The 60,948-nt window shown below is 40.5% G+C and overlaps 2 protein-coding genes across 5 annotated transcripts in view; one reads left to right on the top strand and one right to left on the bottom strand.

The window, feature by feature from the left end:
- The window catches only part of LYSMD2 (LysM domain containing 2), a 14,935-nt gene extending 247 nt beyond the window's left edge, over positions 1–14,688 (top strand). Inside the window, exons 1-3 of one of the 3 annotated variants that reach the window (XM_030814087.1) lie at positions 1–116; positions 12,343–12,674; positions 14,103–14,688. The exon at positions 1–116 is cut by the window's left edge and continues 247 nt beyond it. In XM_030814087.1, coding sequence (XP_030669947.1) covers positions 1–116; positions 12,343–12,674; positions 14,103–14,145 — 491 coding nt within the window. In that variant the 3' untranslated portion in view covers positions 14,146–14,688. Of the gene's footprint in view, positions 117–400; positions 527–561; positions 714–12,342; positions 12,675–14,102 lie in introns of those variants that run through there. The other 2 variants (XM_030814089.1, XM_030814088.1) reach the window with 2 other exon arrangements.
- Positions 14,689–16,721: 2,033 nt separating this feature from the next.
- On the bottom strand, positions 16,722–55,952 carry SCG3 (secretogranin III). 2 transcript variants are annotated; one of them, XM_003266930.4, is made up of 12 exons: positions 55,467–55,952; positions 54,736–54,788; positions 54,181–54,226; positions 53,871–54,086; positions 48,925–49,067; positions 47,959–48,108; positions 45,009–45,186; positions 41,335–41,451; positions 37,935–38,018; positions 36,103–36,240; positions 24,279–24,359; positions 16,722–18,326 (listed from the first exon to the last, which is right to left on the bottom strand). In XM_003266930.4, exons 1-12 carry the CDS (start codon positions 55,882–55,884, stop codon positions 18,208–18,210), a joined length of 1,743 nt encoding a protein of 580 aa, XP_003266978.1. In that variant the 5' UTR covers positions 55,885–55,952; the 3' UTR covers positions 16,722–18,207. The 2 variants fall into 2 exon arrangements, with proteins under 2 accessions (XP_003266978.1, XP_030669950.1); XM_030814090.1 differs by lacking the exon at positions 53,871–54,086 and having other exon boundaries at positions 55,467–55,926.
- Positions 55,953–60,948: the final 4,996 nt, after the last annotated feature.

The raw sequence follows: 60,948 nt of genomic DNA on the forward strand, positions 1-60,948 counted from the left end.
GCAGCACCGCCAGCGTGCGGGCGCCGCTGGGCGCCGGCGTCATCGAGCGCCATGTGGAGCACCGGGTCCGCGCGGGCGACACGCTGCAGGGCATCGCGCTCAAGTACGGTGTCACGGTGAGCAGGGCGCGCCGCCGCGGCCCGGGCTGGCAGCTCCCGCGCAGGAGGCGGTGCGGCTCGGGGTGCGGGTGGGGGTGGGGGTGGGACTGCGGGTGGGGGTTTGGGGGATGGGGAGTCGCAGGGACGGCCGTGCGTCCCCGGCGGCTCGGCTCCCAGGGCTCGCTCAGCGCGCGCTGCTGGCCACCGCAGGGGTCGCCAAAGCTGGTCCTGCAGCGGGAGGGGCGGGCCGCCAGGGCTCCCTCCCTAGGTAGCTGCATCGAGTTCCCGGTGCCCCGCCCAGGCTCAGACTAGATCTGTCGCGTGAGGGAGGCCGAAGAGGACTAAGGCTTTAGCATCCCCGTGAACCACCTTCACCCGATTTGCAGGCCCCATCACACTACTCTATATTTACGCAAAGCCCAACTGAGGTGAATTTTGTTGTCTGTGAAAACAAGCTCCATGATGAGTCAGGAATGGTGCAGTTGTTCCTACTGGGTGGTTCTGGTTCTATCGATTATGCTTCTTTATGTAGAAGTGAAATTACACCCTCTGGGCTCACTGGCAACCGCGAATGTGACACCTGTCGCTAAGCAGCAGCCAAGAACTGTGGTGTAGGTGAGCTGGAGGACTGCGTTTATTACGAATTTATAAGTGTGTGTGTCTTGGGTGTATTGCATTATACCTTTGGGAAGAACACGGAAACCTGAGGGAACAAATTGTTTCATTAAAATTACTTATAATTAACTGTGAGCTATGTGATGGCCTTTTTACATTTGGGCTCTGTATCAGTTTTCAGTGTTCTTTCCTGAAGCACCTTAGACAGCAATGGGAAGAAAGAGGATCTTATCTATATCTTTCTCTTAAAGTGAAACTCTTTCTGGCCCTTTACCGAATGAAGGAGAATCAGTATGAAGGAGAATGTATTTTGCATATTTAAGCCGGTATATGTTTACCTATCAGGTCCTTCTATCTTTGAAATATTTTGAGAGGGACCTTGCTGTGCAGTCATGTATTGACTTTATCATGCCATGGAGAGCCCCGTTCTGCCCTCTTGGGAGTTCTATACATGTGAACATAGAGCTACAATTCTCCATATGCATTAATGGGGCCTGGTGTGGGTCAGAGGCAGAGGAAAGCAAAGTTGGGAAATACCAGTAGCTACCCTCTGCTGAATGCCTCCTGTGTGGCAGGCATTGCATTTGTCTTGTTTCATCTTTATCTTATTTAACTTTCACAATAAGCCTAGGAGGTAGGTGTAATTAATCTTTTTACAGATGAGAAGATGGATGAGAGGTAAGGATATTTGCCAAGTATGATCATTCATTGAGACCAGCTTGAATTAACAGTGATAAAGCATTTGCTTTTCTCTAGATATTACTTTTGATATCCATCCTTATTTTTATCTTAGTCTTATCAGGAGCTCTCTCAGCATCCTGGCTACTGAAGGAGGACAGTCTTTTCTGTCTGGTTTTCAGGCATCTTGCCTTACTAGGCTAGTGACAGCACCTAGGAATCTATGACACGCAGAAGAGTGTTATTTCCCATGCTCTCTTCCCGTGCAATCTCTCTGTGACCCACAGCCGTCTGTGGTTTCACTTGAGTTGATTATAGATAACTCCTATACATCTGTTTACTGCAGTTCTCCACCTTTGATCAAATGCTTTCTAATCCCTGTTACGTCTAATATAGATCCTATTACTCATAACCTCATTACCATTTACTTTTTAAAATTAAAGTGTAGATCAGATTTTTCATTGCTTTTATAAAGACTTTTGATTTTAAGATATTAAACACAAGTATAATGAATCAGAAACTATAATTGATAGTGACACATAGTTCATTTCAGGGTTTCCCAACCTCAGCACTGTTGATGTTATAGGCCAGATAACTCTTTGTTGTATGGGGTTGTACTGTGCAGTGTAGAACATTTAGCAGCTTCTCTGGCCTGTACCCACTAGATGCCAGTAGCACTCTCCCGCCCCTATTCAGGCATTGCCAGATGTTCTCTAGAAGGCAAATTTACCCCTGGTTGAGGACCACTGGTTTATTACATGTATTTCTCATTACTTCGGGCCCTGGCTTATAGTTGATAAAATTTTTAGAGACTCCTCCACTGGTAATATAGAATCAGTGAAAGAGTTAATACTTACCATAACAGCGAGGTGATATTCTTGTTTTAATATCTTCAGATTTTTTTTTTTTTTTGAGACAGGGTCGTCTCTCACTCTGTTACCCAGGCTGGAGTGCAGTGGCACTAACGTGGCTCACTGCAGCCTCAACTGCTGCTGCTCAAGTGATCTTCCCACCTCGGCCTCCTGAGGAGTTGGGACTACAGGCTCAAGCCACATGCCCAGCTAATTTTTGTATTTTTTGTAGAAATGGGGTCTCATTATGTTGCCCAGGCTGGTCTCAAGCTCCTGGGCTCAAGCAATCCACCCACCTCAGCCTCCCAAAGTGCTGGGCCTACAGGTGTGAGCCACTGCACTGGTCTAATATCTGCAGATATTAATTAGGTTTACTCATTGTGAGATTTTAAGGTGGAAGCTAAAAAGGCAGAAAAATATTTTTCTTCTGACTGAACAGAAAGAAGTTGAGCAAATTAGGTTTCTATTGTTGACTGGCAAGACCGTCTACAACATATTTAAATGATTGCTTTAAAAGGGCAAAAATGAGATATTGGGGGCTTAGAGACTCAAGGCAGTGCACCTAGAAATTAAGTCAGTCCAGCAAACAGTTGGCCTTAAGATACCATGTCTGGCAATCTTGCACAGATGAGCAGAAACTCTCAGGGAAGCCTGTCTCTCCATGGCAGCTCCTCAACCACCCAGCTGGGTGTCAGGCAGGACTTTAGTCCTTTGGTGGAAGACTGATTAAGAGCCAGTCGTAGTCTAGGTACGAGAAAGTTCCCAGAACAGAGACTCCAACAAGGGAGTGAAGATGGAGACCTGGTTGCCAGCCCTGGATTACAAGGGGAACAAGCTGGGAGCCATTTTCTGAGGTGGTGCTGAAGGGCTGGCAGCAGGGCATATCTCAGGATGTGAGAATAGATCCATGTTGCTCAAATTGGCCTGGGCAGGACAGGAATACTCTGGGGCAAACTAAAAATAAAGGATCCTAGCTGACATTGGATCTATGGGATTGGAATACCCAGAAAAGGAGTCTAGGAGTCTCTGTTTTGTTTGTTTGTTTTTGTTTTTGAGACAGAGGCTCACTTTGTCACCCTGGCTGGAGTGCAGTGGCGCAATCTTGGCTCACTGCAACCTCTGCCTCCCGGGTTCAAGCTATTCTCCTGCCTCAGCCTCTCGAGTAGCTGGGACTTTCAGCACACGCCACCACGCCCGGCTAATTTTTGTATTTTTAGTAGAGATAGGGTTTCACTATGTTGGCCAGGCTGGTGTTCAACTCCTGACCTCATGATCCGCCCACCTTGGCCTCCTAAAGTGTTGGGATTACAAGAGTGAGCCACCACATCTGGCCAGAGTCTCCATTTTTAACAAGCATGGCTGCTTTGCTTGTTCCCAAAGCACTGTTCTTCCTTGGGGTTCTTGCACTTGCCATTCTATCTGTCTTTCTCTAATAGCTGGATACAGGGCTAGTTTCATGGGCATGTGACCTGTGCAGTCACACAAGACCCCATTCTTAGAAGGGCCTCACAATTGGTTTAATACTCTACTGTCATCTCTTGAAATTTTTAATAGTTTGTGAACAAGGGCCTCATATTTTCATATTTTTTTACTGGCCCTGGGCGAATGATGGAGCTGATTCTGGCTGAGTGATTTGTTCCCTCATTGCCTTCAAGTCTTTGCTTAAATATCTCATTCTTAAGGCCTTCTCTGCACACTCTATGTCAGATTGTAGCCTTTCTCCCCAGTCCCCCAGCGCTCCTCCCCAACTTCCCTGCCATGTTTTCCTAACAGTATTTATCATTCATCCAGTTTTTTTCTTTCCCTCAGAGCTACCTTTCTGGTGATACATTAGTGAGTAAATAAAAATCCATGTCCTCATAGAGCTTATATTTTAGTTAATGGAGACAGTAAGTAGAAAAATAAAATGTCTCTTATGTCAGATATTGATAAGCATAATGAAAAAAAAAATCAAGCAGGAGAGGGAATTGGGGAGGGCTCATGGAGATGGCTGGAATTTAAAATGGTGTGGCCAGGGAAGGCCTTGCTGAGAAGGAGGTGAGGGAGGGAGCTGTGCAGATATCTGGTGAACATTCCAGGCAGAAGGAATAACCAGTGGTGCAAAGGCCTTGAGGTGAGAACATAATTGGCACCTTCCAGGAGTACTGTGGCTGGTGCTTAGAATGCATTGGGGTATAGTTGGACTAGATCACTTTGGACCTTGACCATTGTAAGGGCTTTATCTTTTTCTCTGAGTTGGGATGCATTTAAGGGGTTTGAGCTGAAGAGTGACATAATCTGACTTGTGCATTAAAAGGATCACTCTGGCTGCTGCTTTAAAAATAGTTTGTAGGGAAGCTAGTACCAAGCAAGGAAACCAGATAAGATGGTGGCTTTTGCAGTAATGCAGGTGGGAGAGGATAGCAGCTGGGACCAAAGCAGTAGAGAAGGAAGGAGGTGGTGAGATGTGGCTGGGGTCTGGATGATTTGCTGATACGCTGTAAATGTTCTGCTTGTTTGTTTACTGTTTAGTTTGAATATCTCTCCCCTAGAGATGGGCCTGGGCATCCTGGGGATGGGAAAGAAGAATCTGGAGTTTCAAGAAGCTGGCTAGGCCTGACACCTGATGGACCCAAGTTCTTCTGCTAGTGACTTAGGAAAGATCATCATGACTCTTTCCTACCATCACCTTTTTAGTCATTAATAGCCATTAAAAACTGGCATTCATTATTTTCTTAACCAACTTCTATTGAGCCTGGTTGGTTTGAGGCCTTGGGCTAGATGCTGGGGCTAGAAGATAATACATGTTGTTCTCTTTTTATTCATGGTGAGTTTTTCAGCTACTGCTTTCTAGTAGTTTTTAGCTACTTGAGAAGCCAGAGAATTTGTTTCATTGATGTTTGTATCTTCTGTGGCTAGCCTGGAGCCTGGCATGTTGTGAGTTCTCCACATACATGTGGACTTCAGCCACAAGAAAGCTTGACTGGTATGAAATAGCCAGCCATGGAGCTGAGCAGACCCAGGAAGTCAGGATCTGGGGCAGGGGCTGAGTGAAGAGGTGCGGCCTGCTGAAGACTTGAACTGCAAGATTTGGTTTGAGGCTCATTCTCAAATCTGTAAAAGACTGCTGCCCTTGCTGGTGCTCAGTGTTCATCTCCTCCCCTCCCCCAGCAGTGGGGCTTTACATGGAGTGATGTATAAGTTTAGGCTTGAGCAGCTCTACCAGAGGAAGAGGCATTTGAGGAAGTGGGTCTGGGAAACTGAAACTATTTGGGGTGGGTTGAGTAACCGTTAAATATAGTTCAAACCTCAGACGTAAACTTGCTTGGACTGGCATTCCCCTGGGTGTGTTTATCTCCACTGAGACATTAAGATTCCTTCCCTAACCCTGTATTCTAGATTTAGCTATTGCTTTTTCAGTGATCCTGGCTCCTCCCAGTTAGAGTCAAGCCTCTGGAGGAAATTGACCAACTCTAGGCTGCCACCATGAATTTTTGTGCAGAAACCCTGGAGAAACCTCCAGAGAGCTATATAGAAACTGAAAGTGGAAAGGAGGCAGCCACGTGGACCTATTATTTGCATAAAATTTTTCTTTTATCTCTTTGCTTCCTCCAGGCAGCTTGCCTGTCTTTTTCCCTCTCCAGAGGCCACCTCACCCCGCAGTACCCTCAGTTACTTCCTAGCCGGTTTTATTCCCAGGATTTTCTCTTCCTCTGCCAATTAGCTGCTAAGCCAAGTTGTTGCTTAACGTTTCCCCTAACGAAAGTTACCTTGCTGAGAAAAGGTGAAATGATTGTCATTTTTAGGGAGAATAAACATTGTGATTTAGAAACTTAGGTGCATGTAAATCTTTAGTGTTCATAACTTTAACCCCTGCTGCTGGTGGAGATTGCTGGCCCTTGCTAGTTAAAGAGAAGATAACTATAAATAGAGCCACCAAAGGTGAGAGATATGGCAAAGTAGCCTTTAGTCATTCGGGGTGTTTGTAGATTCTCATTATTTTTTTAAACACCTTTATTGAGGTTGTACACCACAAAATTCACCCATCTTAAGTGTACGATTCAATGACTTTAAATAAATTTACAGAGTTGTGAGGCCATTATTGGAATTCAGCAGTAGAACAGTTACATCACCCTGAAAAGATCCCCATGCCCATCCATTCCTCTCACTCTTTGTTTCCTTCTCCAGTCTCAGACTACCACCAATATGCTTTCTAATCTAGAGATTTGCCTTTTTTGGACATTTGCCATAAATAGAATCTCATGTACTTTTCTGACAGTGTGGGGAAGAAAAAAAGCCTTTTTCTCGTGAACACATAGCAATGGAGGGGTCTGATCTCATTGCCATCAACACCTAGAACGTAACAGGAGACAGATGTGGGGGTGAATCTTGGGAGAATCATTTAATATTTAAGTCTGTTTTCTGTAAACTAATAATCAAATGAGAGCTGTGTGCGTATATGAGAACATTCTGCAAGCCACACAGTGGCTTAATAATACATGTTATTATGTATCCTGAAACATTTTTGGATGAGCTTATATCTTTTAAGGAATGGAGAGGAAGAGAAAGAAGCTTTGAGAATTGCATTCACTATTAGTTAGGTGGACTGATGTTGCTGGCCCAAGATAGGAAGCGTTCTTGACCTTACTCAGCAGCCTGATCTTAAGGTATCTTCTGGAGGGATGCTTTGTGAATTCCCTTCACAGGGGAATCATTGTATTTTATTTTATTAAAAAAAATTTTTTTTTTGAGACAGGGTCTTGCTCTGTCACCTGACCCGGAGCGCAGTGGCGAGATCTTGGCTAACTACAGCCTTAACCTCTCAGGCTCAAGCGATTCTCCTGCCTCATCCTCCTGAGTAGCTGGAACTATGGGGGTGCACCACCACACCAAGCTAAATGTTTTGGGGGATACTTTTTGGTAGAGATGGAGTTTCATCATATTACCCAGGCTGGTTTCAAACTCTTGGGCTCAAGCAATCCATCTGCCTTGGCCTCCCAAAGTTTTGGGACTACAGGCATGAGCCACCACGCCTGGCTGGGGAGTCATTTTCAGTACATTGTTTTTAAGTTATTAATGGCACTTGTTCTACCTAATTTCACCATAATTGAACTTGTGACCACCCTTTGGCTATTACTTTCCTCATTTTATAAACTGTTTCTTAGTGACCAGACAGTAAATTTATATTTCATTGAGTTACACTATTCAATCTAGATTAAGGGAGACTTTTGAAATGAAAGCATTTGATCAATGTACCTCCCAACTCCCATTCATCCATCCCTAAGAAACAGAGGATAGTCCTGCATCAGTTTGAAAGGACACACTTTCTAGTCTCAGCATTAATTGGATCTTAGGAAATGTTGAACAGAGGGTAGGTAGGAAAGCTATAGAGTTTTCCAGCTCTTCCTTGGATTGGATCATGACTTTTCTTAGCTTTATGTGAAGTGAAATTGCCAGAACAGTAGACCTATCTACGTTCAGACGGAAGTATAAAACATACCAAAGGAGGCCAGGTGTGGTGGTTCACGCCTGTAATCCCAACACTTTGGGAGACCGAGGCAGGTAGATCACAAAGTCAGGAGATCAAGACCATCCTGGCTAACACGGCGAAAGCCCGTCTCTACTAAAAATACAAAAAATTAGCCAGGCATGGTGGCATGCACCTGTAATCCCAGCTACTCGGGAGGCTGAGGCAGGAGAATAGCTTAAACCCGGGAGGAAGAGGTTGCAGTGAGCCGAGATCATGCCACTGCACTCCAGCCTGGGTGACAGAGTGAGACTCCATCTCAAAAACAATAAAAATAAATAAATAAATAAAAAACATACCAAAGCAAAAGAAAACATCGTTTCACCATTTTGGATTTTTCAGTTTGTTGTCTGTGCTATGGCAGGTGCCTCTTTCTTGCTAATCCATTTTCTGCACCCAGCTGCTGAAGCAATCTTTAACTGTGATCAGATCATGTCACTCCCTGCCATCACCCTCCAGTGGCTTCTCATCACATTTAAAATAAATTCCAAATTCCTTAGCTTGGCACCCAAGGTCCTGCCTGGTTGGAAGTTTGCTTATTACTCCCTACACTTTAGCCATGTGATTTTTTTCCTGCTCTGGGGCATTTCCTACTCCTTTTTCTAGATGGAATGCTTTTATTCCTGGCTCTTTGCATGTCTGATTTCATATTTCATCATGGGTAACAGAGTTTAGAGCCTATGCATTTGGCCTAAGCCATAGCTTGTAAAGAACAGGTGAAGATTTTCATTACCTTTTGAAAAACCTATTCAAAGCCTTTTGTGACATCTCAAAGCAGTGACGATATATTATGGTATTCATCTGGGCTTATCCATGTGAGATTTTTCCTATATATTCTTACTTTGGGGGAGAAACAATTTTTTTTTTTTTTGAAACAGAGTCTCACTCTGTCACCCAGGGTGGAGTACAATGGCACAATCTCGGCTTACTGCAACCTCCGCCTCCCAGGTTCAAGTGATTCTTCTGCCTCAGCCTCCTTAGTAGCTGTGATTACAGGCACCTGCCATCATGCCTGGCTAATATTTGTATTTTTAGTAAAGATGGGGTTTCACCATGTTGGCTAGGCTGGTCTTGAACTCCTGACCTCAGGTGATCCACCTGCCTCGGCCTCCCAAAGTGCTGGGATTACAGGATTGAGCCACCATGCCCGGCTGAGAAACAGTATTTTATGGGAGAAAATTTCTACCTTCTTCCTTCTCATTTGCTGATTATATATTAGAATCTGCCCTTACCTGTTGCTTTCTTACTTTTAATTAAATTTAATGATAATAATTGCTGACGCCTTTGAGTACTTCTTGTGTGCCGTGTGTGTGTGTGTGTGTGTGTGTGTGTGTGTGTGTGTACTCCTGGAGTACAATGTTGTGATCTCAGCTCAGTGCAACCTCTGCCTCCCACATTCAAGCGATTCTCATGCCTTGGGCTCCCGAGTAGCTGAAATTACAGACATGCGCCACCACGCCTGGCTAATTTTTGTATCCTTTTTTTTAGTAGAAATGAGGTTTTGCTATGTTGATCAGGCTGGTCTCAAACTCCTGACCTTGGCCTCCCAAAGTGCTGGGATTACAGGCATGAGCCACTGCGCCCAGCCCGTATGTTGTTGTAAACACTTTACATGAATTAATTCATTATGATATATGGAGAGGAAGGAACTGTTACTATCCTTACTTTGCTGATAAGTAAACCGACAGGGAATGGTTAGAAAGTGGGAAAGCCAGGATGTGAACTCAGAAAGTATGGCCCCTGAACCCATGCTTCTGAGTACTATGCTGTATTAAACTCAAGACTCAAATCTGCCCCTGTCCTTAGATTGGTTCCCACCTTGTTGCTAACTGTGTCTGAATATCCCTGGTGTTCTTGACTCTGGCATCTCGTGTGTCATCTTATAGTCTAGACCATAAAGGTCCACATACATCTTAAATGCTTACTAATGACATTGAGATGAAGGCAGTGGAGCCCCTGACTTTAGGAAGCTTGTGGACCAGTTATAGTGAGTCACTTGTGCAGCAGTATGTACAGAAGCCAGGGGGAGCCTTGCCCTTCACTGCCTGTGGACTCCCTGACTGCACGCAGCCTCTGAGTCAGTCACCTTGTCTAGTCCTCTGTAGGCCCCTTGCCTGGCCTTGGTGGCCCGTTGTGCTCTGTATGATAGATGTATCTGTCAGCATCGCAGCAGAATACAGATAACACTCTCAGAGGATGTGGCCGAAGAGAGTTTAATAAAGGGACATTTACTGAATGTGAGCATGGTTGAGGGAACCAGCAAGGGAAGGTGAAGCACCCAGAGACTAGCAATAGCAGGGAGATGTTACCCCTAGGCCTGAAGGGCCAAGGGAACACTGGCAAGATCTGGAGACTTGGATCTGGGACTCCTGATAGGAACTCTCACCAGAGAGGAATGCAGCCACTGGTTATGGTAAGGTCATCCTGCTGCTGTTGCCAAACCAACTGGAATTCCAAGGGCAAGGGGACCTGGGTAATGCAGTTCTTAAAAAGTCAGCCTCCTAGGGTTTAGAATAAGCCCAAGAAGAGTGGGGGAATGGATTGGGAGGGGAGAGTGAGTTGGAAAGGAGAATAAACAGCACGACAGATAACTTAACTACCCATTTCTGATTACTTCATCTTCCATGCCCACTCCTCTGACCTGTGTTAATTCATCCATCCATCCATCCTTCCATCCATCTGTCCATCCATCCTAAGCACTTAGTGCATATGCGATCTTTGTCAGACCAGAAAGGCTATAGCAATAACCAGTTCTTGCCCTCAAAGAATTCATAGTGTACTCTTGCAGTTCCTAGCTCTGCCCAGCAGTTTGGATCCTGGTCCTGTCTGTTTCTGTCTTCCATCATTATTCCCAGGAAGCAATGACTATTAGCAATCGTAGTCCCCTTCCGATAAGCATTTCAAAGGGCACTATATCAGCAAGAGCTCTTTCAGCTACAAGTGACAGAAAACCTAACTCAAATTGGCCTAAACAAAAAACAAACTCCAAGTGGAGTTTAGTGGATCTTGGAACTGAGCATGTTCTGTCTTCAGGCTGTGATCCAGAAATTCAAATGCTCACCTCTAAGGTGGCTCCAGTATCAGATTCCACAAGGAGCCAGGATGACTGCCAGCATCTCCAGCCTATCTCCTTCCGGCAGAAAGCAGTAGAGAACTCTCCCCTCGACCGTCCTGCAGGAGTCTTTTTGCATGTCTGAATGATTCTGTCATGGGCCTGTGATCTATCACGAAAGCCTGTGATGCTCCCCAGGGCAGGAATGAGTCATATGCTCACTCTGGAGCCAGGGGAGGGCTTAGTGTCACTGGAAACCTATGCACTAAGAGAGATGGAGCAGCTGGATGCTTGGGGACAAGATCTAGGGGTCGGTCCTAAAGGCGAAATAGCGTATACCTGAACCTGCTATGGGCAAAGTGTCCAAGTTATTAACCCTTTCAAACCTGAACTAGACCAGAGATACTTGGGATTTTTAGATTTTAATTTTGTCTCTAAAAGGCACCTGCCCATGTTTATGTTCTCTTTCTCCCCTTAAACTAGAAATGAGAACACAAAAGACCATCCTTTTTAAAAATCTCATTCCTTTAATGGAGTATCTTTAGAAGAAAAAAGAAAGCTTTACATGTACTATTTGCATGGAATCAGCTTATAACAAAGCAGGATGAACAGGGTCCACTTAGTTGACTGTTGTTTTTGCAGGCTTTTTGAAGTAGAAATACAATTTTTTTGTTTTTACTCAGAATTCATTTGGCATTAAAGGCCCTCCATAATGTGATTTCATTAGTTGTGTACTTTAATTCAGATGTTGTACGGACTTTGGAGTCAGACAAAAATCCCAGTTTAAACATCTAAAGAGCCATATTGTACTTGGTCAAATCTACCATCTCTTTTGTGTTTTGATTTCTTCATTGGAAAGTGGAGAGTAGTAAGTACCATCCACTGCCAGACACTCTAATCACTACTTTCTCTCTCTCTTTCCATATACATATATATGGGAATATATGTATAGAATGTACATATATTTTTATATATTCTCTCTCATATATGTATTTCCTCGATGCAAGTGGGTATATAAGCTCTCATTTAATCCTTGCAACAACCCTGTGAAAGGTAGATGGTACCTGTTTTACACATGAGGAGAAAAGATCAATGAGATAAGTAACAAGCTCATGTTCATACAGTAACTGCATTTACTAAGCACAGTTCTAGAGACATGGGAAGCACTCCATAAGTAAAACAGCAGCAATGGTAAGTTTAAAAAAAAATCAGATAATAGAAATGTTAAAACAAGAATTGAATTTATTAAGTGCTAAAAATTTTACGTTTTTAAACTGATGTTAAAAGCAGCCTTGTAGTAGAAATAGTATAATGGGGAAAAATTAGTCTGTTCTTTTTTAAAATCGGGAAACAATTTTCCAACATCTCCTGAAATAACTGGAGATATCTGGGGAGGTTACCGAACCTGAATGAAGAGTCTCAAATCCCAAGAAAGCGTTGTGTACATTTTGCTTATGAATATTGGTAGTTCTGTATTGTATAATAAATCTTACTCCTTGACTTGGTTATATGTAACTCTGTGTTTCCTTTTTTATATTTTAGATGGAGCAGATTAAAAGGGCCAATAAACTGTTTACCAATGATTGTATATTTCTGAAGAAAACTTTGAACATCCCAGTTATATCAGAGAAGCCTTTGTTGTTTAATGGACTTAACTCCATTGATTCTCCAGAAAATGAAACTGTTGATAACAGTTTTTCTCAGGAAGAGGAGCCAGTGGTGGCCGGGGAAGACCTCCCTCCTCCCAGTCCTCAAGAATCTGATGTTCAGCCTGTGCAGCCTGAGGAAGTGTCAGCCAGAGATTTCCTGCAGAGACTTGACTTGCAGATTAAGTTATCAACACAGGCAGCCAAGAAGCTAAAAGAAGAGAGCAGGTAAGAATACCCTGGTACAAATGTCGAAGTCTAAATAAATTACTATTAAGATGTCCTTGCTGGGCCAAATCTTTCTTTTCTTTTCCTTTTCTTTTCTTTTCCTTTTTTCTTTTCTTTCTTTCTTTCTTTCTGATTTTCTTTTTCTTTCTTTCTTAATTTCTTTCTTTCTTTTTTGCTTTAAAAACTACATTTTATTTCTAGACAGGCATTTTTAGTATATAAACTCTAAACAGAGCTGCTGCCTGATGCACAAGGCTTTATCTGTTGCAGTGTTTTTATCTGTTATTTGCTATAAAAAGTTTGCTTCTTTGCTTTAATAGCATCACTGTTCAGCTAGCACTTCTGGATAGCAGCAAAGTAAAAGCGTCTCTCATTGACACTTTCAAGAGAAGCAGTGTCATAGAAAATACTTGTAAAATATTGATAGTTGCAAAACTTGTCAAAGACATTGTCTGTTATTTGTTTTTGTTTTTTTTTTTTTCCAGACGGAGTCTCGCTCTGTCGCCCAGGCTGGAGTGCAGTGGCGCAATCTTGGCTCACTGCAAGCTCCGCCTCCCGGGTTCAGGCCATTCTCCTGCCTCAGCCTGCCAAGTAGCTGGGACTACAGGCGCCCGCCACTGCTCCCGGCTAATTTTTTTTTTTGTATTTTTAGTAGAGATGGGGTTTCACCGCGGTCTCGATCTCCTGACCTCGTGATCCGCCCGCCTCGGCCTCCCAAAGTGCTGGGATTACAGGCATGAGCCACCGCGCCCGGCCTGTCTGTTATTTGTTACTGGGTGTTTCCTACATAAGATCTCATGTGAACTTTTTTCTTTGATTTTTAAATTTGATATTAGGGCAACCTTTCTCTCTTCTACAGAATTGGTTTCCTTTTTTCTTTATGATTAGATTTCAAAAAAGTACAATCTACTGTGTTTTCTTTTTTGCTCTGGCTATTGGGAAGCTTGCAACTAAAACTGATACCTGCATTCAACTCCTATAATATTTCTTATGATTAATACATTGGTTTCCTTCTCCTTTCCTTAGTCCTGATTTTTTTATTTCTATTTTATTAATCTTATTGTATATATGCCCTTTGTTGTTAGTACCTTAAATCCTTTTGAGAAAGAGGTAGAATATAGAAAACATAAACAAATATAAATATGAATATAATTTAGTATAGATTTAAAATATATGTAAATATAAGCAAATATAAATACATAAACGAATGACATTATTTATTCTAATAACTGAGATACGAATAAAATGGAGATAGTAAGGTATGTCTTAAGTATTGGCATTTCATACAATTTTCTAGGCATGCACAATATTCTAAGTTGATATATTCCTTCTTTGGCAAGTGGATATTAAATTGTATAATAAGTTGATGTTTTAGTTTTCTGCATACAGTTCTAAACACTGATTTATGCTGTATTTATTTTCTTTCAGAGATGAAGAAAGTCCCTATGCAACTTCCCTCTATCACAGTTAGGTGATTTGGGGGCATAACTCTAACCAAAATTAAGATATGTTTGGACCATAAGGAATCCAACAACTGAAGATTCAAAAACATCCCTTCTGGATTCCTATAGTGTCCATCTTAAAATCATAACTAGGTAGTTCTACCTGCTGCAATTGCACTGAAGTGATTAGTTCCCTCTGGCTTTCTATAATTTTAAGTCTTTATTATGGCATGATGGCAAGGTTGTATCCTAAAGCTCATCACTTTTGTAGGTGGTGTTAGTTTTTAGACTAGCTTTTATAAATACTAATTGACATAAAGCATCAAAGACTATTTATATATTTAGGCTAAAGATAATGTTTATCTCCTTATGCAATCCTGATTATGTGAAAATATGGTTGCTGTTTAAGTGATGCTGAATTTGCTGTGCGTTTATAACTTAAGTGCTATATATATATTTCGATATGTCTTACATATTCTCTATTAATATAAAGAACCAAATTTTGTCTGCTATTTTGTAAAAATAAGCTACAAAAGCCTGAATGAGAAAATAAACTATGTTTTCAAACTTGAGTCTCCTTTTTTTTAACAAATAAGAAAATAAAATTGACTTTTAAATTATACATTTAAATGGCGACAGCTCCTTCTTCACTTTAATGGTTTTTATTATTATAAATGCAATTTTGAAAAAAGTATTCATAATCTAAAAGCAAAACAATTATAATTACTAGTAATCTTGGCATTTTCATTGACCTGATGTGATTCAGATATGGTGAAAACATGGGATAAATCAAAAGAACAAATAAATAATACCATAATCTGACATTATATTGCAGAATTCTAGTGTGGATTTCATTGCTAAGTTACTTTATGAGTGTTTAGTAGTCCTGTACTTATTTGAATTGATTTTTATTCCCATAATTTAATTGGTCTTTATTATATGTATAGATTACAGTAGTACACTTTAAGCAATATATCATTTATAATTAAATATTGTTTTGGTCTCAATTTCTGCTCAACTGTTAGATTAAATAAATCTTTAGGCTTCCACAAAAATTCCTCATATCTACCCCATCCCAGCATAGCAAAAATACTTTCACTTTCTTCTTTTGTTATTTTTTTCTCCTCTCTCTTTCTTTTATCTTCCCTCATTTTCTTTCCCCCTGTCTTGCTTCTCCAGGTCATCCATTAAGCAAGAAACAAGTGCCCTTAGGTGTTAATGCGTCAGAGCTTGCAGAATTAGAACTGCACATATCCAAGCCCTGAGGCTGAGCAACTGCTGCATCAATGGGAAACAGTAGCTGTCAGCCCCTGTCTTGCTGATTTTCTTGTTTGTTCCTAATATATATAATCCCTGTGTCTTGTCTTTTTTTTCTCATGTTATAGCATCTTTGAAATAGGGTACTCTCTTGATCATGCTTTGCTGTTTTCTTCTATTCACTACCTGAACTGTGGGAGTTAGCTGGATGAAGAGAGACCTAAATGAAAAAAAATAAGGGAAGGAAAACAGGTATGTATATAAGAAAAGGTTCAAACAAACATCTGTGGTGGCCTAGGAACCATTAAAAATGTAGAGTTATCATGCTATTTAACATAAAATGTTCTCAAATTTGAGAGTAATCCAAAAGATGTAACATGAGCTCAAATTTGAAATTAAGACCACAATCTCAAAAACATTTTTTTCTGAGTATTTTATTTTTGCCTAAGGTCTCTCTTAGCATTCTCTAGCCAAAACGTTGGTCATCTTCAAGTTATTAGTAACTTGGAATTCTTTGTGGCCACAGTTAAACTATTCTGGACTGAGTACTTTAGTCCCTACCTTGCACATAGAATCACTGGAGTGGGCTGAGAGACAAGAAACTTACGTTCTATCCCAACTTTACCATTTCTTGGTTGCACGAGCTGGAGCGTATCCTGTGCTTTTGTTCCCTTTGGGAACCAGTTTCCTGTTTCATAAAACGGGACTGATGATGTTCCTTTTGTTTTGGTTATGGATAGGAGCTAATGAATGCCAATGTGCTTTGAGAACCACAATAAACTCCCTAAGTACATTTCTTATTTTTAAAAATACTGCATGTTTAGATACATTATAGAAAAGTGAATGGATAAAACGCTTTAGCCAGCGCCAGTTTATTGTCTGATGGACATGCAGCCTGTTTGGGTGTGGCTGAATTAGAGTCAGTCATGTTATCAAAGATGACTCATGGAAACAGTCTGGTTCACTGTGTTTTGGCAAGTGTTATTTGGGCAAAGGTGTTTTTAGTTCCCTCTCCCCACTCAACAGATGGGTACTGGCTTCTCTAGAACATACTGAGCTTAGTTCGTGTGTGTGTGTCAGGCTTTGGCTTTTGTTTGTTTTTTGCAACTCTGGAGAGGATGGGAGAAGAAACCAGCCTTTCCCCCACAGTCCCCACCAAAATGTGGGATACCAGGTAGGGGCATTCAGGACAGCAATGCAGGTGTCAAAGACCATTTGAAACAGTGACAGCCAATGTGTCCAGAGTTGGTTCCTGCCGGTGGGTCTGTGGTCTTGCTGACTTCAAGAATGGAGCCACAGACCTTTGCAGTGAGTGTTACAGTCTTAAAGATGGCACGGACCCAAAGAGTGAGCAGTAGCAAGGTTTATTGTGAAAAGCAAAAGGACAAAGCTTCCACAGCAGAAAGGGACCTGAACAGGTTGACGCTGCTGGCTGGGGTGGCCAGATTTTATTCCCTTATTTGCCCCCTCTCATGTTCCATTTTGCCCTATCAGAGTACCCTTTTTTCAATCCTCCCTGCGATTGTCTACTTTTAGAATCCTGCTGATTGGTGCTTTTACAGAGTGCTGATTGGTGCGTTTTACAGAGTGCTGATTGGTGCATTTTACAAACCTATTGCTAGCTACAGAGCGCTGATTGGTGTGTTTTACAGAGCGCTGGTTGGTGCGTTTTACAATCCTCTTATAAGAAAAGTTCTCCAAGGTCCCACTCGACCCAGGAAGTCCAGCTGGCTTCACCTCTCACTAATACACAAAGCATTATGTTATTTTTACAGTTTGAAACAAATATATAGAAAAATATGTATGTAATTAATTTACACTGAATAATACATTTTCAAAGCATTCTCTGGTTTGGGAACATTAACCATTAACATTTCAAGAGGACCTTGGGCCACTGTATGTTTCCAGGGCTGTGTTTGTGGTGGGGGCTGAGTTGCAGGGACCTGAAGTTCATTAACCTTTTCCTCCAGGAAAGCTGCTTTACTAGCTTTGGATCACAAGGAAGGAATGATTTTTATCTCTATTTCTACCCTACTGCCTGGCCCTTTGCTCTCTGTTGAGAAACCTTGGCTTGGATCTAATCTAGTTTAGATAACTGAGATGTGGCATACATTTTTACCTTGTTTTATGCAGTGCTTATGACCTCATTTGTCTTCTTAGAGAGTACATAAATATCTCTCTTTATAAGTAAACTTAATGTCTGAAAAGTCACTAATAGGAAGTGTTAAAGAACAGGGGGAAATTGTTAGTAAATCCAGCAAATCCTATACCCATTTACCTGGATCCTTTTTATGTCACTGGGCCTAATAAAAAGTCAGCTAAAAAGAGCAGCCAAAAAAGCAGATGGCTCCTCCAAAGCTATGAGACTTTGAGAAAATGTGAATTGATTTCAACTCCCCAAAGGGAACTGCTAGTGGAAACGACATCTTGTAACAGACACACTCTGCAAGTGCTTTAGTACCTGGCATGCCTTGAAAACAGAACCCCCTTAATTCTTCAGGGAGTGCTTATGTGGATGAGACAGCGAAAGAAGGGTGAGTTTTAAGGTCATTCCATTAGAGGCTTTTTCAAAGCAACATATTCTGATTATAAAATATAAGTCTATGAGGAAATAAGGATTCTGTATACAAAATCTCAGCTTACATACTTTACTTTCAGATAGTTTTTACAGGAAGAAAGCTATGTTTTAACCACTTGTAAAAGGTTAACTACTGTAAATTCAGCACTTTCTAATAACCCTTGGGTCAAAAAATTTTAATCACAGAATTAGAAGTGTTTTAAGCTATATTATGTTTTCTGAAACAGTTGAAAGACTCCTGGATCTTTTGCCATTTTTACAGGCTGCTATAAATGCGCTTGATGGCCTCGGCTTCTTCCTTGTCAAGGATGCCTTTCTCCACATAAGCATCAGCTTGTTTGTTGATGAAGTCTCTCATCTTCGAAAGGTCATAATCTGGAAAATATTATTAGAGAATAGTGAGCAAAGATCAGGAAAGGCCAATCCCATTGCAGTGATTACCATTAACTGAGAAGCATTTTATATAATAACACAATTACCATTCTCCATCTTTCACATCGGGAGGCATTTTAATTCTTGGCATTTGCGTAGTACTTTGCAGTATAAAATAATGTTTACATGTATTATCTCAGCTGCGCTTCATCACAACCCTGTGAGATGTTCAGGTGGGTCATATCATCCCCATTTGACCAAACAGGAAATAGGCTCATGACCAGGGCTTTGCAAACTTTAATGTTTATACCAAACACCTGGGGCTATTGGGAAGTGGCAGATTCATATTCAGTAGGTCTGGGGTGAGGATCCAGGTTATGCATTTTAAACGGCTGTCAGGTGATACCACCGATGCTATTGGTCTAGGAACCACGCTTGGGGGTTAAGTGCCTTGTTCAAGGTCACATAGGTAGTAAAAGTTATGATCAGAACTGGGTGTTCTGACTTCCTGGCATCCTGACTTATACTAGGTTTAAGTCCATGTTGATGTGACAACCCACTTTTTCAAATTAAGAGTTACTTTATTTCATGCTGTTTGAATTGTATGCAAGGAGCAAAAAGCCAAACTGTAAACTCTTTTTGGTTCCTCTGTCCTACTTAAACAAACAAACAAAATCTATATACATTGTCAAAACACCCACCAAAAATAAAGATTTCCAGGTAAGGAGGCTGCCTATGACACCTTTCTGAAGCCTTGAAAAACCCCCATTTTCCCTTGATCCTTTAAGTATTAAGCAATTATAGCTGTAAATGACTAGACAGAATGCTGCTTTCTGTTAGTAAGGAGGAAAGGAGAGAGTGGGTATAAAAAGGTGGTTTAGCAGCCACCCTTAGTGAGCCTGAATGTAATCTGAACCTGGGTCACCTGGGTATCCTTAAGCTCCTATGAGAAAGGAAAACGAACCATGAAGGACCTCTCTACAATCACTAAGTGAGTGAGGCTTAGACAGGGCTTATATCCTCTCTGGCAAGCAGGACATCTGCTCCCTGTTAGGGCACAGCCATGAGGATTGAAAGAGAAATCCCAGCACTGAACACTTTACAGCCATCACCTTAATTGCCCCCCACAAAACCCCACGAGGTTATACCCTATGACATCTATCTGTCTGTCTGTCTGTCTGTCTATCTATCTATCTATCTATCATCTATCTATCCATCATCTAACTATCTATATAGGTTTTCGTCCGTGATTCCTGGCTTATAACTCCCACAGCCCTTGTTTCAGCCTTTTGTCATAATGTTGGGGCACTTGGGGCCTCAGAAGAAGGCCTCAGGAAGCAGAATCTTTCTCTCTGACCTGCCCTCCTTTCACCCGGCCAAGGCAGGACTCTAATCTGATTGTGGGTCATAACACCCTTGATCCATAGAGGGTCCTGCCCTGTACCCTGGAGGAAGGAATGCTGCACAGAGAGGCCAAGAAGAATCTGAAGAGACAGGCCTTACTGGGTTTAGACCATGCCCTTTTTGTCCAATCACATTCCTACATGGTTGGCAATTATGCCTATCCAATGAAGTCTCCATGAAAGGCCCAAGAGGACAGGGTTCAGGAGCTTCCAGATAGGTGAACACGTGGAGGCTGACAGGAAGGTGAACAAAAACTCATTCACATGCTGGAAGGGTGTTGCACCCCACCTCCACAAGGATGGAAGCTCCTGCACTTCAGACTCTTCCAGACTTCACCCTATGTATCTCTTCATCTAGTTGTTTATTTGTATCCTTTAAAATATCTTTTTAATAAACCAGTAAATGAATTTCTCTGAATTCTAGCAATCCTTTTTTTTTTCTTTTTTTTTGACAGGGTCTCACTGTTTTACCCAGGCTGGATGCAGTCGTATGATCATGGCTCACTGCAGCCTTGGACTTCTGGGCTCAAGTGATCCTCCTGCCTCAGCCTCCTGAGTAGCTTGGGACTACAAGCGCGCACCACCACACCTGGCTAATTTTTTTTTTTTTTTTGAGACGGAGTCTTGCACTGTTGCCCAGGCTGGAGTGCAGTGGTGCCATCTCAGTTCACTGCAAGCTCTGCCTCGCAGGTTCACGCCATTCTTCTGCCTCAGCCTCCCGAGCAGCTGGGACTACAGGCATGTGCCACCACGCCCAGCTAATTTTTGTATTTTTAGTAGAGATGGAGGTTTACCACATTGGCCAGGATGGTCTCAAACTCCTGACCTTGTGATCCACCTGCCTCGGCCTCCCAAAGTGCTGGGATTGCAGGTGTGAACCACTGTGCCTGGCCCACCTGGCTAATTTTTAAATTTTCTGTGGAGATGGGGTCTCGCTATGTTGACGAGGCTGGTCTCAAACTCCTGGCCTCAAGTGATCCTCCCACCTTGGCCTCCCAAAGTGCTGGGATTACAGGTGTGAGCTACCACACCAGGCCCACTCTAGCAAATTAACTGAACCCTAAGAGGAGGCTGTGGAAACTGAAACTTGAAGCCAGTCAGCCAGCTGTTCCAGAGGCCTGGACATGCAACTGGTGCAAAGGAAGGGGCACTCTTTTGGGACTGCGCCCTCACCCTGTGGTGTCTGAGGCTGACTCTAAGTAGATAGTGTTGGAATTGAATTGAATCAGTGGACACCCAGCTAGTGTCGGCTGCAGAATTGATTGCTTGCTTGGTGGTGGGGAGAAACTCCCACACATTTGGTCACAGAAGTCTTCTGTGTTGATTGTTGTGTTGAGTGAGAGAACAGGAAAAAGCACGTTGTTGTTTTTTCCACACTCATTGGTAAGCATTAGTATCCTCATTTCAGAGACGAAGAAACAGAAAAGAGGGGGTAAGTCACTTGCTCAGGTAGTGGTACTGTCAGGTTCTGAATGCTGGTCATTGATTGACCATTCCATAGCCTTGCAGTACTGACTACAAAACATCTAACAGGTACAAAGCAAATGTTCAATAAATGCTCATTTTGTTTTTGTTTTTGTTTTTCACTTTTCCCATTCTCTCAGGCATGAAGTAGAGAACGAAGCTGAACATACATTTTGCAGGCCCGCACCTAAGGCGATGATTCCTTTATTCCTGACCCCTAAGGCACAAAGGGCACTTCTTGTTCATTACTGGTTCATTAATACTGGCTCTGCAGAATAGGCTGCAGTGTCAGCATCTTTAATAGAATAAAAGGCAGACTTCTGCTAAGTGATTTTAATGTGCATCAAAGTTTGAAAACCACTGCCTTGCCGGGCGCGGTGGCTCATACCTGTAATCCCAACACTTTGGGAGGCCGAGGCGGGCGGATCACGAGGTCAGGAGGTTGAGACCATCCAGGCTAACATGGTGAAACCCCGTCTCTACTAAATATACAAAAAATTAGCCGGGCGTGGTGGTGGGCGCCTGTAGTTCCAACTACTTGGGAGGCCGAGGCAGGAGAATGGCGTGACCCCGGAGGCGGAGCTTGCAGTGAGCCGAGACCGTACCACTGCACTCCAGCCTTGGGCGACAGAGCGAGACTCCATCTCAAAAAAAAAAAAAAAAAAAAAAGTGCAGACTCCCAGAGACAGATGTGAAGAGGTCCAGTGATTTGAATGGACAAGCAGGCAAATATTTTACTTTCTTTAGAAAAGGAAAAATTGTATCTTTATGACACGGCTATTACTGTGTGCAGTGGGAAAACCAGCATGGTGCAAAGGAAAGGCCTTTTGGTCTAATGCCAACTCTGCCCTAGCTGGGTGTTAGGAGACATAAGCCAGTAGCCATCTTGCTAACCTTAAAATAAGTTTTAAGGTTGTAAGGCTCAAAGGAGAGAAGGGCTGTGATTCACTTTTTAAAAGCATATTTTTTTAAGGCTGCATAAGATTTTTTCATTATCCTCACTATCACATCACATGGACCTCCCTTTCTTGGGTTTGGGAAGGGGATTCAGGTCACCCCGTCCCTTACCAAACAAAGGGTGGCAACGATGGTTAAGAAAGGTCAGAACTAATAGTAATTCTCCCTGCTTATATAGCTGCAGCCACTGCATGGCCCTAGGACCTAGATTCCCCACAGGCTTTGAGAGATGACCCTAAGTCAAGCAGAGCGCATATGAGAGCAGTGGAGAAAGAGCTCTCTGCTTCTGTCTTCAAGAGGGCATACTGCATAATTCCCAGAGACAAAAGGGAGCATCGAACCCAATGCTATTATTCTGACGTTTGCTAACAGAGCCTTCCATATGCAAGCACCAGAGTTCTATGCTTCACCAGGTTGGTCATTTCTGGAATGGGAACATTGAATTGCAAGATGTTGTTGATTATGACCAGGAGTCTGATTCATATGCTAATCAGTGGAAACAGTAACAAATACTCCAAATTGATGTACCATACAATTTACCATGGCTTTGGAATGTATTTTGGTACACAGTGTATTACAGTGATTCTTAGATGAACATTTTAATTTTAAAGCCTTTGCAGTCATCGATGGCATGTTGTAATTTAATGGCACATAAAACAATGGTACATTTTTAATCAATGACAGATTTGATGAAATATGGTTCATGTAAATTTTAATGTAACTGACAGCCTGGAAATTCAAATCATTTTGAACCAAATAAAGTATGCGTGAATATCGATAATTATTGCCATCATCACTCAACTTAGAAGACCCAAGCTATGAGGGTGCTGAAAATACCTCTTTCTCCCTCTGTATCTCAGAGGTTTGCAAACTTGGCTGCATGCTGGAATAACCTGGGGAGTTGAAAAAATACTGATGCCAGACCTGTGTCCCCAGAATTTCTGATTTAGTGGTGCTGCAGTGCAGCCTGGGCAGTGGGATATTTAAGAAGTTCCCCAGGTGATTTGGATGCACTTTAAAGTTTGAGAAGCAATACTTGTTTCTTTGGAAGGCATCACTTTGCAACTGCTCTGGCCAGATACCTGGGAATCATATCAGAATCCTCCTTCTCCACATGGCTCTTGAGTTCCTCCCTTCCTTTTTATTTCCTCTGTTGTCCCCTGGTTTACAGCACCATATTTCTGCTCCAGATCTCTCTGTCTTGCCTCCTTATCTCTCTCCTGCCTTCTGGGGTCTTATTTTTTCAATCTGTAGTCACACTGCTGCCAGATGGATTTCTCAGTTCTTAACCTAATTAGGCCCCAATTTAGGCTCCCTTGGCTAAAACCAACCTTCTCTGAAGGGTGCACAAATGTCTTCCTGGCATGACTACTGCCCACTTCCCAACCCTGTCTGCTGCTCTTCTCCACAAACATCCAGTGTTCCTGGAACCACCCCTCTCTTTTGTCCCTTTATGTCTTGGTACCTAGTGTTCCCTCTGCCTCCATCTCTCCTCACTCAGGAGATTCATCCTTAACTTTCTAGGGAAGGCTTTCTTGTGGCCCTTCTCTCAACTGTCTCTGTCCTAGTACGAAGATCCACCCCATTTCCTCGCCTCCTTGGCAGTAACACACCTATCCATGACATCACTGAGCAGGGCCAACCATAGCTCTAATGACGCTGTGCACTCCTTGGGTGGGGCATCTCTGGCCTGGATCTGTGTTTTGCTTTATGTAAGTGAGTGACTGCTTTTGTGACTGCAGGGTGCACGAAATATGTGCTCAGGAAATGTCTTTGTTTAAAATACTCCAAGAAAGGGGGGCTAGATAAAACAAGACTGGCAACATTTGATAATTATTGAAGATGGGTGGCTGGAGACACAGGGATCCTTTATACTATTTATTCTACGTTTGATTGACATTTTTCTTAATAAAACGTAAAAGAAAAGAAAACGCCTTTGCTTGAAAGGCTAATTTGAATAATAAGAGAAATGGAGATTCTGTTCCCCTCTGCATCTGAGAGGTGACTTCAGTCTTTTTTGGGCTCTGCGGGGAGACTTTAGCACAGTCAATTTGATTGTGGGAATTTTTATATAACAAGAGCCCATGACAAATGGGTGAAGTTTGCCATGTACAACCACACTTGGTCCTACCTTCTTTATTTCCTTTTTTGTCATGTTTCTTCAACCATTCAATATTTTTTCTGATGGCTTCCAAATAGGCTTCTGTTTTTCCTGGAAGAGGTAAGAGAACTATATCAAACACTCAGAAAATATCACTACCTCTCATTTTAAAGACCACACGTATGTTCAAAACCACAAATATTAGACTCATGCAGCACTTGCAAGGTTGTCTCCCTAACTAGGTAATGTACCTATTTGTATGTGTCTATGTGTGTTTTTATGTTGAGGGGTTTAGGTCAAGGAGAGCAGGTGGGGATGAGGTTCCAGGAGGAAGAATTAAGTTGGTAAGTGTCAAGGGGCATGATTCCCACACACAAATAAATCCACCTTGATGTCCTGGCAGAGAAGAGTTTTGATTCAGTTTACTAGATAGATGGGTCCCTAGATTAGTTCATTTCTGGTTAGGGATGGTTCTTCCAAACTGAGGAGCATCATCAGGCCAAGGACTTGAATGAGAGTGGCAGATACTTAAAGATTCCATCACTTCAGTTAAAAGTCCAAATGTGTGGCTTTGTGTCAGCAGCTCTAAGTCTTCTGCCCAATTCTGGCAGGGGGCGGGCAAAAACTTAGATGAAGAGGCGACCAGTGCCTCACTTCAAGGTTTGGATGGCAAACCTTAGAACTGGTTCTAATAAAACTCCCCAGGATGTAAACACTGTTCGATGGGCCTCAAGTGTGGCATGCGAATACCAGGCATCACTCATGCACCTACTCTCTGATGCCCTTTACCTGCACTGATGTCTGCAAGCGGTTATTACCACCCACCGAGAGATGAGGAATCTGGGGCTCAGAGAGGCGAACTGAGTAAGCTAAGGCTACACAGGAAATAACAGCTGGCATTTGGACTCTGATCTGCTTAGCTTCCTCTACCTGTATTCTCTGCAGGATAAGACCTCACCTTCAGACACGGACAGTAATGTTGCTTTGTTCTGTATCAAAGAAATCAGCCATTCTCTTAACCAGGTGAGGCCCTAAAGCTTAGGGAGTCAGCACCAAGAAACCAGGTGCTCTAGCAAGTACCAGATGGCCTACAAAAAGAGGCTTTCAAAGTCCAGGGCCTCTGCAGAAGCAATGGCTGCAGAGCTCAGTGTGGTGACCACCCCATTCTGAGCCCCATCTGAGCCCTGTTACCTCTACTGTACCGCACAGCCCTCTTGGTTTAGCTACCTGTACTGTGTGCTTATCATGTACTGGGGACTGCTTTATGCTCCAAAATGCATTGTCTCATTTATTCTTCATGACAACTTTTCGAGGCAGTCCTATTATCATCCCCATTTTACAGATGAAGAAACTGAAGCACACAGACATAAAGTCATAATCACATGGCTAATAAGTAGCAGAGCCAGGCTTGAACCTGGGTACCTCCAACTACTGTCCATGTGCAATAACACTGCCCTAAGAGTTGCCCATGTTCCAATTGCCCACACTGTATTCACCTAAGTGACTCTCTGAGCATCTTTCTTCCTGATCTTGAAGGCCACTCTTGCCTTACCACTGAAAATCTGTGTCATCTGGTCCCCAAAGGAGCGCAGAGACTCCTACACCAAAAGGGGTAAATGGACACCAGAAGAGATCCACAATTTTTAGTCCTTATTTACTTCAATAGTTGGTGTAGAAACTGCCTTGATTTTAGCAGTCTGGGAGGCTGAAGAGGGAGGATTGTTTGAGGCCAGGATTTCAAGAGCAGCCTGCACAACACTGTGAGACCCTATCTCTTCTAATAAACAGATACATAAATAATAATTTAAAAAATGCAGTGTTTTCTATTTCAAATTATTTCAGTTAGATAAGGCATTTTGAACAAAGAGGGAAATCTTAGTGCAGACCATTTCTAAGTAATGCAACTTCATTATTTTAAAGTGTTTAAATCAAATTACTGATCCCCATAGGGCTCGCTTTAATGAATAATGATTTGTCATTCGCTCATTAGGTAGTTAGGGCTTCTGAAACTTTTGAGTATGTCTGAAAATACTCTTGTTATTGACATAATTTTAAGCATTTTTTCTACTATCTTCTCTGATATCGTATCATGATGTTAGAGCTTATTTGGGATAAGGAAAACCACAGCTTAGTCTGTTTAAACACTGCATTAAAAATTCCAAATTAGGAGAGTAAAAACAAATGAAGTTTTTGCCATAGTGGGGCAGACATTACCCATTCTCATGCCTCCCTCTTCATAGCTAGCTACTAGAGCAGCCCTCAACTGATGACAGATGAAATGGGTAGATCAATGCATCAGCTTCCTTGTTCCTCAGGCATGTTCTACTATTTCCCAGAAGTCTTCAATAGGATTGAGCTCTAGTTGCTGATGCTGAAGCTTGCTCATTATCACATCTTATATTGGCTTTTTTCCCTTCCTGCTCATGTACTGACCCTGCAGTGGTGCTTCCGGGGGTCACTTCCCAATGAAGCTACTTCACCTCAAATCCTTCTCTTAGTGCATGCCTTGGAGGGAACTCAACATAAGACAATTTGAAATAGAGGCCTTGACCAGGCTCTGTGTCTCACACCTGTGATCCTAGCATTTTGGGAGGCCGGGGTGGACGGATTGCTTGAACCCAAGAGTTTGAGACCAGCCTGGGCAACATGGAAAAACCCCATGTCTACCAAAAAAAAAAAAAAAAATTAGCCAGGCGTGGTGGTGTGCATCTGTAGTCCCAGCTATTAGGAGGCTGAGGTGGGAGGACTGCTTGAGCCCAGGAGGTGGAGGTTGCAATGAGCCAAGATTGCACCACTGCACTCCAGCTTGGGCAACACAGCCAGATTCTGTCTCAAAAGAAAAATAAAGTAGAGGTCTCAGCATTATTGTATTAGGCTGCTTTATGTTCAGGAACCAATTACCTATAAAAATGCTATGGAATTTAAAAAGTATGTAATGTATGAAAAGCTATTTTATTCACTATATTGACATCATCAACTCATAACAGAGAATGAGTTTGCTATAGCTGAAAGAAAATTGGACCACAACTCATTGAGAGACTAGTATCTTATGGGTTATAACATACATGATTAGGACAGTCTCCCTAATTTATAACAGAACACCTGGTCATTCTCATCCTCTTTCATGCTTTATTTTTATCCATCAGAAGGTGACTACTTATCACCTTCTACTGTAGCATATAATTTGTTAAGTTTATTGTCTTCCTCCCTTAGAAATAAGTTGTTTGCTGATGTACCCTCTTGCCTAGAACAAGACTGACAGAGAGTAAGCTCTCAAGAAATATTTGTCAATGAGTAAATGGATGAAAGCCTTCTATACAGAAGCCAAATTGCAATTAGAAGATTGCACAGTCAGCATGGAATCCAAACTAGGAAACTACATCTTAAAAAAATATATAAGCCGGCCGGGCGCTGTGGCTCACGCCTGTAATCCCAGCACTTTGGGAGGCCGAGGCGGGCGGATCACAAGGTCAGGAGATCCAGACCATCCTGGCTAACATGGTGAAACCACGTCTCTACTAAAAATACAAAAAAAAAAAAAAAAAAAAAAATTAGCTGGGCATGATGGCGGGCGCCTGTAGTCCCAGCTGCTGGGGAGGGTGAGGCATGAGAATGGCATGAACCTGGGAGGCGGAGCTTGCAGTGAGCCGAGATCACACCACTGCACTCCAGCATGGGCGACAGAGCGAGACTTGTCTCAAAAAAAAAAAAAAAAAAAAAAAACACACATATAAATGGCATAGATTTATTTCTGCCTTTTTTTTTTTTTAGTGAAAATGAATGATTTATTTGAAAGACTTGAAATTTAATGGATTCTAAACCTAAATGACAGCTATATCAGAAACTATTTTTTCTGAAACAATTTAAAACACAAATGTGATAGATATACTATATCCATATGTCATTTATTCTTCATAGAATTCTATTAATTAAATACCATTGTTCCCATTTTATTCATGAAGAAACTAAGGCTCACGTGAAACCATCACGTGAAGGAGGACTTGTTTGTTTCCTCTTCCGCCATGATTATTTCCTGAGGCCTCCTCAGCCCTGTGGAACCGTGAGTCAATTAAACCGTTTTCCTTTATAAATTACCCAGTCTCGGTTATGTATTTATTAGCAGCGTGAGAGAGAACTAATACAGGGTCAGAGCCTGGTTTTGAACCAAAATAAATATGGAGCCTTTAATGACTGGGGCTGGGTCAAATTCACCTTTTAGACTAGAGAAATTGAGTGCCTGCTCTTGTTGGTAAACTGGCTGACAAGGCAGTGGTTTTCTTTTTTTTTTTTTCATTTCATTTTTTTTTTTTTTAGATGGAGTCTCGTTCTGTCACCCAGGCTGGAGTGCAGTGGTGCAATCTCGGCTCACCGCAAACTCCGCCTCCCAGATTCACGCCATTCTCCTGCCTCAAACCTCCCGAGTAGCTGGGACTGCTGGCACCCGCCACCTTGTCCGGCTAATTTTTTTGTATTTTGTAGTAGCGACGGGGTTTCACCATGTTAGCCAGGATGGTCTCAATCTCCTGACCTCGTGATCTGCCCGCCTCGGCCACCCAAAGTGCTGGGATTACAGGTGTGAGCCTCCGCACCCGGCAAGGCAGTGGTTTTCAAACTTTGATGCACATTAAAATCACTTAGCGAAAACTTTTAAAGGCCCAATGTCCAAATTGCTCCTCAGACCAATTAAATCAGAATCTGGGACTAGGGACCAAACATTTGTACTTTTGAATGATCTTGAGGTGGCTCCAATGTGCAGCAAAGTTTGGGAACCGCTGCCACCGGTTTTAAGACGTCCATACGCTTACGAGAGCCTTGGCAACAATGGGAATCACATCAGGTGCTCTTCTGCTCTAGGAGCAAAGCAGCTGGCTCATATTGACTTTTCTCTTTGCAGGAGCTGTAAAGCAAATCTTTTATTTACACAGTGTGCATTGAAAGCCTTATGAGAGTCGACTTTGGAAAGCTGGACTATTTTTTCCCTCAATTTATTTCAGCTTCCTTTGGAAAAAAAAATAGCTCATGGCTGAGGTAATAGAGCACAAGCCTTAAAACTTATGCTGAAGCAGATGGGAAGAGGGCCAGAGTCAAGATGCAGCCTTGATTTTCTGGCTGTTCTGGTTTTTAACACTGTGAGAAAAATATCTTTTCTAAACGTGAATTTGTCCTTACTCTACTGTGCTGTCCTGACTCTCTCCCTCTGGGGAAAGTGTATAAATCAATAGGGTTGGCCTATGGCATACTGGATTACTAAAGACATTAGTCTTTGTAAAAAGAGTGTTTATAAAAACTAAGTTTGATATAATACTTAAAATTATGTCAAGATTACATGATTGCACTTTTGAACTGGATGAAGCAAAGCAACCAATACTGGCGCATGGGTGCTGACACAGGCCACAGAGCTGTGAGATTCAAGATTCTGCATAATGATGACATTTTACATGCCCATTAGATGCAGCATGGAAGACTGGAAGGGAACTGGATGAAGAGTCAGAAAACATAGGTTCAAGGCCAGCTCCACCACTCTGGCCATGAGATCTTGAGCAAGTTGCTCATCTTCTGGGCCTTGTTTTACTGATTTGTAAATCAAGGGGTGAATTCTAAAAAGGAGATTCGTGATTTGTACATAAGAAAGAAATCCCCCTTTGCTGTCCTTGAAAAATCCATGTTGATATATAGTTCTCCCAAGCCTACTTGGGTCTTCCTGACCCACTTGCTGACTCCCAGGGGAGAATATTGGACTCATTGTTTTTGGACATTTCTAGCAGAATCTCTGGAGACTTGAAGGGAGGCGTGAATTCTCTTATGTTATTTAAAAAATAAGTGTATCCACACGAATTAGGCAATTTATTATCAACTTATTAAATAGGCTAACTTTTCTGGCTCCTGTAAAAAAGATATGAGGATGATAGGATATTTAAGTGAAAGTTATCTTAGAGATCACCTGTTCCAACCTAATTTTATTATCCAGCCATAAACTTAAATGATAGCACTGGAATGAGTTTATGAGTGTTAGAATGCTTATCTCATCCCTTGGATGATTAAAAAAAAAGACTTTCAGTGACTCACAGAACAGATGTGAATGAGTAAACATCCAACTGGCAAAAAGAACCACACTTAGATAATGAAATAAAGTTTGAAAGTAGTTTTCAGAGAGCAATTTACCTGAAAAGTTAAGCAACTTTATAGATTTGGTTGAAGTTAGAATAAATTATAATTTATTAGCATATCCATAAACTTAGGAATAATTATTGAATCAGTCAAACAACTAGACCAACATTTAAAAATATTATTCTTAATGTTGGTCCCTGTGGAAACCATAGTTTAAATAGTTTAAACTATTTTCAAAGGTGAATGTATCATTTTTCATCATTGGTAATGAAGTTGGATTTTTTTACATTAAGCTTGAAATGAGATTCATAGAAACATGCTTTGTAAACTGAAGCATGATATAAATGTAGAGTATTATTATTATTACTTATATTCCTCGCAGGACCCAGTTCATGCTAGGAATGGTTAATAAACAGTTGCTGTGGTTAGATGGGGCTATCACCTCACACACTGCAAGGCCAAAACAGACTCCCCACAGATATTCCTGCCAATGTGTTCTGCTTATAGTTATTTCCTTAAGTGGTTTTAGCTGGACCATTACCTCATCCCTTATTCTGCTCTGTAACATCCTCCAACTTTCTGTCCTGAAGGGATCCTGTTCTATATATGTCTGGCTCATCAATAAGTGGGATATGTGTGCATGTATGTGGCCTGTGTTGCACTTGCCAGCATATGGGTTAAGGACTATTCTTGGGCCATTTCAAAGCTTGCTTGAGTCCTCAAAGGCAGGAATTGGTTCTTATATTCCTTCTGTAGCTGCTTCCTAAGCACAGTGCTAGGCATGCCATTGGAATAAGTGTTTATTTCTTGCTGAATAACCGTCCCGGAAAACCCAGTCAACCCTGCCTCCACTCACATGGATGCTTTTCTTTTTCTACCTAGAGACAATGGGTGTTTCCTCACTGGGTTTTATAACTGAGAAGCAAAATAGCCCTTGAGAAAAGTGCAATGAAACAACTGTGAACACAAAGATATATGTCGGTATGTCCTTTTGGGGATTAATACATTTTTTTTCTTCCTAGGAATTGCTGGTCCTTGGCTTACACTTAGTTGGTGTTTTCTAAACTGTATTAGAGTCAGTTGTCCTTATCCCAGAGTAATGGTGTCAGGGGTAACATTAATAAATTACATCTCTGAACAATAGCAGAGGGACTAATTTTAACCCCAAATTCCTGCTTTCTTTTTAATATTAGTTTTAGGAGAGCCATTGCAAAGAATAACACTAGGCTGGGCATGGTGGCTCACACCTGCAATCCCAGTACTTTGGTCGGCTGGATGGATTGGGTGGATCACCTGATGTTGGGAGTTTGAGACCAGCCTGGCCAACATGGTGAAACCCCATGTCTACTAAAAATACAAAAATTAGCTGAGTGTGGTGGCACATGACTGTAATCTCAGCTACTTGGGAGGCTGAGGCAGGAGAATCGCTTGAACCTGGACGGCGGGGGTTGCAGTGAGCAGATATCGCACCATTGCACTCCCGCCTGGGTGACAGAGAGAGACTCTGTCTCGGGAGAAAAAAAAAAAAAGAATAACACTAAATGGATAGAGTTTTAGTCTATGCTCTTCCTCTCTCCCCATTACTATCTGACGGAAATCCTAATGAAGAGGGAAATCCATTCTCATCATTGGTCTCCAAACACTCACATCCTAAATAGGCAATAGTGGACTACTGAGAATCATCTCTTTTATATTCATTTTTTACATGGTTTTCTTAAAAACAAACCAAACAGAAATGTCAGCACCCATTCCTACAGCCCTGTGCACAGCGATAGAAGGTGGTGTTTAAAGCACTGAGCATGTTACCCCAGGAAGTCAAAGGATACAGCCTATGGCTCACTGGGTTCTAGGGAAACATGATTGCTATACATGGGTCACTTCCAGAGGGGATGATTGAGGCACGCTGGGTTTCTGTTGAGGTGAGCCGTAATGCTCTATGCTGCCCAATTCCTGGTTCTCTGTCTCAGATCACAGGCCACTCTTTTCCTGGTTAGCTATTTTTAAAAATTTACCATTCATCCTCCACCTCACATCTGTTAAGATAAAAAAAAATCCAGAAATAAAAAGTCTAGGCAAGGATGTAGAGAAACTGGAATTCTTGCACACGATTGGTAGAAATTTAAAATGGTGCAGCTGCTACAGAAAACAGTATGGTGGTTCCTCAAAAAATTAAAAATAGAATTAGCATATGATCCAGCAATTCCATTTCTGGATATATACCCAAAAGAACTGAAAGAAGGAGCTCAAAGAGAGATTTGTATATATATATATATATATATATATATATATATATATATAATCAGTATTACTCACAACAGCCAAAAGGTAGAAGCAACCCAAGTGTCCACAGACAAATAAATAGATAAAATGTGGCTTATACATACAATGGAGTATTTCTTCAGCCTTAAAAAAGGAAGAAAATTCTGACACTTGCTGCAACATGGATGAACATTGAGGACATGATGCTAAGTTACATAAGCCAGTCACAAAAGGAAAAATGCTATATGATTCCGCTTATATGAGGTCACTATATAAGTCAAATCCATAAAGACAGAAAATAGAACGGTTATTGCCATGGAGTGGGGACAGCGGGAATGGAAAAGTGTTGTTTAACTGGTACAGAGTTTCGGTTTTACAAGATGAAAAGAACTCTGGAGGTGGATGGTGGTGACGGTACGGAAACAATGTGAATGTACTTAGTGCCTCAAAAACTGTACGGTTAAAAATAGTTAAGATGGTAAATTTTATGTTATGTACATTTTATCACAATTTCAAAAAATAGCTATTATATATATATATATATATATTTTTTTAAAAAGAGTTTACCACCCATCCAGAGTGACCTAGGGTTGAATGGAAGTGTCAAAGCAGCCTGATTGGTCTACAGGGTCCCCAAACATGGCACACATATCACCAGTTCTGCCTACTCTTGTTCAGGACAAACATTATTAATTGATCATTACTGCTTTCTTTCTTCCTGAACCCAGATGCAATATCATAAACTTTCACAGCACGGGCCACTACCAAACAATTGGAGTTGACACATCAGCTATGTCAATGTAGGAAATGTAAAATGTAGGAAAATATAAAATGTTGGAAAAAATTGTGATGGTCTATGAAATCCATGCTAGAGAAAAGGAGGGCACAAAAATATACAAATGTGTAAGATAGGAAAAATCAACACAAACTTGATACATTAAGAAAAATTATATTTTTCAGCCCTGTCTCAAAAAAGTCCCAATAGCTGAAATAGAAGCAGCATCTTTCGCCACTATCACCACTCATTTGAACTCATATAACCCAGGTTTGGGTGTCTAATTCTACGAGTCTTTTCTACAAAAAGGAACCAGAACTCCTTGAAGGAGAAATGATTTCAAATCTTGGGAAAGGAAAATTCAGAGTGGGTGTAGAATATCCCATTGTTGCTAGAAAGCAAAGATGATGTGCTAAAAAGACTAAAGAGAAATTTAGGGAGCTCCCACTGCCCAAGCTACACCAATTTAGGCATAAAGTCATCATCATCACCAACAACGACAACTGAAATAACACACAAATGGAAAAAGTTGGTATAAAGTGTTAGCAAAGGTAATAGTAATATAAAAAGGAAATAGTTTGTAATTTTATTGGTATTATTGAGTTTCAAGGTATTAAATACATAGCTAGTTTGTTTCTCTTCTATTTCATACACAGACATTAAGCATGGGTCTATTATGTGTGAATAGGAACCTGCTTCTATTTGTGTGAGCAGGAGATACCAGGTGGGGAACCTTTAAGTGGGCGAGTCTCTTCAAAATTAAGAGCTATACCATGAGCAAGATTGGTTCTTGTGATCTCATATCATATCATAACAAGGAATAAGAAAAAGTCTACCTATTAATTGCCACTGATGGTTATACATAACCAATGAAAATCTCTTTTCAGAGAGTCCAATGGTGTGTTTTCAGATGATAAATTAGCTGGGTTCCTCCACCACCTCCCCCAAGAGAGCACTGACCCACTCCCTCAGCTCCTAAAGAATAAACTCTGTAGGTGAACCTACTAATGAGACATTAATCTCGCTGTGTCACCCAGGCTGAAGTACAGTGGTGCAGCCTCCACCTCCCGAGCTCAAGTGATAAGACATAAATAAGGTTCCAATTATATCAAAGATGCCCATGTATCATAATGACAGAAAAATAAGGTAGGTTCAAACCATTTGTTCACAACTTCTGGTAAAGACATTGAGTTTCAGAAAAATAATATCTATCTGAGACATAGAGATGTAAATTTCCATGATGTAACTAGCACAACTTTGTAATAAGGGGACTTGAACCACTGAACTATACAACTAGATCCCACATTCGGACCTGAAATCAAAGGGATAACAATTTAGAACTTATAACCTCATTGAGTCTTTTTCTTTGGGGGTATGGTAAAGTTTCTAAAATCCTAGGAAGATGGCCGAGCACGGTGGCTCACACCTGTAATCCCAGCAATTTGGGAGGCCAAGGCGTGGGGATCACTTGAGGTCAAGAGTTCAAGACCAGCCTGGCCAACTTGATGAAACCCCATCTCTATGAAAGATACAAAAAATTAGAGGGCAGGGTGGCACGTGCCTGTAGTCCCAGCTACTTGGGAGGCTGAGGCAGAAGAATCACTTGAACCCAGGAGGTGGAGGTTGCAGTGAGCTGAGATCATGCCACTGTACTCTAGCCTAGGCAACAGAGGGAGACTCCACTGCAAAAAATAAAATAAAATCCTAAAAAGATGTAAATTGTGTTATATATTGCATAGATATATTTATGCTATTTAAGGAAATTTGATATATTGAATTTGTCATTTTTATCAAGTCCTTAAAAGTGTTAAAAGTTACAATCACTGGTTAAATAATTTTAAAATTTTGCTTTGTTAAATTCAAATTTTTTTTTATTATACTTTAAGTTCTAGGGTACATGTGCACAAAGTGCAGGTTTGTTACATATGTATACATGTGCCATGTTGGTGTGCTGCACCCATTAACTCATCATTTACATTAGGTGTATCTCCTAATGCTATCCCTCCCCCCTCCCCCCACCCCACGACAGGCCCCGGTGTGTGATGTTCCCCTTCCTATGTCCAAGTGTTCTCATTGCCCTTGCTGTGTCACCTAGGCTGGAGTATAGTGGTGCAGCCTCCACGTCCTGAACTCAAGAGATCCTCCCACCTCAGCCTCCTGAGCAGCTAAAACTACAGGCATGTGCCACCATGCCTGGCTAATTTTTGCATTTTTTGTAGAAATGAGGTTTTTCCATGTCGCCCAGCCTGGTCTCAAACCCTCAGCTCAAGCAATCCAAACTGCTGGGACTGCAGGCATGAGCTACTGCACCTGATCAAATCATAAATTTTGATGATCTTGTTGAATAAGCAGTATGTGATTATTTAGAGGAATATTCAGTAAGTTTAAAAATATTGCTCAGTAAATTCATAAGATTATAAATTATACATTAAACAATGCACCAATGGTCATACATTTTCCTCTCCAAACACAAAAGTCCATTGAACACTAAAGACTATCAAAAGATGAAATCAGTTTGCCATCCCAGGAGACTCAAGACCATTAAAAAAGATTGCTATTCAAATAAAGATACCACATGCCAAGTCTGTTCTATACAGATTGTGTCAATTTCTCAGATGTGATGGAGTTTGCTCTTTGGATCACCCTACCTTGTGTGGTGAAAGCTTTTGCTTTTCCAGTTTCATTGCTAACCTAGAGCTGTCAATCCCATACCTTTGGGCTCATCTATCTTTCCTCCCGGGTTGGAGTTATCATCTTTTGTGGAATCCTTCAAGCTTCCATATTCCTTTTCCATCTTAGCTGCTTCTTCCTTGGTACTGTCTGTTTCTTCATGACTCTTCTCTGATGGTGCTGTAATCAGATTGAGCATTATTGTCATAGCCCTGTTTCCTATCTATTAATTGGTTCCTAAAGTAGAAATCAACTTTATTGACAAGGTACAGTTTGAGGTCAGATCATATTTTGAGTTGAAAGGGATCTTAATGCTTATCAAATCCAACCCTCTAACCCCATGTCACAGAAGAGGAAATTGAGGCCCAGAAAGGGGAGAGATATGTCTAAAGTCATCCCATGAGTTGACTTTAGATATATCCCCCCCACCCCACTCCAGCTTTCTGAATTCTGATTTGGTATTTTTTCCATTCTGCCACACCGTGCCATTAGAGGGCATATTCTTTGTCTTACTTTAATCAGTGTAGGTGATCAAGCCAGGATATGTCAGGTTCTGAAGTACATTTGGTGGGTCTTGATTCCAAATGATAATAACTCTATAGCTGCCCAATCTCTCCTTGACATTGCATTTTTGAAGGACAGTCTATTACTCAGTCACACCTAAGGATCTGGGGCTATGGCAGGACTTCTCTCCTTCTGCTCCTTTCTTCGCACTCCTTTACCCCTAGGAACCCTAAATTCGAAGAAGAGACTTGAACTCTTGCTGTCAAAAGAGAATAACTTTTGCTCCCTTCTCACTTTAAAATAACCATATTTCCATGTAGTAATCCTTTGTTGAATTAAAAATCATAAACCTTAAAGTAGGTAACCACTTGAAAACAAGTGCAATACATTTCTGTAGCCAATAAAATATTTGGAACCTCAAGCAGTCTAACAGTAAACTTTTAAAATAAAGTGTTTTTTTATTGTAGAAAAATAGGAGGAAAAGAAAGAAATCAGTTGTTGTCTGATATAAAACATTCACTAGTGTGATGCGGTATATAGAGAGATGCATATTTTTTTCACAGTTGTGGTACAATTTTGTTCTTTGCTTGTGTCATTAACATTATTATGGAAGGATGTTTCCAGGTAATTAAAAACTGCTTGAAAACATATTTTAAAGGGCTGTATACTATGCCATCAAGAATATGTACATAATTTCTGTGACAGGGACAAAGAGTCAAAGTATAACAATTTGCAATTTTTGGTTGTCATTAATAGCTAAACAAATTTAAAAAAGAATCTGCCATTTGCAAACTTTTCTCTTTTTGTTCCACCTTCCTCCTTGAAAGGAGGCTTCTTTCCATAGCTCAGTTCCCTGGGGTTTGATGGGCTGAGTAGGTGGAGGTATGGAACTGACGAAACCAAGAGCGGGGGTAAAGCACACTACCTAGGGGCACAGACCATCCCAGGGGAGAGAGAAGACCTGGGAGGGGAAAGCAGGAGGTGGGGCAGTGGGGAGTGAACAGATGACCAGGGACAGTAGTCTGCAGAAGTGATTATCTAGGGAGAGAAGATACCTGAAGGAGAATTTTAGGATGGATTGCTCAGTTTTGTGATGTCGCCTTTTCCTTTCCACCTAAGATTCCTAGCCACCTCCAAGAATCTTCAGTGAAGATCTACATTATTTTTCAATGTTTTTTGAGGTCAGATTTATGGGCTGTGATTGGCCACGAAATAGCCAAAGTCACATCTAATTAATCCTATGGCTGCGTTTCAGATTTTAACACTTTTCAAAATCTGTAATTTTTCAATTAATATTTATTAAAGTTCATTATTTACCACTCAAAAGGGTTATTATTCTAAAGATTAAAAAAATAGTTACATAATCATACCTGGGAAAAGCTTGCTTATATTGTCAGTAGCATTTTTTTCTAGCTTGTTTTTGGTCTGAAGAGCAATCATTTCATCCAAGTTTTCTGGAGGGAGGAAGGAAAGAAATATAATTTTATTCCCTGAGAGATGACATCAAATTTTTACTAAAAATGTTTAAATCTCACCAGAAATATCACAATAGCAGCTCCAAAATATTAACACTCTTGGTAAGATGTTTTGACCTGGATTTTATTTCTAAGAATCATAGACTCTCTGGATGGAAAGACATATAATTTGAGATCCTCAAGTTCAGCCTCCTACTCAGCTAATTGCAGAAGTTGCTTCTGCATCTCTGTGGTCACTGCTAGAACACTTCCAGGATTGGGAATTAGAATGGATAATTGGGGTTTGACCTATTCAACACCTTGTGGTAACTGCACCTTGATTTTTCCATGGGGAACCTAACCCTGGCTTACTCTCAGAACATTTGACTCCACTGGTGGTAGAATAGCTCAAGAATGACTAAACAGTGTCTTCCATGATCTGGGCTATAATTCAAGGAGGAGCCTAAGACCTATCCAGGTCAGTGAGACTCAAGGGTAGGACCACTGGTAGAAAGAGGCTCTCTTTCCACTGGGATTGATGTGCTGTGAGGAGGTGAGATTGGGACTGTCCCAGCTATCTTGTTCCCACAGGGAGCAGTCTGCCTGGAATAAATCAAGACACAAAAAGTCAGAGCTGTGAGATGGGATGAGGTCAATTCCTCACACTGTTGGTGGAATTCACAAACCCAAAGCCAGACTATCCCATCCCTCCATGGACTTCTCCAGTTATATGCGGCAATAAATTCCTTTCTTGCTTAAGCCAAACAGTTTGATTTCTGTCTTTCAGGGCTTTCACTAATTCATGAGGAAGCCAGTTCTACTGTTAGGTAGTCTTAGGGCTCATTTCCCTACTTACATTAAGGAGCATTTCCCTACTTATATTAAGCTGCACTCTGTATCCTTGTCTTTGTCCTAATTCTGCTCTTTGGAGTAGCATCATATTAAGTGTTACTAGACAGGAGTCTAGACTGTGACTTCCTCAAGGTAGACGATGAATTAGAAACCACACTCTTTGTACTCAGCTATTCAACCAGCCACATAGCTATCTCACTACACTATTTTAGGAAGAGCCTTTTCTGCCACTGGCAAACAAGCATGTCTTTGCAGTTAGTTTGTAAGGATCTTATTATTACTTTGTATATTTTCTCCCCAGGTAAACTCCTCTTGCCCTACCCCTATTTTAAGAAGATAATTAATATACTCTAATGTGTAATGCATTTCTTTCTTCTTGGAAATAGTGGCCATACCTGGCAACATTTATAATCATGATACACTGTCGAGGCCAGAATAGAAAGGCAGATCACTGCTTGTCACTAGCTCAGATGGGAGGAGAGGAGGCTGGTCAATTGTCTTCTACCTACGCTGCCCTTAGTCCCTGGGGATCTAAGGGTGGCTCTCCATGGCAGCAGAAGTCAAAAGCCAATGTGCTTATGCAGAAAAATTCTTAAAGACATAACTCAAACTCTAATTGTAAAAGTTACACATACACACATAATACATATATTTGTATAAACATGTACATATACATTAATATGTATGTAATATGTTGCATATGTAAGGAGCAGATATAATTATTTAAAAACACAAATACTTAGAATAAAATTTAAATAGTCTATCATAAAAATAAATAAATAATTTACTTTAGATAGTCTCCTCTTGTGGAGTATCTAGCCTATTTTCACTGCTTTGCTCCTACAAGCCAATGCTGTCCAACAGAACTTTCTGCAATGATGAGTGTACTCATTTCTGCACCGTTGATAAGGTAGCTACTAGTTACATGTGGCAACTGGGCACTTGAAATGTGCCTAGTGCAACTGAGAAACTAGATTTTAAATTCTGTTTAAGTTACTCTTAATTTAAATACGAACTTGTGGTTAGTGGTTACCATATTGGGCAGCACTGCTATCAGTGATAGTGGGAATATCTGCCTTGCACATAAGCCTTTGAGGCATTTCTAATTTATTTCCATAGGATAACTGACTAAGTGTGGAATTTCTGACCCACAGGGTGTTGATATGAAACAGTTATTGATATGAAAACAATGTCTTTCATCTACTGTTAAAAAAATAAAGTAGACTCCAAAGCACTATGTGTAATATGAGCTTATTTTTTGTTATATAAGAGAAATGACATAGGTACACACACACACACACACACACACACACACACAGAGAATAACATCTGGAAGAATATAAACCAAAATGTTACCAGAGTGTTGATGTTGTGAGTGATTTTCACTTTCTTTTTAGGATTTTTTGCATTGAATGACTTTTAAAAACAAATATGCTCTTTTACAGTCAAGGAAAAACCAGTAAAACTACTTTCATTTAGAAAAAAAATGAGGTTCATCCACAGTAATTCTGGATAACCCTATCTGATATAGTTTTGATATTTGTTCCCCCAACACTAATGTTGAAATGCAGTCCCCAATGCTGGAGGTGGGGCCTGGTGGGAGGTGATTGGATCATGGGGGCGATTTCTCACGAATGGTTTAGCACCATCTCCTTGGTGCTGTCCTCCGATAGTGAGTGAATTCTCACGAGATCTGATTGTTTAAAAACGTGTGGCACCTCCCCCACCCTTGCCTTTGCTTTCACGCTGTGACATGCCTGCTCCCACTTCACCTTCTGCCATGAGTAGTTGCTTCACCAAGCAGATGCTGGTGCCATGCTTTCTGTACAGCCTGCAGAACCATGAGCCAATTAAACCTCTTTTCTTTCCTTTTTATTGTATTTACTTCCTATTTATTTATCTGAGACAGGGTCTTGCTCTGTGGCCCAGGCTGGAGTGCCATGGCGCTATCTTGGCTCACTGCAACCTCGGCCTCCTGGGCCCAAAGTGATTCTCATGCCTCAGCTTCCTGAGTAGCTGGAACTACAGGGATGCACCACCATACCCAGCTAATTTCTGTATTTTTTGTAGAGATAGCATTTCACCATGTTGGCCAAGCTGGTCTCGAACTCTTGGCCTCAGGCGATCCGCCTGCCTCAGCCTCCCAAAGTGCTGGGATTACAGGTGTGAGCCACTGCGCCTGGCCTAGAGTCAATTTTTTATAAAATTGTCTCTGTAAGATTATTAGAAAATGCTAATGAGACAATTAATAAATGTGAAATATTTGTACTCAAGCTGGTTCTATAAAGATAAAAAGTTGAAAACGTTAATTTTATTTGTATATGTTATCAAACTGGTCGATTCTTGGTGATTTGGAAAGCTTTGGCATAAATTATCAAATTAATGAGGTCATTATTGCCAAGTCCCTAATTTACTTTGAACAATGAAAACCACCACAGTAGAAACAAAACACATAGGATCTCACCAAGGTAGGAAACACCTTCTTCTGGAGATATTGTTCCATATTTCACCATCATCTTCACAAAGTCAATCAATGTTTTCATGATAGTAATCAGTGTTTCTTTCTCTTTTGCTTCTTTTTCTATATGAAAGAACAAAATAACTTAAAACTAGTGGGGGATAGCTTCCTCTTTCAATGTCAATTTATAAAGTACAGCATCTTTTTGTTTGTTTGTTTGGGTTTGTTTTTTTTTTTTCAAAGATGAGGTCTCACTGTGTGGCCCAGGCTGGAATGCAGTGGCTATTCTCAGGTCTTATCATGGATCACTACAGTCTCAGACTAAACTCCTGGACTCAAGAGATCCTTCCATGAAGTTGGAACTATAGGTGAACACCACCACGCCCAGCACTAATTACAGTATTTTACTGAAATATTTTTCTCTATATTTATAGCTAAAACCATATATATTTAACTTACAAAAAATCTAAGCTTGATTGGAAATATAGGGTTAGATACAGCTATACTGAACTTTTTTAAAAATGGGCAATGATAACTTCTCCAAAAGAGTTTAATTTCACTTAAAATATTTTGCTAACAGAGTAGATGATGAAGACACAGTTTTCAGCCTGAGATAACATGAATTCAAAAGGAAGGGTAGAAGACTGGCAAGCCAACAACTTTTCTCCACTCAGGTGGTAAGTCTTTGAGGGCAAGAACAATCTTTATTCATTAATTAAGCTTCATTTTCTTAATTGAAAATAAGAACATACAGAGTTCTAGTTTATAAATGCAAAATTGATTTTTGAACAAGATGTTACTTTTTAATCTTTATTTCATTTGAAAGAATATATGCATATGGTAAAAATACTCCAACTGCTCAAAAGTAAATAAAAATGGAAAGTAATATTCTCTTCCTCATCCCCTCTAACTCCCTTTAAGTAATGATTACTCGCAGTTTCTTGGGAACCTTTTTGCTTTTTTCCTTTTTTTTGAGATGGAGTCTCACTCTGTCACCCAGGCTGCAGTGCAGTGGCACCGTCTCGGCTCACTGCAACCTCTGCCTCCTGGGTTCAGGAGATTCTCCTACCTCAGCCTCCCGAGTAGCTGGGATTATAGGCGCACGCTACCACGCCTGGCTAATTTTTGTATTTTTAGTAGAGACAGGGTTTCACCATGTTGGCCAGGATGGTCTCGATCTCCTGACCTCAGGCTATCCGCCTACCTCGGCCTCCCAAAGTGTGGGGATTACAGGCGTGAGCCACCGCGCCCGGCCTCTTAGGAACTTTTTGTATTTGACATTCTGTTCTGCATCTTGATGGAACAAAATGGATAATGATGCCATAATAGCTCAGAAAAAACATTAATTCTAAAATCAGAAAAAAAAATCTGTTTCCATTTTTCAAGAAAAGAAAAACTAAGATGCTAGAGCGGGAACCCAGTTTCCCTATTCTTTGAGCTGCCACTGAAAGATTTTCTCTAAATACTCCTAGCCTTTCCCCCTCCCTCTTCATCCTCCCCCACAGATATGGTTGGTAAGCAACAGCCATTAGCCTATGTTTCTCAACTGGTGGGGATTTGGAATCTTTCTTTTTTTCCACTTGCCTGGAACAGTGCAAGGCAAGAACCTGAGAAACGAGCCTGTTCTGCAGACCTAAACCATCCCTGGGACTGGCTGTTCCAAGATCTAGACGGAGGAGTAGGGAGCAAAGAAGGCCACTGTTGGCTCTCACATGAAGCTGTGTTCTGCAGCACTGTGTTTATCAGCAACAGAGATGATATTTTGGTGTCCTACATGCTTTATTCATTCTCAATTGGTTGAGACCCTGGGCAAGAAAGACAGATGCTAACAAAGAACTCAGTATAAATATTTAAATTAAAATTATGGAAAAATAAAGACAATAAGAAACGAGGTGAGGGAAATGGAAAGATAAGAACAAGTAAGGAACATTTTATACAGTAGATAAAAAATGCCACAAAAGTCATGGGTTGGGAGGGAGGAAAAATGGGAGAAGAGTCAGGGGAAGAGATCTTGGAAAAGAACTGATAAATAGCAACTTCAGCTATCACATTATTTGCTCAAGGACACATCCGTAGAAGTATTTGGCATCACGCTGGTGCTCTTCACTGATGAGAAGTGACTCACCAGGATGACAGAGGTTCTGAGTTGGGCATCTGCCAACCAATGGGGCAAGATAGCTCAGAATGGACCCTTAAGATGTACAAGCCCTGCAGAGCCAGCAGAGTGGCCGGTGCCATCTGGCCGATGTCTGGAATTGAAGCACAAAGGATGTTCTCCAGAAATGAAAGCTTATTTTAAGGTCACTTCTTGGGAGAAATAGATTACAATTATAGAAGTCTTTATATAAATGTTCAATCTGGGGCTGAATCCTTGAACAGGGAAAGAAAAAGCCATGAAGGCAGTCCAGAGCATCTGTTTGAACAATAACAAAAGAAACATTGCACATTATTATCCTCCTTGCAGATTAACCAAAATAAACATGGACTGAATCCTCAGTTAACTCAGTGCACATATGAGCAAAGAGATAAGGATGCATGAAATACTTAGCTTTAAAAAAACAAAAACAAAAACAAATAATTTCCCAAGTGTGTTTGAGGCTCCCGGATTCCATCAGTCTAATGTTCTCCATTTTAACTCTGAAGTTAAAATGTTCATAAAGGCTGAAGCTGAAACTGTTCATAAAGATGTCTTGAATAATCTAAAAAGGATAAATTAGGTTTCATACACTGTTTCCATTAAGGAAAGTGAGTAAAGCCTTTTAAAGAAAGATTTGTTACAAATGTCAGGATTTCCTTCCTACTTTTGTGTGTGTGTATGACAACATGTATGCTAATAAAAAAAGGCAGGCAAAGAAAGACAAATACTGTATGATCTCACTTATATGTAGAATCTCAAATAGTCAAACTCATCGAAGAAGAGAGTAGAATGGTAGTTGCCAAGGGCTAAGGGGAGGGAAAAATGGGGAGGTGTTGGTCAAAGGGTACAAAGTTTCAGTTATGCAAGATGAATACATTCTGGAGAATGTACAGCATGGTGGTGATAGTTAACAGTACTGTACTGTGTACTTGAAATTAGCTAAGAGGGTAGGTCTTAAGTGTTCTCATCACACACACGAAAAGAATAAAAGAAAAAAGAAAAAATGTTAACTGTGAGGTGGTAGATACACTAGTTAGATTCATCATGATAATCATTTCACAATGTATAAATGTACCAAAACTTCAAATTGTACACCTTAAATATATACAATGTTTGTTTGCCAATTATACCTCAATCAAGCTGAGAAAAAAAGAGTTGCAATAAGAGTTGAGGTTGAACTGGGTCAGAGCAAGGACACTGCCTGGTTCATATCCATCTTTGTGCTAGGTCTTTTCCAGCACCTTGTACGTAGCACATGTTCAGTATTTGTTTGCTGAACAAATAAATGAAACTTCTGTTAACAAGAAGATTAAATTATCCAGAAACATCACCTTTCCTGATGATCCTTTCCTAAATATTTTCATCATAACTGACATGCTCCTTTGGAAAAAAAAAAATCAATGTGAACCCTCTTCCCCAAGCCCACAGTGTATGTCATTGGAGATTACATTTGGAAACTGAAAACAGGAAGAAAAGAACACACCCACACATTTCCTGGAATCACTCTTTCTGTTCCACGTAATCACAACCACACAGTGGTTACCTGAATCAATACTTTTCAGTAGTGCATAGAAATTTGGGAAATATTGGAGTTCCTCAAAGTTGTCTTCACTGTAGATTTTAGTTCTCCTTTCCAAGCCATTTGTCAAGGTTAATGTGTTAGATACTGTTTCATCGTTTTCTCCCTTAGTAAGACCATCTTGAATTGCTGCCATTGGAGTCTCCAGTGGGGAAAAATCAATAAAAAATGAACATTTTGTTAGAACTAGTGAAACTCCAGCTTGATTCCTTCCTTTGTGATGCCCTTAAATGTGAAGTGCAAGAATTCCCCCTCCTTTGCAAGCTCCTGCAGGTTCAAACCCATTTCTAGATACGTGTGCTCTTGTCATTTGAAAAGGTTATTGAAGCTTAGGGAAATGTGCTCTACCTCAAGGAAAACCCCCTGAAGACCCCAGCTCCTGCTCAGGGGAAAAATGGGAATTTCTGGGCTCTTTCTCTGGCCGTGTTTACCTCCATAAATTCTCATGAGTCCCTCCTGGAAAAACTGCTTTTTAATGAAGAGGGAAGCTTTGAGTTCACAGAATCCACCAAGAAGGCTGGTGCCAGGATACAGGAAAGCCTGTTAGAATGTCTATCCCTAGCAGAGCAGTCACGCCTGGGAATTTTTGGGTAAAATTTAAGTGCCGTCTGGATGAGTGTACAAAATCCTTTCTCTTAGACCTGGTTTTTGTTCAGTGACTCCCATCTTAGTAAATGGTTCATTCTCCATTCAGTGAACTAGATAGAAATTTAAGAGCCTTTCTTGCCTCTTCTTCCTTTTCCCCCATCCAATCCATCAGTAGCCTTGTTGGCCCCACTTTCAAAATTTATCCCAAATTGGCACATTTCTCTCTCCACTGTGCCACTCTAGTCCAAGCAGCCTTCATTTCTCACCTGCTAACTGCAACATCACCCTCCCCAAATCTATGCCCAACACTGCGTTTCCACATTATAGCCAGTTATCTTTTTAACAATCTGATCATGTAACTCCTTTGCTTAAAATTCTTCAGGGGACCAGAAAATTCTCATGGTTCTTACAATAAAGATCAGAGTCCATCCATGGCTCATAAGGCGCTGCATGGTCTGGCCTGGGTCCACCTCCCCAGTCTCTTCTCTTTTTGCGCTTTCTTTCTGTGCCAGCAACACTGTGCTTGTTTCAGTTGCTTGGATACTCCACTTATCCTTCTCTATGTGCTGCCTCTCACGTTCACAAGTTAACTCCTATTTGACCTTCGGTTCTCAGCTCAAGTTACTTCCTTAGGGAAGCATTTCTGAGCCTAAGTGCAGGTCAGATTCCTTTTTTGAGGTCTCATAGAACGATGTTTCTCTCCTCAGAGCACTTAAAGCAATTGTAATGAAAATACATGACGATTTAAACACGATCTACCTCTTCCACTAGACTTTGAGCTTCATGAGTCAGGGATTATGTCTTTTTAAATAGGCATGGTATTTCCAGTGCTTGGTACAGAGTTAGTATTCAATAAATATTTGTTGAAATAACATTTCATTTGTGTTTTATTTGCATTGATGCATTCAGGTAACATGAGTAAACAGGTCAAGCATATGAACATTTTAGAGATGGGTGAATAGGAGTATGTAATGGGAATGAAGAATTATGGAAATAGCTATGTCCATTTTAGCTCAGACTGGTAAGCTTGAGTGAAAGTCGTAAGGATTTTTTTTTTTTTATAAATCTAGAACTTTTTTTTTTGAGTGGGTGAATCTTCAAAAGCTGCTTTAAAAGATGGCAGCTGGTGAGGATTGGAAGTAAGGAGAGCAGAGGAAAGTTTTTAGGCTATCCAGTAAAAAAAGAAAAAAAAAATCCAGACCCAATTTCTGTTTTCTAGCCTCTCTAAAACAGAACCATCAGCCTCTATAGTCTTTGTATTTGAGATAAGATGCTGGAGGAGATGAGTAGCCATGGGTCTGGGTGCTTTACAGAAGAAAATCAAAGGACAGATGAGGAATTTGATATCCCCTTATGGTCAGTTTCATTTAAAGTTTTAAAGAGAATTCAAGGTGGGGAGAAAGATCTCAACAGCTTGGGTGCCAAGGAAAAAATGAAGAGGCAAGGAATCCAACAAAGGGAAGGAAGGATGAAATTAGCCTGGGTAAATAGGCATCTAAACCGATGAAAAGGGGAAGGAGCAGGTGGAAGAGCATTGCCAAGAACAGAGAGGCAGCATTAGGCAGCTAGCTCTGGGGAACACAAAAGCTGGTGGAGCAAAAGATCTAGTCAACCCACTTCTTTGTGGGGGGATTGGGCACAGATGATGACATCTGCTGTGAACAGATGTTGGATACCAAAAGAACTGTGAGATGTTTGGTTGCAGTTCACTGGGACTGTACACATAGTTGTTATTATGTGATATTGTTACTTCACATATTATTATGTATTATTTTACTGTGAGGTATAAGATATAATCTTTACCAAATAATAGAATATAACATAATCTTTACATTATTTTCAGAGTAGAGATCATTTATATCTTTTAACTTTTTGATATTTTATGTATATGCATATTTTAAAATTAATTAATTTATTGAGACAGGGTCTCATTCTGTCACCCAGACTGGTATGCAGTGGTGCAATCGTAGTTCACCACAACCTCAAACACCTGGCCTCAGGCGATCTTCCTCTCTCAGCCTCCTGAGTAGCTGAGACTATAAGCTTGTGCCACCACACCCAGCTAATTATTTTTATTTGTAGAGATGTGGGTCTCACTATGTTGTCAGGTCTAGTCTTGAATTCCTGGTCTCAACTCCAGCCTCAGCCTCCCAAAGTGCTGGGATTACAGGTTTGAGCCAACATGCCTGGCCTGAATATAAATGGGCTAAAAATGCCACATACCTCAAATCTTCTTTGGTATCAAGTAAGGCACTAATTATTATACAGATAGAAGTACACACACACACACACACATCCATGCATATACATATATACACATACATACCACTTTCTCTGGTATTTTTCCAGCCTGATTCTCAGTCCAGCTTGTGGGCTTATTGGGATCCTCCTCATAATTGTTGGCTTCCTTCGAGATTAATTTTTGTAAAACCTCCGCTACTTCATCTTCCAGTGTATGTGCTTGGCTTTCTGTGATCTATCATAAAAAGGCAAAACATATATAACTGCTATATTCCCAGTCTTGTTATTAAAAAATAATGTGGACTAAACTGTAGTCAAACATGTATTTTTTAAAGAGGTATCTTCTGAACCATCTTTCAGACAGCCCTCACTTATGCCTGCACCACATGCTGGCTGTTACAGGGATTGCTCAGCACTCCTGGAAGAAGTATCTTCGGGCCCACCATGCAAGCTGTTAGTCCTATCTGTTGAAATCCACGGACCACATATTTTGAGAAACACCCTGAGCATTGCTCCTCCATAGCTTTGGGTCATAGTCAGATAAACTTTGACATCCTACAACATTAGCATCTTAATAAAGCCTGTCAGGGCCAGGGCAGGGCAGGGGAGCCAAGCTGAGGTGAATTCAAATTAGATCACCTGGAGTTTCAAAAATACACATCACATGCTTTTGCTCATGTTATTTCTTTTTTTGTCAAATACATGTCTTTTACCTCTGCTGGTTATATCCTAACCATCCCTCTAAGCTTCCTTCGTACGCCTCTTCCTCTGAAGCCTTTCCTTACTGCCAGTTGGATATAAGCTATTCTCTGGCTCCTATGGTTTTTAAGCAGCTGGCATTTTGGGCGTGTGTCTACTTGCCTAGTTCTTCTGATGGATGATAAACTCCTAGAAAAAAAAGAATGGTGCTTTACTTGTCCTTAAAACCTACGAGTCCTAGTAGAAGGAAGACACATTATAAACACTTGGCTACTTGAGGCAAGTGACTTGGCGTCTTGGCATACTCTAAACTGCACTAGGAATTTGGTTTATTTCCATGCACATGACTTACAAGGCCAAGATTCAGTAGTTTAGAAACAATCTTGTCAAACACGGCTCTGTCATTTTCTTCATAAATCCTGGCAGCGATTTTATGAACAATGTCTTCGGCGGTTAAAGGAGTCCCGTCTAGTTGATGAAGACCATCTGGATCATCTAGACAGAACGACCACAACTTCACACCATAGTGATCATAGATCTATTTCATGCATCATATTATACTTATAATCTGTACTTCGCTTTTGTATACTCAGATATGTTTGAAATGTATTTATGGTGGTTCTTGGTCCACAGAAACCCTTGGTTCAAAATAAAATTGGTCTTCATGTTAAAAACTTAGTATGATAATGGACATTCTGAAACTTTCTTAGGTGACTATAAGGGGAAGGAAAAGCTAAAGGCAACAGAAAAGTCCTCTCCATTTATTGTTATCACCAATAATACAAACCATATTATACTTTTTATTAACATAGTATGCCATATTTACATAGTATGTCATATTATTCAGTGTACCCTTCTATATATTGTATGATTTGATATTCCAGTTCCATACAGGGAATAGATAGTTTGGAAATATCCCCACATGTACTACCTTTGCAGGCAAATTCCTGGGGTAGGGCCAGGGACTTCTACCTCACACCCAGAATCAGACAATGTGTACTGAAGATTTTATGACTCACCTAAAATAAATATTTACTTCTAATTGAACTTGTATTAGAGTGTCTTTATGTAAAAAAGGCAGCTTAAGGTGACAAGACTCATCCTTAGAGAACAGAACTTACTTAATTTTATGTGCCTGGAATTTAAACTTTTAAAATGTGGCAACGGATCTGCACAAAGCAATATGTAAATCTTTGCAGAGAAGCATGCTAATATGTTCCCTTGGCTTTCCTAGGAATACATTTGGCAATACAACTTCAGACTAAAGTAAGGGTCCATCCTGAGGGAAAGGGCTAGTGGCAATGAAGCATTGTAGCACATCCATGGAGATCTCCCAGGAATCAATTATTAGTCATCTTCAATCTATACTACATTGAATGGATCAAATTTACAATGCACTTAATTCTCCCTGTTTCCTCTGGAAAGATTGGAAGGATCAGAATTTTAGCCCCAGTGATATCTCTGGTTAGCTATATCCTTGGATCACTGTAAACGAGTCTAACAAGGTATCTATTTCATGGGGTTGTTGTGCCATTAAAAGTAATGGCAAAAACCGCGATTACTTCTGCACCAACCTAACATATGAAAGCTAATGTATTATTGTTATTATGCACAGTGGATTTGTATTTTGAAATAAAGGAACGGCAATTAGCTTCTAGAGAAAATGGAAATTGAATCTCTGGCCAGATTCTGCCCAGATAATCCTCATCATATTCACTCAAAGAAAGAAGAGCCTAATATTTCTATTCTGATTCTGCCCTTTTCTTCCATGGGTTTTGGGGATTTGGACAGGGAATTTATCCCGTGCTTTTCTTTCAGACTCTATGAAAATAGAGGTACATGCAGCCTCAGGCAGAATATCTTCTTCTTGTTTGGAAAGAAGCTTAGGAAAATGAGTGGGGGTAATTGTACGTGGAGGACTGGAAGTTCTCTGTCAGTACAAAATTGCTGAGCTGTTGGCCAGCCCATGAGCCATGAGCCCTTTGAGCTGAGTACCAGAGAGACAAAAAAGCAGAAAAGCCCCTAAGAAAAACAAACAAACAAAAAACGACAAACGTAAAATCAGTTCTCGTCCTGGCTGGCTGAAAATTTGACTCTTCATCTATTTTTCAGGAGCAGAGACTCACTGTTATGTGTCTGATTTTTCCATTTGTGGGTTGCAAGTCAGGCTCTTGAGAATACATAGAGCAGAAACTGCCCCAGTCTATGCAGAGGTGGAAGAATTTATTTCCCTTCCCACTTATCTATCCCTCAGGATCCGTAAGAGGAATAGTTGTTGCCTCCTAGACCTGGAAAATAACTGAGATGACTGTTTTTCAGTCCATTTACTTCACAACGGGGAGGATGTTAGTAACCCACTGAAGAGCCTTTGCTCTGCTGCACTGCTGTACTGTCTTGAGCCAGGAACTTAGGTCTCCCCTAGCAGTGCTTTGCTGGATGGGGTAAACAGTGGAACGTGTGACCATTGCTCCTCACCTTTCCCTGATTTCCTTCACTATTCTAAAATGGATAGTATGACTCAGAATGGCTTCCCTCCTGCTCATGAAGGGGTATTTCACCCTCCATGTATAGACTCCCAGAGGGGAGCCAAACATGGGTTTAACACATAACTTTTGTTAAGTAGCCACAACATTCTAAGTGAATGTCAAAGGGTCATGTCACGAGTCATTATCTGCCCAGTTATGTTTTGAATCCCTAGCATCTAATATAGCACTTGACATTCATTTGTTCAATATATTTTAAAGTCTTACTATGTGCCAGACACTGGAAATAGAGTGACGTAAAGGAAATAGAGTGATGTAAAGTTAGGCATGCTCCCTGACTACACAGGGTTTATTGTCTAGCTCATAGTCCAATACATAGCAATTGCTCAATAGGTATTTGAATGCACACAGGAGCCCCAAAGCACTAGTTTATAAGAGAAATTTGGAAAGATCCTAACTTGTGCATACTATAGAAAACACTGAAAAGGAGAATTGATGGATCCTATAGTACAAGCCTGTTTGGAAGCTTCCTAAAGGCGAGAGTAGGTCTGGGAACACATCTGGCAGAAGTTAGCTTCCTTTACCTTCCCCTCTGGGATGAAGTCTACATGCATCTGAGGTTCTATTCAACTTAGTGGCCAAAAACCCTCTGGTTTCAGGATTTCCAGAGCACAAGGGGAGACCAGAAGCTTACTCACAAATCATTTTCTCCAAGAACCTTGGCCTGTCTTCTCTGTGATCTCAAGTGGAGTTAATACCTCCTACGGTAAACCTGAAGTCATTAGGACTAGCACTTGGTAGTTCCAAACATACTTGGGATGGTAATAAAATGTTGAACAGTTAAAAAATTAGTTGCTCAAGTTAGCAGCCAGATCAAAAACAGATCTATGTCTCTACCTGCATATACAACCAGTTTGACCAATTCAGCCAACTCAATATTAGGCTATTTTATTAAACCAAATGATCACTTCAGTTGAAGTGGTTGAATCTGTTTTGTATGCAGTTATAATCAGTGTCTATTTGTAGTCCCAATATTTTAGGTAAAAAAGTCAAATTCAAGATTTTAAAAAGTAAATTTCCCTGAGTAGCATGGCATATGATATATGTCAAAATATAAACCCATTGCCTCCATCCCACTTCATAGGTACACATGACACTTTGGAACACTCCTAGGTTATTATGTCCTATGAAAGTCCAATTTAATAGTCAGTTGTTTTCTGGCAGAGATAATCAACACAAATCTCCTGTAGCCATGGAACAGAATAACGACAGGGAAGAAAACCTGTACTTACTCCTAAGCACTGGTTCTCAAAATGAAAAACACACTTTCCTCTTTAATGCCTAGGTATGGCAGTTCATTTATTCCCTCATATATTATTTCATTTGTTCATTCATTCATTCATAAATTTATTCAATGAATTCATGGGCTTCCAGGCACTGGGGTTACAATGTCTCTATTCTTATGAAGTTTTCAGTTTAGTTTTGGAGAAAGGCATTAATCATAAATAATCACATGTATGAAGGTAAAATTACAAACTGCCTGAAGTGCCATGAAGGGCAAGAACAAGGTTTCTATCAGATTATGTGTGCTGGATGAACCTAGAAATGTAGTCAGGAAGCAGTCCATGCAGGACTGTGCAAGCTTCATTAAGGACTTTGGTTTTCCTGTTTTGTTTGTTTGAGATGGAGTCTGGCTCTGTCGCCCAGGCTGGAGTGCAGTGGCGTGGTCTTGGCTCACTGCAGCCCTTGTCTCCTGGGTTCAAGTGATTCTCCTGCCTCAGCCTCCCGAGTAGCTGGGACTACAGGCACCCACCACCACTCCTGGCTAATTTTTGTATTTTTAGTAGAGACGGGGTTTCACCATGTTGGCCAGGTTGGTCTCGAACTCCTGACTTCGGGTCAGAAAACTACCACATTGGCTGACAAATGAAGAATGAGTTGGGGAGAGGCGGAGTGGTTGCTGGGAGAACTGTAGATTTTGCTATAGTTTACATGAGACATAATTGGAGCTTGGACAAGGATTGGAGTTTGGACAAGTACAGAGAAAAACAATTGAGAGATACATAGACATAAAATTAGTAAGGTTTGGCAGATTAGAATTTGAGAGCTGGGGGAAAAGATAAATAGTTTGATCCTAGATTTCTGTCTTTTAAAAACTGGGTGGATAGTAGTGCCTTTCCTAAAGAAACAGTACTCTAAGAGGTCTAGGTTGTGAGGTGGACAAAGATTATGAGTTTAATCATGAGCATGCTAAATTTGAGGTGCTTCTGAGACTGCCAAGGGAAAATGTCAAATAGGTAAACAGATAAATAGGTCTATAGCTAAGAAAAGTCTGGCCTAGTGATATGGGATGTTAGGATATAGATGTAACTGAAGCATGTAAAGGTTAGGATGACCTAAGGAGAACGGATATGGCTAGGAGGAAACACCAAAAAGGAAATAGTGGATATTTCACCTTTTTTGTGCAGGGTGGGAGGGTACTTTATTGATCTAATTATTTGAAAATTATGATACTTTGTGTGTACTACTTGTTAAATCTGAATGTTCAAGTGAATTTAATACCATAAAATATAAATACTAGATTAAAAAATGTTTTCAGAGCATCACTAAAGGAATTTTTAAAGGGAAAATAAAATTTGGCATTCTGTGGAGCTGGGGCTCTACACGTTATCAGTAAATATATGCTTTATCTCAATTTTGGACTTGACTAATAAAGGATTATGAATGTTTAAAAGATATTTTTAAAATATTGGACTTTCTCTTAACACATTATAGGAAACTCCACGTTAACAAAAAGTTCTTTTTTCTCATTTACCTTGAAATTTATGATCCAATCCACTCTTAGTAGAATCATAATCATCTATCAGTTTTCGATTCTTGGTTGAATCAACATCTTCCACATTCAACTTATTATCAAGTGGGGAGCTTCTTATAGATTGTCTTTCTTTCTCAATTTTTTCCTTTTCTGTTATTGCCTTTAGCAGGTTCAAGTTATCAACAAAAGAATAGTTGCTCTGACCTGGCTTGTTTTCTGGAAGAATATCCCCAAACCCAACACAGCCATTTTAGTTCAGATTCTCATAGCCTGCATTATTTAAATTAAGATCAATATGATTTCTTTTTACCTGGAGGATATGTTTTTTTAATCTTGTCTTCTTCTGCTTCAGCAATCTGTGAAGCAAACAGGAGATAGACCTGGTTTAAAATCATTGCTCCACTACGTACCAACTATGAGAGCCAAATGATTTAATCTCCATGGGATTTAATTTTCTTGTTTGTAAAATGTGGATAATTCCTATTTCAGAGCACTGTTACAATAATTAAATGAGATAAAATTAAGGGCATATGCTCAATAAATGTTAATTTCTTTCTTCTATAATACTGGTGAAAGAGAAATCTCTGGTAAATTAGGCAGTCTTACAACAGAGTGGATGTGATGCTGAGCTTACTGGGTTATTATATAGTTACTCTATGTATTCATTATACAGAACTCAATGTAAATAACTGCTAGGTCATAGAATTTACCAAAACTAGATTTCCCATCCTAATTTCTGTCAATTAACTATTAAGTTCCTGATGTTCATAAATTCAAAATGACCAAAATGTCACAGCATAATTACATTAAATAATAATAACAAAATCAAAATGAAATAGCATTCATAATGTTACTTTTGACCTACCTGTTCATTCAAAGGTCTTTCTGCACTTAATTCTCTATTATGTAGAGATTTGTCTAGAATAAACACACGTGAATATAAATTTAATTGTGCGTTGAAGGACAAAATATGCCTCTTATTAAATAAAATTTTTATAAAAAGGAAAATATTAGGCGAAATAATTTTGGATGACTATGAAACAAATACATATTAACAAAGATTATCAAGATTATACAATAATAGTAATTATCAATATTGCCTTGTTTATTATCTTGGTGTATTTCCTGAGCTGACAGAATCACACTTTTTTTTTTTTCTGACCAGAAATTTAACATATAGTTCTAACACTAGGGTTACCAGCTATTCTCAACTACAGAGAGCATAATTTGGGTTGATATTATTGGCACACTAAAAGCTCTTTCATCATATACTGCATATGTAATGAATAGACTATCTGAGAAAGGTTGTAAGGCAACTAGAAAACAATCCAAGCCACTTTAGGTGAAAAAGATTCCCTTCCCTTTTCAAAATAAGATCTTTAAAAACAACCCATATTATTGCTCTATCATTTTAAAAGTGAAGAAAAAAAATCTGTCTTCTGTCTCTAAATTCGAACTGATTTCTCTGTCCGTATTCATGGATATGATTTGATCAGAAAACGAGGCAGGGTGATTTACAGCTCACGTATTATGCCAAACTTTACCTTTTCGTGGCGAAATAAAAGGAAAGTAGGAAGAAGAAAAGTGTTCACATACCTTGGCTGCCTCCAGGTTTGGGGAAAGCTTGAATCGGGAGCACTAACACCAGAATCCAAGTGCCGGTCCCGAGGAACCCCATTCTTCCACGCTCGGCTTGGGTCACAGCCCGGCGCTGGGCTCCTGGAGCTGTAGCTTTTGTTATGAATGAAAAGGAGGAGTAAAAACAGGAAGAGCCAGGAGGGCGGGTGTGGGGCGGGAGAGGGGCCGGGACTGGGCGGCCGCGGGATCTCTGACACCCGAGGGTCAAGGGATTAGCAGGGTTGGGGCGCGCGGGAGTCACGTCTCCAGGTAGAGGGGAGCGCTGTCCGCCCAGTGGGTGCTGAAGTTCCTGTGACGCGGAGACTGCCGCGCCAGGGCGTAGCTTTACTCTCGCTCCCTCCTGGAGAGGAAGTGAGGAAGGAAGCGCATGCTCCATGAACGCCAGAGGCGGGAGGGGATGGCGTCAGTGACTCCAACGGTACTCCAATCCCCCGGGAATGGAACAAAGGAGGGGCGACCGGCCTGCTGGTGTATTTTCTGTGCTGCAGTCCTAGGGTGCTCCTGGGCTCAGAGTCAGCTGGCTTGTCCTAAGCGTGACAGAATTGTCCCAACCTCCCAAGTAAATGTTACCTCAAGGGCCAAATGCTTTCTCTGCCTGTGCACCTGTCAAGGAGATTTAGATAACCTTGTGCAAGGAGTTCTGCTTTGGGATTCTTCTTTTGGGATATCTGCTCCAGAATCCCTTCCTTCCATTCACCTCCAGTACCCAAAAGGTAGATATAATTATAATCTCTTTAGAAAAGCCCTGCCTTTTGTGGTCTGTGTTGACGTATCAAGCATCCCTCAGCTCTACCGAGGCTTTTGAATTGGGAAATTCAAGAAACAGTCTTCCAAATAGTCAGATTGCTGCAACACACTCTCACTCTCTGATGCTGAAACACAACAACGACAAAAACAAATCATTGCCTATTCCCCTAAGAGTGAGTGTCTCCATCAGTCCTGAGTAGATGAGCAGTAATGGCAAATTCTTCTTTCCCCACCAAGTGGAACCTCCCCCATTTTACACACACACCACAAAACTAAATTAGAAAAAAAGAAGATGTATTTCTGTAAAATCTTGCCCAGAATTTAATTATGCCCAAAGACCTGGCTGTTCCAGGGGTCCTTCAAGAGAGGGGATAGTCATGAAAAGCATTTTTCATCTTTACTAAGTCAGGGAGGTGCTTCCTATGTTCTGAGAATATTCCCAGAAGCCTAAGGTTTTTGCATACAAGGAGCTATCAAAAGACTTTAAATGATGAAAACAAGCAACATTAATGTGAGCAGGGTGCTGAGTAAGCTCTTTAGTCTCTGATTTTTAAACAGAACTTGGACCTTTTCCTCTGGACTGCGGCATGCTGGGAACCAGTCTGAATAATGACCAAAGAGAAGGATTCAGCACAATCAGGCCTTTGATTTCTGCACCCTCCTTTTCAAGGAGGAAGTTATTCAAGTACCTAAAAACAAACAAACAACCAAGCTGACAAACAAATCTCCCTCGCTCTGGAGGTTTTTGAGTTTGGAAGTCACTCAAATACTTCCTTTGAGGATCTAAAGAGTACTTCTAAATCTAACAGCTCTTTCAAAACAAAAAACTCTTTATTGGCCGTGATAACATAGCATTATTATCCCAGTATACTGCATTAAAAAATTAAGTCATATTTTAAAATCTCAGCTGAATGAAGTGTACATTTCTTTAGTTTCCTTTTCTTTACGAGGGAAATGACAGGCTCTGTTTACCTCACACTGTTATTATGAAGATAAAATGGGTACATGTTTTGAACTAGTCATTTTGATACCAAGAATATTTTGATACAGCCTAAGAAAATAAGTCATGAAATGTTTTCAGCTTTTACGAAACATTACCCAATGTTATCTGAAATAGCCATTCACTGATCCTGAGACTCACTGACCTAATCCCTCAGCTTCACTTTGTCCTTTGTCCCATTCCTGACTCACTTGTCTCCTCAATACATGTTTGCAATTGGGAGAGACTCAGGATGGAATGAAGGTCAGGGATGCCTGTTGAGCACATTGCATTGCTTGCCCAAAAGAAAAAGGGTATTTTGTCTCTCTCTGCCATTTGGACTTAAAGTGATTATGTTAAATGGACACTAAATCTAGGATCATGTTATGTTTCTGATCAAATGAGCGGTGGGGCATAGAGTAAACCATAGGCATGAATTAGTTTACATTATTCAGCCTTATGGATGATCCCACTGGACTTAGTATAGGTCTGTGAATGGAGTAATCCTAAATTGTATTTATTCATCCATTCACTTAACAGGTGTTTATTGAGCATTTGAAATGTACTGGGTATTGAGATAATTGCTGGGTGTACAAAGACAAGACACTAGTCACTGCTAGTCCTATAGCCTAGTAGAGAGAAAAGATTATGACTATAACAACAACTATTTGGTGAACAGGTTTCACATGCAACACACTATTCTTATTTAAATATAAGTGAATGAATAAGTACAAGAGAGTGTTATGTGTCCTTTTTGTATGTGCAAAGTTCAAGTAGCGTCTGTCCAAATAATGGAATGAATGGTCAGGAAAGATTTCAAAGATAAGACAGCCCTTTTATTAATAATAAAAAGATTAAAATATTTGATTCTTATGTGTGAGAACACTATAAACATGGAATAATATGAAAATATATGTTGAAATTACAAGACAAATAACATTGACACAGATCAGATAATTATTAAATTGACAATGTACAATGCACAGTGAGTTTGTCAGTGCTGCTTGTTCAGTTTGTCAACACAAATGAAACAATTGTGGTGTGCTCATTCACTAGTGGAGAATATTATTTTTAAGCTGAATCTTGAAGATAGAGACATTTGTAGGATGCTTTCATTTATTACAGAAAAAATATATTATTATTGTATTTTTATAGAAAATTTCAAGCACAAAAGTAGAGGAAATATTGAAATAAGCATGCATGTATCCACTACCCAACCTCAATTATCATTAACTCATGACCATTCTTTTTATTCTATATTCCCATCCACTTCATACCCCTAATGAGTTATTTACCCATTAAAAACCCCAGACTTCATCATGAGGTTAAGAGATCGAGACTGTCCTGGCCAACATGGTGAAACCCCATCTCTACTACAAATGCAAAAATTAGCTGGGCGTGGTGGCACGCACCTGTAGTCCCAGCTACTTGGGAAGCTGAGGCAGGAGAATCACTTGAACCCAGGAGGTGGAGGTTGCAATGAGCCAAGATCGTACCACTGCACTCCAGCCTGGCAACAAAGAGAGACTCTGTCAAGAAAACAAACACACAAACAACAACAAAAAAAAACCCCAGACTTCATATCATTTCATCCATAAGTATGTCAAAATATGTCAGTATATTTATGTAAAAGATAAGGATTATTTTTTCTAATGTTACTGCAATGCTTTTAACATACCTCCTCCTCATTATAATAATACCATAGTACCATCAAATATCCAGTCAGATTCAAATTTCCCCCACTTGCCTCATACTGTAAATATTTTTACAGTTGGTGTACTTGGACCAGGATCCAAATGTCGTGCATTGCATTTGGTTGACACGTGAGAGACACATATGAGTAAGAATGGAAAGACAGACATTGCAAGGTTTTCTTTGACTTCCTAGATGAGATCATTGCTTCCTCAGGATACCATGCACACTCCCAGTTGGGCATATATCCCATTATGCTGCTTTGTGTAGATGCTTTCTTTCTCCTTATTTCCAAAATAATAAATACATATGGAAGGAAAAACTTCTGAAAATACAGATAAGGAAAAAGGGGAAATATCTGATAGTGATAACCAATGCAAACTTTAGGGGTATGTCCTGTTGTTGCACATTTTTTCTAAGAAAACACTTTACACATATATTTATAAAATTATCTTTCACTGTAATTACATGCTTACATATCTGGCTTTCTACCACACTAGACTGTGAATTTTTCAAGGAAAGGATCTTGTTTCACTCATCTTTGATTTCTCGGCCCTTCTTACAGTGTCTAGAAATCCATCTGCTTAAGTAAATGAAGGGATGGGAGGTTTCCTGTTATCTTTGGTCTTCAAATGCTGAGGCTATGATGGCTATCCCACATTGGAGGATCTTGACACTGTCAGGACAATTCTTCACTCAGCACTTTCATTACAAAGGCGTGGTCTCACAGAAGAGATGTTCATGAAAGGGCTAAGAATAGAGAGCCTGAGCTGGCAAGGCCCTCGCAGTTACAGAGTTATAGGAATGGATCTGTTGCTGTGAAAGAGACCGACACAGGATGCCAGCACTAGAGGTGGCTGCTGATATAGACGAAAGGAGAAATAAATGTGAAAAATTCACCATCAGAGGAAAGTTGAAATAACAAAGAATAATGGAAATGAGCAAATAACAAGACTTAAGGAAAGTGAAGGCATGGAAATGAAAAGAAAAGGGCACATGAATAAGGAAAGTGGGCCCAAATGACAAGATCATATAGGCCACCTACAGAGTGAAAAGTGCCAGAAATGAATCTGAGAGTGGGTAGGAGGAGAAAGTAGTAAATTTTTCTTGTTCACTTATCTTGCTTGTACCATAGTTGAACCAGATTGGGTCAGTCACCTACCCTGGGGGCCATAGGAGGAAGATGCAAGAACTATGATTGAGGGTTCACTCCAAAACCACAAGGGTAGAATGGCTTCCCAGAAGGAATCAGGGTGAGGCTATAAAGTAAACAAAAGACAACAGATGCTCACGGCACCATTAAATACAGTATTTAAAATGAATTAGCATTATTGAGTGAAAATATCAGGTTGCCTATCAGCAATGTGATTCCTATTATAAAAAGTGTGTGTGGCTGGGCACAGTGGCTCAGGCCTGCAATCCCAACAGTTAAGGAGGCTGAGGCAGGAGAATCTCTTGAGTTCAGGAGTTTGAGACTGGCCTGGGCAACATAGGGAGACCCCATCTCTCCCACCCCCACAAAATAAATAAATAAATAGATAAATAAATAAGCTGGGCATGGTGGTGCATGCCAGTAGTCCCAGCTACTTGGGAGGCTGAGGTGAGAGTGTCGCTTGACCCCCGAGGCTGTAGTGAGCCATTATTGCAACACTGCACTCCAGCCTGGTTGATGGAGTGAGTCCCTGCCTCAAAAACAAAAAAACAACAAAAAAGTTTGTGTGTGTGTGTGTGTGTGTGTGCACATGCTCATACCTAGAAATTTATCTGGAAGTCTATTTCCCATAATATTTACAATGGTTACCTGGTTAGGATTTTTCTTTGTTCATTACGCAATTCTGAGCTCCTTATATTTTCAACATGAGTATGTATTATGCTGTTTTATAATCAGAAAAGAACAATAAAACAACATAGTCTATGTACATAATTTTATATACTGCAATGTTTCATATTCCATTATGTTTCAGACAGTTGTAATAAACTGTTTTCATTTGGGATGTGAGAACACATTGTGATAAGGTCAGT

The sequence above is a fragment of the Nomascus leucogenys genome, chromosome 6 (assembly GCF_006542625.1).
Source record: "Nomascus leucogenys isolate Asia chromosome 6, Asia_NLE_v1, whole genome shotgun sequence".
Lineage (NCBI taxonomy): Eukaryota > Metazoa > Chordata > Mammalia > Primates > Hylobatidae > Nomascus > Nomascus leucogenys.

Coding starts and splice junctions, on each gene's coding strand:
- SCG3 (XM_003266930.4), bottom strand. CDS start 55,884: ATGGAGCATGCGCTTCCTTCCTCACTTCCTCTCCAGGAGGGAGCGAGA. Junction 54,087..54,180: donor TAAAAAAACATATCCTCCAG/GTAAAAAGAAAT, acceptor ATATTCTTCCAG/AAAACAAGCCAGGTCAGAGC. Junction 49,068..53,870: donor ATTGGATCATAAATTTCAAG/GTAAATGAGAAA, acceptor CGTTCTGTCTAG/ATGATCCAGATGGTCTTCAT.